Source organism: Solanum stenotomum, chromosome 9 (assembly GCF_019186545.1).
Source record: "Solanum stenotomum isolate F172 chromosome 9, ASM1918654v1, whole genome shotgun sequence".
Lineage (NCBI taxonomy): Eukaryota > Viridiplantae > Streptophyta > Magnoliopsida > Solanales > Solanaceae > Solanum > Solanum stenotomum.
In genome coordinates this window covers 36,252,518-36,324,606 of record NC_064290.1, presented here as the reverse complement: position 1 = coordinate 36,324,606, position 72,089 = coordinate 36,252,518, and the positions used below count along the sequence as shown (strand labels likewise).

The 72,089-nt window shown below is 37.1% G+C and overlaps 3 protein-coding genes and 2 pseudogenes across 3 annotated transcripts; 2 read left to right on the top strand and 3 right to left on the bottom strand.

Moving 5' to 3' along the window:
- The first annotated feature begins 37,092 nt into the window (after nucleotides 1-37,092).
- LOC125876867 (synaptotagmin-5-like) lies at nucleotides 37,093-38,802 on the top strand (annotated as a pseudogene).
- Nucleotides 38,803-39,042: 240 nt separating this feature from the next.
- On the bottom strand, nucleotides 39,043-48,709 carry LOC125877490 (uncharacterized). The gene is made up of 9 exons (XM_049558772.1): nucleotides 48,650-48,709; nucleotides 43,440-43,499; nucleotides 43,278-43,346; nucleotides 42,673-42,741; nucleotides 41,633-41,701; nucleotides 40,826-41,073; nucleotides 40,005-40,211; nucleotides 39,164-39,454; nucleotides 39,043-39,060 (listed from the first exon to the last, which is right to left on the bottom strand). The coding sequence occupies exons 6-9, from the start codon at nucleotides 40,898-40,900 to the stop codon at nucleotides 39,043-39,045; spliced, it is 591 nt and encodes a 196-aa protein (XP_049414729.1). The 5' UTR covers nucleotides 40,901-41,073; nucleotides 41,633-41,701; nucleotides 42,673-42,741; nucleotides 43,278-43,346; nucleotides 43,440-43,499; nucleotides 48,650-48,709.
- Nucleotides 44,748-46,325, bottom strand: LOC125876870 (uncharacterized). The gene is made up of 3 exons (XM_049558133.1): nucleotides 45,251-46,325; nucleotides 45,077-45,164; nucleotides 44,748-44,989 (listed from the first exon to the last, which is right to left on the bottom strand). The coding sequence occupies exons 1-3, from the start codon at nucleotides 45,574-45,576 to the stop codon at nucleotides 44,870-44,872; spliced, it is 534 nt and encodes a 177-aa protein (XP_049414090.1). The 5' UTR covers nucleotides 45,577-46,325; the 3' UTR covers nucleotides 44,748-44,869.
- Nucleotides 48,710-51,011: 2,302 nt separating the features above from the next.
- Nucleotides 51,012-52,024, bottom strand: LOC125877489 (uncharacterized; annotated as a pseudogene).
- Nucleotides 52,025-55,000: 2,976 nt separating this feature from the next.
- LOC125877488 (uncharacterized) lies at nucleotides 55,001-55,462 on the top strand. The gene has a single exon (XM_049558771.1). It carries the CDS (start codon nucleotides 55,079-55,081, stop codon nucleotides 55,460-55,462), a length of 384 nt encoding a protein of 127 aa, XP_049414728.1. The 5' UTR covers nucleotides 55,001-55,078.
- Nucleotides 55,463-72,089: the final 16,627 nt, after the last annotated feature.

Genomic DNA, 72,089 nt, shown 5'->3' with positions numbered 1-72,089 from the left:
TATGCTAAATAGTGTTAGTTGCACTTTTTTCTCCTTACCCTTTGCTTCGTGACATGCTTGAGTTTTCTTTGATAATGATGTAAAGATTGATTGTGTTTCATATCGATGTCTTTAATAGTACTCATGATGAGAAATTTGTTTTGTCTTGAAAATGGAAGAAGAAATTGGTGTAGCTTCACTTTTATGTGATATTCTTCAATCTTGTGTTGACTAGTTGCGTTTTGATGTGAGCCTTGCAATGAACAGCGCATGCAAGCTTTTGATATCTTTGGGCTGCGCTAAATGATTCTGTTTGAAGTTTCATGTGTGGTAAGGTTTTACCTGGAAGCATGTTTGTGAAATCCTAGAATATACCTTGTTAGTCCAAGTGTCTAGCTTTGGTAAGTGTAAGGAATGATCTTGGGCAGAAATTTTGAGAGGGAACCCAAATATACATATCCTTTTGTGACTGCCTTGTGAGGGTGTGTAACCATTTTGGCACCAATTGAGCCTAAACCATTTGTTGACAACCACATTGGAATCTCTTGAGACAAATTTCGCTTAGCTTCTCACCCAAAATCCTTTCCGAATCATTGGTTTGTTTGAATTGCCAACTTAGGCCAAAATCCTAAGTTGGGGCTGTGGAAAGGAAGAAGGAAGGAAAACCAAGTGAAAGACAAAGAAAGATGAAATGAAACTCAACTTTGAAGGGTGTTACAAAAAGAATGAACCCATATATATATATATATATATATATATATATATATATATATATATATCGAGTTAGTGATGAACAACCTTTTCAAAACTGCACTGAAAAAGAAAGTTCGATGAAATAAAAAGGGGTTTCTAATAAAATGATTAACAAATCAAAGTTTGAGTTCTCAAATGAAAAGAACTTGAGAAGAGGTGAAGATGATTGCAATAATTCTTTGAAAAGGTGAATTCATTGAGCCAAATTTACCATACCTTAACCCTCAACCTCATTACAAGCCTAAAATACCCTTGAGATCTTGCATGAACTAGGTTGTGTGATGATTGAAGAATATCGGCAAACTTATGGGATGAAGCTTACATGAATTTCTCTTTTGGGAGAGTGAGAGTTCTGTTGATTCCTTACTTCTTTATTCACTTTGTTTGTGAGAGTATGGAATCGTTCTTGATGTGAGTGCACTTGAATGCATTTGTTGAAACATGGTCTTGCATTAGAAAAGAAGCTATAGTGAGCTCTATGTCATGACCCGCCACTTTGCCTTTCAATTTTGACATAAAATAAGGAGGAAGAATCTAGAGATATGGCGAGGCTAGAGTGGAAGACTCTAGAATTACCTAGATCTTTCATTATAAGACTCTAGAATGCCTTAGAAAATATCATAGAAAGCCTTAGAATTCTCCAGACTAGTAGAGAATTCTAGAAGAGGGACTAGATATTTACAGGAAGCTTTAGAATTCTCTAGAGTTGGAGAGAATTCTAGAATATGGACTAAATTGTAAATATGTAGGGACTTATAAAGTAAATATTATTTACACTTATGCCCCTAGGATTGTAGTATAAGTAGAAGGACTCTCATTTGTAAATCATCCAACCAAGTGTAAAGCATTCAACTAAACAACACAAAGCCTTCTTTCAAAGCGTTCTCGTCTTTCTTTTCATTCTCTTAGTGATCTCAGTTTCAAGGGCTTACTTGAGCTTAGAAGATGTTAAAAGATTAGTGAGTAAGTTTTCAAGTGCCGCACCAAGCTTTAGTGATAATTTAAGTCCGTGACAATGTGGTATCAGTGCAAAGGTTTGTCACTAAGGGAATGGACAATGAACGAGACTTTACGTCACTAGCACCACCAAGGGATGGTGGAAATAAACACCACAAGGGAAGGAAGTACCTTAAGAGTAGCGAGGAAATTCTGCTCGACCCTACACCAGGCAAGGCACTAACTTCTCACCCACATTCGACCAACAAAGCAAGTGATGATGACCGTAGCGAGGATCCCATTGACGTCACACCCGGAAAAGAGTAGATTGCAAGGGTTGAAACAGTGAGGCAGACCGTGGAGATCTTAGGCAGGCGCTTGAACGAGGTTGATGGCAATTTCAATACCTTGGAGGACTTCACCCTTGAAGAGAATGACCATATTTACAAGGAGTTGGAGGGCCGCCAGTGTGCGAAGTTTGAGATGAAGGAGTCCATAACTTCTTTGTAGTGTCGGCCCATGGAGGCATTAAGAACTATTGAGGCCATGAATTCCGAGATCAAAGCACTCAAAGAAGGTGCGGAGGTTGGAGGATCATCATTGTTCTACTGAGATAGGGAGGCCAAGGTTGAGGCTCCATAGTAACCTATGGTCAAAGGCATTCGTGACATGTAAGAGGTGGAAATTTCTTATGATACTTGGAGAAGTACTTCAAGTGTAGCCGAGTGAAGAATAATGAAAATAAGACCAATACTATCGTGTTATATCTTTCGGAGATTGGCCATGCTATGGTGAAGGCGTAATTATTTAGAAATAGGGAAGGGGCTTTGAACCATCAACACTTGGGAGAAATTCCGAGTGGAGTTCAAGAAGGCTTTCTTCCCTAAAAATGTCATCTATGAGGCGAAGCACAAGTTTAGGGAGCTGAAGCAGATGGGCAGCATACGCGCATACATGAAACAGATCACCACCCTCATACTTCAAATTACCAACCTCACAGATGAAGATATGTTGTTCCACTTCATGAATGGGCTGCAAAAGTGGGCCAGGATGGAGTTGGAACGCCGACAGGTCAAGACTATCTATGAAGCCACCACACAGGCCAATGATTTCATGCACTTCAGGCATGAAAAGCCCGTCATAGATAGAGGAGAGGACATGAGAGGTAGTCATGACCAAGGTTCGGGAGATTATGGAAAAATCAAGGAGCAGTGGCCATATCCAAAGAATCATGATACCTGTAGGTCCGATGGAAAGAAGTCTGGACGTGATGGCGATTGAGAGACCAAAACAGAGCCTACAAAGGAAATGGTTGCTGCATATATGTTGGGCCGCTGCAAGGTGCCTTGAACTGAAGAGCCTTCGTTCTATCTTGCAAGAGCGGAAGGACAAGGATGCACAGGAGCAAGGACAAGGTGCAAAGATGATGCAGCTATGCAGAGCCATCACAAAGAAGCCAGGGAAGCCGAGAGAATATGGTGCGTAGTATGTCAACATCATGATTAATGGAAGACCTACTCGTGCTATGGTCGACATGGGTGCAAAGGCCAACATCATGAACAAGACGACAAAAATAAGGTTGGGGTTGAGGTATAGTCCAAGTAACACCCAACTCAGGACCGTCAATGCACCACCGACTCCCATATGCGGAGTCGCGCATAGAGTAAGCATCACGCTAGGAGAGTGGCAAGGTAAAAACAACTTCACTTCATTCCTCTAGACCTCTTTGATATCATTCTAGGGAAAGAGTTCTTCCAAGAGTGTCACACAGTGATCGATCCTTACCTCCAACGACTTCTGGTCATGGAGCAAGAAGGATCATGTATGGTGCCCCTGGTTAAGGTACCAAAGACAGAATTTTTAGCGGTATCAATGTACAATGGGTTCATCCACCATATTAGCAAAACCCGCCACACTTTTATCATCATACACGTGACTCATTGCTCAACTGTTTCAACACTAAAAATAACACAAAAGTAAAAAAGAAAACATGGTGCATGAAACCTCAAATCAGAGATCAGATAAAAATAATCTCTAGACAATCCTTGTCAATGAAGCCATATTTTTATAATGCTCAAGAACACCTGACAATTAAGGTATAGGTAGTCATGTGTAAAAATAATATCCAATTTTATGATTTGGGATCAAACCACAAGGATTGGTAGAAATAATTATGCTCTATTTAATCATCAACTCAAGACTAAATAGCACGATGTAGTCCAAATATACATGTAAAATTGGGGGGAGTTGGGAAACACAAGATTTGCTTCAAATTTAAAGTATCACGATCACATAGGTCAAAACAAAAGAGAGATTCAACAGGTTAAAAATAATTAGGGGTGTGTGCAATATCGATGGGGTTTCAACTAAATAGGTAATGATTAATCAATTACAAATGAATCAACATATGGATAACATTTGGTATACACTATATCCAATTTTCTCTCAAACCAATAATATGTACATCTTGGGTTCCTCTACACCCCAAGACCATGTAAACAAAAATCCAAACATTGCTTGATTGGATTAGGCTATCTCATAGAGTTAGAGAGTTAAACCAATGTTTTAAACCTTTGATATTTAGATAAACCTTGACGACAACCCTAGATCTATGCATAATAACTAACTTTAGCACTATTTAATCATTGCCCATAAAAGTATACACACATATCATGCATACACACCCCTATCTAGAGATTTAGCTACTCGTAAATAAGAAAATAGAGGACATGCAAACAACGGAATACTCCATTTCATTATCGTTAGTAATCAAATTCAGATCCAAGTTTAGAGAAATACAATTTCTGGTTTTCTTATTTAGCAAGCAAAAATTCCTACAATGTTTATTTTCTTCTCTCCACTTTGCAATGATGAAAACTATTCTTCAATATCCCCCAATTGGAAATAAGATGATAGTAAATAATTATACATATCCCAATAATATACTTCGAACCATCCAAGGAAATCCCTTCAACGTCAAGTATGAGTTTTCCCTTGAATGTTCGTATATTACTTGAATTGCGCTGGTGAAACACCGATGCAAAACCTTCCAATGCCAGTGTGGCAGTGCTTTAGTGCACTACAAATCAGTGGCACCTGCGTCTTCATTGGCGAAACACTGATGCAAAATTATCAAGAACAAGTGCCTAAGACAATGTCTTCCTTCCTAGCTGGAGGAAAATTGACGCATTCTAGCTGGATGTCGGTTCCTCACCGGTGTGTTTAATGATTTTTCATTCCAAATCTTTCAATTTTCATTTTCCAAGATATGCCTGCACACAAGAAAACAAGGGCCTAAAATCTCTTTAATTAGCATTAAAGTATAGTAACAAGTTCATGAATAAGAGTCGAATAAGTTGGTAAAATACAAACTCATTAGCTTACTACTAAGAGTCATCCTTTTTGTATTCTGTGTTGAGCTAGATCCTACTCCACCCTCTTAGGAGTGAGCTATGGCCAATGACTTCTTCAACACCCGCTGAAGATGGACGTTCTCTTCATTGGACCACTAATCTATATCAATGACAAAGTTGCCTAATAAATAATTCATTGACCCTGACGTATCTCTCGGAGGAGCCAATGCTTCATAAATGAAGGTCATATCCCCAGATGTTATCGAGGTTTTCCCTTCCTAATAGTCATGTTAGTTTGAAGAGAAGCTATTGCACCTTCAACAACATCAACCCTCTTTCACATTTTGTTCAGGATGTCAACGACTTTCTTCATAGCATTTTTACAGCCTTTTTGATTAAGGACCGGGAGAGCCTTGGAAAATTTGATAGGGTGATTCTTGTTAGCATACGTCATGTCAACTATCTTCTAAAAAACCACTTAGTCTAGAAGAGAATATAGGCTAAGAAGGCCTCAGAAGTGTTTCCTCAATGTTAGAGACATTTCCTGAGAATGCAGGAGTGGGGACATCCATACTAGGCTAACTTAGATCATGAGTAGGGGCATTATAAAACACTCCCATATTTTGTGTTCTTTTCTTTTTGTTTATAGGAGCCTCAACATCCTGCTTCCTGTCAATATCAATAACCCCAATAGAAGGGTAAACTTTGTCAAACTCAAAATGTGGTATCTCCTCTAGAGCACACAACTTGCTAATAAGAATAGGGAAAGACATGGAAAATCTTTTTGCTAAGAGTTCCTCTTTATTTGCATGACCACAATCTTTCTGAAGTATCCATAAATGTCGAACATGATACAAGTGATGATGATGACTGCCTCTATATGGACATTGTGATCATCCTTCAAATGAATGAGGTGAGAGCAACCAAAATCAAGTCATAACTTGGCCTTGAATGTGAGGAATTCCCTAGAAATCTCATTGTCTAAAGTAGCCCAAGCAGGCTGGCAAACCAATATGACATCAACCACCCTTTGAAGTTGGTGACTTTTGGAGGTAATTTTCCCTGAGAATATACACCCCAGAGAAATAGGCTCATTCTAATAAATTGATTTAATGGGATTAGGGGTGATATCAATCTCTTTCCCCTGCACCAAAACTGAAGGTAAGTAGGGGAACTCTTCTACCCTTCTCTTATTCTTCATTGATTCTTTCCTCGCTTGATAAGAGGCATATAATTCAAGTACTAAATCGGGGGAAACAACTACCCGTTGCATCAAAAAATTTCAACCAATCCCTATCAATAAATTGTTGTGTGATATTTGGGAACTACTCCCAAGTCCTCCCAAATTTAAACTCTTTTTAGGAGTGAAAGACCATATTTTCTTAAACTTAATGAAATAGGTCTTAATGCTCTCCACATAGAATCAGATCCTATCCTCCTCATTGGCCGGAGTCGCAGGAGCTTTGATGTTGATTTTGCTATTGGAAGAGGAGGAAGCCTTGTGGGCATTCCTATCAGAATGTTCCTTGTTTGATGTCATAGTGTGTAAAATAAATGAGTACCATACAAACATAACACCATTTTTTGTATTTATCTAGAATAAATAAAATAAACAACTAGAAGAAGCTAATAAAGCAAAATGAAATGGAAATGCAATAAGCTTAAAGAAAGATAGGAACTAGGCAACACTTGTGAGATACATGCGACTCATAGGTGGAGACCTGCAACTCGCATGTCAAGTGGATGCTGGAGATAGAAAACTAAAGACAATTAGGTTGACATGCAGTGGCATCTGTGTTTCGTAGATTAAGACCTATGAGACACATGTGTAATGCATATGCAAACCAGTAGAGATGAAATCGTATGACTTCACCTACCTTGCACCTGCAAGACCTATGCAACACCTGACACACGTATGTGCTTGGTAGTGCTCAGAGTCTTCCATGGGAGGCCTAAACTCAGTTAAGCCAAAAATTTTAACTTATTAAGGACTCTAACATGTATCAAACTTCCTAAAATATAAATAATACTTCACTACAAAGCCCTAACAACTTTTCTTAAGAAGGAAGTTACCCCATCCATCATCGGGAACTATCAAGTTATACACACGATTAAACATAATTCATCAAAGTTCTTAATTATTCTTATCCATAAATGTTAACCTCATCATTGATCAATATCTAATCAAATCACTCCCATGACATCAATGTAAGCAAGTCACATGCAAATCAACCAAATAATCAAGAAATCAAAGTGATGATGAATTTTCCCTTAGGAATGACGCCATCGAATCCATCATAGGGCCAATCCATGCAATACGTAAACAAAGATGGGTTACTCAGACTTCACCCCCAACTAAAATTTTACGATATCACTAAGAGATTACTAACACGAAAAATTACACAGAACAACATTCAACCATTAGATTCAAATTTCAAGAACAAGCACTACTCATCAAATAAATTTCAACAAATATGTTCGCATAATCGCAGTTTAGGAAAAAAATCTAATATGCTACTAGTCTTATACTTCATATCTAAGCAAATATCAACATTCAAAATAGAGTAACACACCAAAGATGAGATGTGAGAGTAAGTGAAAACAACTTGAACTTGGGGAGTTCTTCCAATTGTGATTTTTTTGAAATCATCCAGAGGAAATGTTCAATCCCTTTGCTGATGTAGTGGTGTGAAAGGAAAGAAGGTGTGGAGGAAGTACGAGTATATGCGTTGTACGAGTTATGTTATGTACGAGGGAAAGTTATGGGTTTTTTATGGACAAGAAGATGAATGGGAAATGGGAAATTAGAAGGGTTTTAGGAGAAGGGGAATCACTGATCATATGAGCGATTCAGGAAAATGGGATTAGTGGGTTGGAAGAAAGTTGGGTCATCTAACCAGGCTAATTTCAAGAAAAAGGCCTTACCTAATATTGCGTTGGCAAATTTTTGTCGGATGATTGGGTTAATTTCAAGAACAAGGCTATACCTACACTTGCACTGGCCTATGTGTTTCGCATGTGTGAACATATAACTAGAATGTACCATACAATTGATGATGTTTTAGTATTTTTCTTGCCAATTCACTTTGATGGACATGTGTCACACATGTGTGCACCAGGTACGCACTTGCATAACACATGTTGCACACCTGTGCTCAATTGGGTCAAAGTTTCTTCCATGTATTTTTGTTGATGTTTGCTCTCCACCTGTGTTTAACAATGTGGCACCTACTACTCACAAGTTTTGCACATGTAACTCCCGCGAGCATTTCCAAATCTTGGCACTTTTTATTCTCTTACATCCCTAAAACAAACAAAAAAAGCAACAAAGAGTGAAGTAAAAAGAGTTGAAAAGCACTTGAGATGCCTCCCAAGAAGAACTTGATTTAATATCGCACCTCAATTATACAACCTCAAGGATCAACAATAATCTAGAGGTGGAACTTCTTCACAAGGACTTCGACGAATTCATCCTTTGAATCAATCACTGATAACACTTGATATTAATTTGACGGCTTTATTGACTTGCACAAAGTGAACTTGACCTCCTTACTACCAACTAGAAACTTAAGTTCACCCGTCTCAACATCTACCAATGCAGGTCTGGTAGCTTAAAATGAGTTTCTTAAGATGATAGGAACCTCGAGGTCCACATCACAATCCAATAACATAAATCCTATCAAAAGGATGAGCTTGTAAACTTTCACCAGCACATCGAAAAGAATTTCCACCAAATGTTTGATTGACCAATCTGCCATGAGCAACCACATTGGATTAAGCTTAGGCTCTCCTAAGCTCAATTTCTTAAATATCCCAAGGGGAATTGAACTTTTACAAAGCCCTAAGGTCACACAAAGCCTTTTTAAGCAAATACACTCCAATTGTGCATGGAATCATAAAAGGTACTGAGTCTTCTCTTTTGGGTGCAAAGTTTCTCTCCATAGTAGCATTGTAATGATCTAACACCCTCACTTACTACATCAACAATACTCTTCTTTTTTCAACAGATCCTTTATAAATTTAGCATACCTCATTATTTTTAATAAGAGATCCACCAGTGATACATTCATGGTTAATTTACTAAACAAGTCAATGAATTTCTTGTAACACCTCAAAAGTGTAAAAGTCAATTGGAAGTTGGAACGAGAAAAGCAAGTTTGAAATTTGTAAAAAAATAGACTTCTATGGATGTGTTTAAGGAAGGTAAAAGGGTCCACGGTCAGGGAACCCAACCTTGTGAAAAATTCCTAAGGCAATGGTCTAAGGATGGGCTCAAGGAAGGTGAAAGGGTCCACCGTCAGTGAACCCAACCTTGAACTCGAACCTTGTGAAAAAATCCTAAGGCAACGGTCTAAGGATGGGTTCAAGGTGAAAGAGTCCACTGTCGGTGAACCTGAACCTTGAGAAAAATATTCTATGTCAAGGGTCTAAGGAAGAAATCAATAATGGTGGAAGAGTCCACGGTCATTGAAGTTATCCTTGAACACGAGCCTTGTAAATATTATTTACTATGATTCAAAGACAGGTTCACGGCCAATATAAGGGTCCACAAATGCTAGACCCGTCCGTGGAGATTGACTAAGAAAATCCCAGATAACCCTCTTGTTCATGATTGCTTTCACTTATGGTGAAGCGATTAACGGTCCGCGAAAGGCTTCGTAGAGGGTGTTTCAACAGTTTTTAAGTCAAGGCTGTTTGAATATTTTTCTATACATTTAATACCTAAACTATGTCATTTTGACCCTAATTTAAGCCATATATGAGATTTCTAAGTTCGAAAATTACCCATTCTTAATTCATTCTACTAATTCCCAAATCCCAACACAATTTATCTTCCCCAATTCTCTCTCAAGCTAAGGAAGAAGAAGTTAGGATTTCAATTCAAAGTCTTCAATTCACCATTTCTTTTGGGCTTTGATTATCAAGGTATGTGGGATTTCACCATTGGATTTCATTCATCCAATGGGTCCCAAAGGATTTCTAAGTTTCCAATCCAATTTCTCCTAACATGTTTAGTGTTTCATATGATCTTTATGGGTGTTAATTCATGTTGATTTAATTATTCAATTTCAATCTTTCCATGCATGTCTTGATTAAACTACATGATTTCCTATTGACCTATGCATTATTCATGATGTTGACTATACTTTACGAAGACATGAGTTTATGAACAAAGCTATTGATTTGGGAATGATGATTTATGAAAGTTTATGCATGATTTATGAAAATATGTTTTATGATCTAAAGGTTGCTTTCATAATAAGAATCAATGAAATTATGAAAGAATTTCTCACATTAAGAAATCGTGAATGGTGAAATATTTTCTCACATATGATATAAAGAGCTACTCTATAATGATTTAAGCTTGGATTATTAACTAAATTGTGTTTTTTCATGTATGATGATTATGTTTATGAAGTTGACTATTTTGTTGGGATTCTTACTTAGCACCGAGAGAACTTTAAGGCGGAGGCTCAAATTTGGTAGTCTCTAGTAGCAACCTCTAGTTCCAAACTACGGGCTCCTGTAGGATTGTCTTAAATGACCTAGCTAGTGGAACCACAAATAGCATATGATATGATATGGAGTCCTACCTTGGCAAGTTGACTCTCCCTTTCAATGCGGGAGTTACATTGAATTCCATGGTTAGCTAACATGGTCTATTGTCGGTTAATCTAGTATTACACAAAGTGAACTAAGTTATGATTTTAAGATGCTTTGACCATGTTCATACTTTACGATTCTTCTTTAAAGGTTTTACTACATTTAGCTTGGTCATGCATATAATGTTTTCTTATTATGTCCCTTTATGAACATGTTTTCATGTTTATGTATATCCCTAATACATAATACATTCTATGTATTAATGCATACTTGTGTCTACATTGTTTAATAATGTACGGTGTGATGCTTACTCTTCCTACATTTGTGGCTAGTTAGCACTTAGAGATTTTGAAAACTTGGTGTGTCCTCGTACTTTAAATACAATGTCACATTTATTGCTTTCCTTGTGTTTTCATTTTCAGACTTTGTTATGTGGTGTACGGGATACGTCCCGTCCACTCTTTTGATGTAATAAATAGTTTGTCAAGACATTGATGTATTCCTACTTGTATGTGAAACTTTGTAGTTCTTATGAGATTTCATGCTTTTCTCTATGATGTTGTGTATATGTATTTCAAGTGGCTTGTGTAGGGACTTTTGGGGTCTTATACACCATGTCACATCTAGGGTGTACTTTGGGTTATGACAAACTTGGTATTTCGAGCACAAGGTTCTTGAAAAAGGTCGTAGGAATTCTGACAAGCCGCGTTGAGTAGAGTCTTGTTCTTGAATGTGAATCGTGTAACATTTATGAAAAAAAGGCTACAAAGAGTTTAGAAACTCCACTTCTTTCATTACTCTAAAGTCGTGACATAGAGTCTATCTCTATAAAGATCCTTCTCCTAAATCACGATCGATCATTTTTAGGATATGACCCCTCAAATAACTTATGTGAGAAGGAATGTAGATAACGACAATGTGGAACCGAAGGTTCCTCAAGTTCCAATTGATCCTTTGGCTGAGCAACTAACTCATGTAGAATTCTGAGCCACTTTTCAAGTGTTAACTCAAGGTATGATGGCTCAAGACAATAGAGAGGCTAATGTTCCTGTGAAATCAAATATAGGTACGACGGCAACAAGGCTAAAGGACTTCACTAGGATGAATCATCTAGAATTTCATGGTTCTAAGGTTGATGAAGATCCTGAAAAGTTCATTAATGAGGTGTATAATATTGTAGGTATCATGGGATTGACTATGGTTGAGAAGGTGGAGTTGCATGCTTATCAACTCAAGGGTGTTTCTCAAGTGTAATTTTAACAATGGAACAATCAAGTGGGTCCCCTAAATTGGAAAAAAATTTAACGCTGCTTTTCTTGATTTTTTCTTTCTTTTTGAAATGAGAGAAGCGAAAGTTCTTAAGTTCATTAATCTTCATCAAGCTAATATGAGTGTGAAGGAGTATGCTTTGAAGTTTACTCAATTGACTAAGTATGCTCCGACTATAGTTGCCGACTCTAGGGCAAGGATGAGTAAGTTTGTGTAAAGTGTATCCGACTTGGTTGTCAAAGAGTATCGTACCACCATTTTGATCAAGGAAATGGATATCTCTCGTTTGATGATACATGACCAACGAATTGATGAGTAAAAGCTTTAGGAAAGGGAAAAACAGTCCAAGAGGGCAATGATACGCTCAAATTACACCTCCCTAAAGAAGTATAAACGATCGTTATCAAGTATAGAACCCAACTTGTAGGTTGGGGTCGATCCCACGAGGAATATGGTTCAGACTTAAACTTAACTCACTATTAGATCCGTTTTGTCAAATTATTTTCGAGGAAAGTAAACAGGGGGGATTTTGTAAGTAAGTAACAAATTTAAATGCTTAAGTAACAAGTAGACAAGATTTTAACTTTGGTGTATCAATATGAGAAAGAAACTAGGGTATGTGTGTTCCCCATAAGTTCTTAACGCAGTAATCCTAATAATAGTAATCATTTCATCGTGTTTTACATGCAGAGTTCGTAAGTTAGGTATCCCTAAGTGATTGGTCCTCTAAGTAGGGAATTTCACTATGCACCTTGGTCCAGCTATGGGTGTATGCTTTACTAACCCTTAGATTTTACCCTAGATTAGTCATCACATCAATGTATGACTTAGTTTTCACCCTCACTACAATTGACATTAAACTATTAGATAGCATCCACTAAATCTCTGTTGTTTAATCCTTTTCTCATTCTTTACCTCTTTGGTCCATCAAGTAAGAACGAGGCGAGTTCTAATGCATGCACTCGTTAAAAATACTTCTAAGCGAAACGATTAACAATACATGTATAAACAATATTGTAGAATTACTTAATTATTATTTATACTTTGTTAATTGCTCATGGTTCCCACAACCCTAGTTATTAATTTAGCTACTCATGCTTGAGAGTTCACAATTCACAATTAAGAAGAAATAATTCATTAACTTAAAATTAGAATAGATGAAACCCAAAATCTGCAATTGAATTTCAAAGTGAAAATTTTATAAAACGAAATCCGAAAAGTTAAATCCGAAGAGTTTGCAAATTAATTCTCAAAGAACGAAAACTAGAAGTTTACAATAATGTTTAACCCCCCAAAATGTGGATTACAACTCCTATTTATAGAAAACAAATCCTAAATAAAGAAGGAAACAAAATAAGGAAATAAACTGCTACAACGCGACTTCTGTCGATGGCACGGCCTACGGACCGTGGGTTGACCTACAGTCCGTAGGTTACCCTCCATGGCTCAACACTTAAAAACTTCATCAAGTGCTAGAATTTCAACTTCTCCGATTTCATTGACGGTTGTGGAGGACAGGCCGTGGTTCGACCTACGGTCCGTCATCTAATCCTTGGTTCCACACTTGGTCAAACTTCCCTAATCTTCCACCTACAATGTAGCACCTACGGTCTGTGGACTGGACTACGGTCCGTCCTGGAACTCCGTGGACTGAATACTGAAACTCAACTCCCAAACCAGGACCTACGATTGCCCATCCACTGCCCGTCATTAGACCTACAGTCCGTGTGTGGCTCTGTTGGTGGCTACTTCTGCAATTTTCAGCTCGCATCTTCATCAACCGCATCCAAGCCTATTTCCTGCAAGAATTACAATAAAACATTATTCCTAATAACAAAATAGCCCAAGAAACACACAAACTCTAAGTGAAACGCATAAAAAAATATCGTAAACTCAAGGTATATCAACACCCTTAACTTAAACTTGTTGTTTCTCCTCAAGCGACACACTAAACTCTAAACGACACTTATGTAGAAGCAGACATACAAACTTAAGCAATCATATGGCTTTCTCAATCAATTCCATCATTTTAGTGTAAATCTTTTCATCTAGACTCAACAAGCTAACTCATGCGGATCAAAAAACGACATAGATTGACCAATATACACCACAACATACACATTTCACAATTACCAAGGTACTAATTCTCCAACAATGTAACTAGTTCTCTCACTTCAAAAGAAATCTTTTTTCACACACAATAGATATGAATTTCAAGTTTTAGGATTCATTCAACGCTCACACTTAGAAGTGACTTCAAGTACAGTTAGTGCTCAATACCATATGCATGCCGTTATTTTCACTGCATAGACTCTCCAAACTAGTCACTAGGATCACTATAGGTCAGGTAGGGTACATTTGGGTACTTTTTAGTGACTTTCTACCCTCCTTGACATTACTTTGGCTTTTTACATCTTTTCACAACCAATTCTTGACGTCTTTTTTTTTCCTGCTCCTTCCCTTGATTCTTTTCAACACAGATGTGATTTTGCATTTATCGCTTTTATTTTTCCATTTTTCTTTTCTTTGTTCTCTTCAGCATCTTTTTCATTGCTCTTTTTGTTTCTTTTGACTTCAACCACATCTTTTTCTTTCTTTTCTTTCCTTTTTCTTTCTTCTACACAAAACTCTTTTCATACCCTTTTTCTTTCAGTTTCCTTTTTCATAACCACCCTCAACTTATGTATTTTGCATGAGTTGAGTTGCACAATTTCCGATGTCAGGCCAGAGTCAAGATTAAGGTAACTTTTGAATTAGTCACCCTTGACTAAAGTTTTTGGCCTAAGTTAAGGTGCACATGTCCAAGGAGGGACCGTGCCAAGACAATTATTTTAGGGAAGGTGAATTAGGTGTATTGAAAGAAGTGGTCTACATTAGGCTCAAACATTTGGATCAAAGGGAACATTTATTTCTTTTAGTTGAATCATTTTAGGCTTGAGTGGACTTATTTGAACAAGGGCCTATCATTTATTTACCAACTTCTAGCCTAGATTATCTTAGCAAGACCAACGGGGCAAGTTTTGGATTAGCACATACTATATGAACATTCTAACTTTTCTCACACACACTTGGCACATTGTTTCATTATAAGATTATTGAATTACCCAGTTCAAGTTTTAGTTGAAGTCATGCTATCATACCGGTTCCTTATCATGTCATATGAAGATCCAACATATTCAACTCACTTATCCTATAGATCTAGCGCATTTCAAAAAATTTGGACGGGTATCAATTTCATGCTCTTTTTGCCATCATGCTTTCATTCTTCTACTTACTTCTACACATACAATCCTAAACATGTCGGTTCAACAAAAAGTAAATAGTCTCTTGGGGAAAAAGAACACAGGCAAGAAAACCCCAAGAGAGGATAATGAGTTGGGTTACTCAAACTTCACCCTATCACTCATAATCTATTTACCTTACCCCTAACAAAATAAGGTGCAATTTCCCTCAATGCACAAAACAAAAAAAATTAAATGAAGCAAACCTGTGGCGCAAATGCGACGAAGACCATCAATAAGAGGGTGGATCTAATTTCCCGGAACCCATTAGATCAACATTAGGGACGCCATCAGTAGCGCCCTCACCAACTGTGGGAGCACCATCAGTACTGGTTGAAATGCCAGATGGGCCAACATCTATCTCATGGGCCCGATGCTGTCTCCTCTCCTCATCAGTGTCAGAAGTGTGATTAGAGCGATGGTACTTCCCAGCATCATGGGATGGATCGGGTGGTGGCATAGTGTTGCCAAATAGGGAAGTCATCACCACCTCGTCCTTCTCAACCTCGGGTGCAGACTATGATACCTCCTAAGTAAGGGCTAGTAAGGCAGTAACATCAGAACGGAGGCTAGCCAACTCCATCTGGAAAGTGGTCATATCTATGGTAGGGGCAGGCCTTTCAACGACTCTCAACTCAAAAGCATCCAGGCACTTATGAACATCTTGAATCTTCCGATCAATCATATGCTCCATCCTAGACTCAGACTCTGCAATAGAGCGCTGCATCCACGACTTCATATGCTACAACAAGGTGGCCATCTAGGTGTCAAACTTTTGGATTTTGGCTAGAGGAACCACAGTAGACCCAGAAAAGGGGGTGGCTCGGGATGAGCTCGGGGCCTAGCTAGTGGCAGTGGATGGTGGAGCATGTGCATCAGTAGTGGCAGGAAAAGAAGAGTCATCATCCTGTCCTTTTCCACATCAGCACCAAGATCAGCACCCAATGGCGAGACATCAACTTGTGGATCTCTCCGTGGTGTAGCAAGGTTGGCATCATCCCGAATGAGGCCAATGTCCAATGTCTTGGTCCCCTCCAACAACCTGTCACAATGTCAAATAGGCACTGAAGCCTCCCTACAGAGATGGAAAATCAGACACGGGAAAGGCATAGTGGTGGTGGTTCGGAAGGCCCTCTCGTGGATATCGGCAATAAGGATGTGGGAGAAATCAAGCTCCAAACCTTCCAGAATAGTAGCAATCATCACGGCCCGATCCCAAGTGATAACATTGTCCGCCTGAGTAGGGGACATCCTATTAAAAACCAGTAGCCAGAAGAAATTCGTTGCAAAGCTTAGAGTTGCCTATCTGATAGGCAGTGTCATGTCTCTCACCCATTCAGTGCCCTCGCAATCCTCATCTATGTGTCGGGCTATCCATCGTAGAAGTGTTTTCTTCTGATTGACATACCTCTGAAATGCCCTGCTTTGAATGATGCTCATCTTGTAGTCGTACTCTACTGTATTACTAGGCAAAGTGTAGTCTGGACCATAGATGAACCAGCGAATGGTGGCCTGTGAGATGTCAGTGGGATATTGCGCACCAATGTGGACTGAAGTGGAGGTTGGGTCAGTGGCTTAGCCCTCTTGGATATGGAATATCGGATAATGGCAGCATAAGAGGCATAAAGCTCTCGAGTCATCTCCTCACTGTAGTTCCCGGGGGCCCATGCCATCGACTCATATTTGTGCCTCCAAAATAGCCTGTCAATAACGGGTGCAGTGTGGAGGGTTCCTGTAAGGACCCTGCACTCCTCAGTAACGATCCTATCCTTCTTTCGATGTTCATTCAGCATGGTGCCATTCTCATTTATCTAGTACTGGCCATCCACACACCATCTATTCAGCTCAGCAGCATTAAGGAGAGGCTCAGCCCTGGGAGGTATTCGGATGTCTCCTAAGCTATGAACATCAGAAGAAGAAGTGGGACTATCGCTAGAACTAGACCCGAAATGTGTGGGCCCCTTCTCAAACTGGGGGGAAGTGACCTTGACTTCGTCACTTGTTGAAATAACCTACTAGGATCGCCTAGTAGTGCGGGGTGCAGTAGGGGAGACCTTGGTGGCAGGTGGGACGTACTTTGTATCGCTGTCCTCATCTATCAGACGCCGGGAAAGGGCGTGCGTAGGTAGGAGCTTGTTTTGGAGCCATGTTACCTTTGGAAGCTTATTAAGTACCCAAAGAACACAAAAGGACCCATTAAATAATTTTAGAACAAAATTCGAACGAAGACGAAAACTCAAAAAAAATTTATGCAGTAGTTGAACTGGTGACCCATGGTGGGTACCTACGGTCCGTTGATGGAATGACGGCCTTTGGTCCCCTCTGTAGGTCGGATGGTGGAAAATATGGTCCCAGATGGGGAACCACAGATGTACATAATGGTCTGTCGAATGAATGACAGACCGTAGTCCACACCGTGGTTCTAGACTTGGCCCAATCATTGTGTGCTACTGATCCACGGACCCCCACCTACTGTCCGTGAGTGGGGCTCGTTGATCAGTTCTGAGCCAGGCAGCCCTTCAACTTTTTTACAAACGACATTTTCAACAAACAATCAATCACACTAATTCTAATCATGCATTTCAACAAAATATATGGTAGTTCATCATCGTTAGGGTTTCGATTACAAACAATTCAAATCTTTAACACACCGAAACAACGAACCCTAATTCAAAACTTCAAAGTAGACCTATTAATATATTTAGTCGATTATATATACCTCCACACTTAACATCATTCCAAGGGTGTTTCTAGCTTACCAATTCAACACTTTAACAATTAATTAATCAACCCAAGGTCAAGTTCATTGTTGTGACTTCAATTGAAACAATAAAATATTCAAAGTTCGGGAGAAGTCAACTTACCTTACAAGTAATCAACAATGGTGAGTGTTTGATTCTCGTCCAAGATCTTTAGATCAACGTGGACACCGAACCCGGACCATGAAAGCTTTGATGGATAGGAAATGGAGAAGAGATTTGGGAGAGAAAGGGACATATGGGAGTGGGAATATGAGTTGGATCAGTTGAGGAGTGATATGGGGGGTTATTAATGGATGATTATGGGTAATTGGAAGGTTGAAAACGTTTGGGGGGATATATGGACGTGGGGAGTGTTTTAAAAATGAGGGGTTTTACTATTTGGGGTCCGAGATGGGTCGGATAGAAACCCTAGTTTGGACCCACGAGACCCCGTCGACGGTCCGTGAGTCGGGTCCGTAGGTCATGCTGACACTTAGAATAAAATGAGAACTTACTTGGATCTATGGACTCCATCCACAGTCCGTAGATTGACCAATGTACCGTTGAATGGGATCCGTAGACCACTGCACAACTCGTTTATGTAGAATCTACCTTTTCATCCCTACACACGTAGCATCGATTAGGACTTTCTTTTTACATTTTCTGGATACTTTTTAGACACGGACCCTATTCTATATCTAGCCAACACTAAAATGTAAAAATAAACACCCATCTAAAGAGCAACAAAAAATCAAAAAGTAAGAAGAAAACTCCTAAATTGAAAAGAAAATCCTATAGTTGGCTAGATTGTACATCTTGGGTTGTCTCCCATGAAGCGCTTGATTTAACGTCGCGACACGATGCAGACACCTTGATTACTCAGACTTCATCAAAATAATAGGCCTTAATCACTTCTTGCACACTCACAAATTTCCCCAAGTAGACTTTGATCTTTTGTCCGTTGACTTTGAACCTCGTTCCTTTCTTGTTCTCGAGCTCGACCGCTCCACGTGGAGATTGATGAGACCATAAATTGGACTCATTTAGGGCTTTATTTTGATAAGAATAGTGTCCTCAAATGCTTATTTTTTCTAAATATCTAATGAAAACTCTTAAGTTTTAGGTATTTGATGTTTTAGTGAAAGCATGGACACTTAGGCGCAAAAAGGAACTAGAAGGCTGAAAAGAATGACGAAGCTGAAACCCGAGTATCGCCAAGCAAACTTGGTGATTCGCCGAAGGGATTTACTCCGCCCTTTGTTCCAGTACGCGAAGCCCTTAAGGAGAAGGTTAAAAAAGGCGATGGAAGGAGCAGTCGACGCTTCCCTGAATAGTTCCACAAAGCAGTACTATACCGCCCCATGGTTAGAACATAAAGGTGCTGAAGGCAAGCACGAAACGGCAATCAGACAAACAAAGAGCGAGTCGCCGAAGTCATTCGGCGACATCAACTAACTTCGCCGAAAGATCCGCCAGTGCTATTTTCTGAAATTTATAAATACTGAACTTATTATTATTTTTAAAAGTCGAACTTTTATTTTTAATTTCCAGAATAGAATAGTACTTCTTAGATATTTTCTCTCAAGTTTGGAGAGGGTTTTTGGGAACTTGAAGAAAGGAGTTCATCTTTCCCAAGTTGGAAGTGGGTCTTCTCTATTCTTCTTCCTTTGCTTAAATCAAGGTTTAATTTCTTATACCCATTTGATTTTACTATCATTTTAGGTGTATTTTGTTATTTCTTGATGCGTGGCTAAAAACCCCATTCTTCGGGTGTGATTTAGCAAATATGTATTGATATTATTGTTGGGTCTTGCTTGCTGATAGGTTAGATGTAGTTTAATGGTGATTTCACCTAATGGTTGTGGTTTAATCTAAAGGGTTTGTAGTTGCAAATACAAAGCCACTCATGTGTTTTCGATTTGCCCGAGAGGGAGGTCGCGAAACCAAAACCACTAGACTGATGGCCTAAGGAGTGGGTCGAGATGAGGTTTAGCCCGAGAGGGTGAGCCCTAGTCCCATATCTTGATACTCAGGTCGAGAGAGAGTGGGGTAAGGCATAGGCTGTTCTTCATGCGGAAAATGGGTGTCCGAGAGAAAAGCATTTGAAATGGGGTAAGTTGCCCGAGAGGGAACTTATTTTCATTTAAAGCTTAGACTAGTCACTATTATCTTACAAATTTCTTAACAAAAGCATGTACCCAACTACTTATCTCAACTTGTATTGCGGTCACACCCCAAGAACATTTCCCCAAACTTGATTTTCTTGTTAATTTTTTGCTATTTTTACTAATTGTGACAAAAACCCCTAATCGATATTTGACACTCTCGTGTGAGCCCCTTTTATTTACCATATTTTTTTTCGTTAATGTCTTTAGCTACGACTAGTGAGAGCGAAATTTTATTTTTCTATCAATTCTCAAAACCACTCCCTTGGGATACAACCCCAATCTTTAGTTGGGTTACTATACTATCGATGATCGTAGACACTCATATTGTAGGTTAGTTTCGTTGGTCATGATAAGCATAAAAATGGTGCCGATGTCGGGGAATGGTCTTATTTGGGAATTCGTAGTTAGATAGAATTTTTTATTCTTTCTAGTTTTAATGCTACTAATCTAAATTGTAGTTTTGGTTTGCAAGTTTGAATATCAAAGCAGGGAACTAAGGATGGAAAACCATTATGGATACCACACGGATCATCCCCTTCTGAAACTATTGAACCTCAGGGAGAACCTCTTGACCTTCAAACAAGAAGGGGATGAGACTATTCAGAAAATGTGGCTGAAGTTTCAAGCAGTGCTGCAACCATGCCCATCTCACGGGATAACAGACAAGGGCTACTGGAGTGCTTTTATAGGGGTCTAGGACCCGAGAATAGAGATATAGTTGATCAAATTTACGAGGGCGGTATGCTACACCATCCCTATGAAGTTGTAGAAAAACTCCTTGACGACATGGTAGAAGTCAACAAAGAAGCCAAAGAGAACCAGGAGTGGGACGCACCAGCTACCCAGTTGAATGCTCTATCTACCAGAGTCATAGAATTGGAGGCACAAGCCATGGGGAAAGAAAAGCACTCCTCCCTTCGAGAATGTAGGCATGGGAAGAAGCAGAAATGTATACAGGATGATGAAGCCCTGTCACTCATTCAACAAAAGATTGACACACATGAGAAGATGTTGAATGAGATGAGGGAAACGTCGAAATGTTAAACGAACCATCAGCCTCTCACTCCATGACAATTCAACTGCAGATTGCTCAAATCACACATTTAATGACGGGTCACTATCCTCCGTTCGCCGATGATTCACGTAATTACACCATGGGTGATTTTGAGGACAAAGAGTAGTCTTTGACTTGCGTCGTGCCGCGATGTTGACTCAGGCACTGTTTGGGAGGCAACCCAAAACCCCATATTATCTTATATTGGCGTACTAGTAAACTATTAGTGTCTTAAGTTTTATCAACTGAACTGTAATAGGTGACAAAGAGGTGCATAATGTCGAGAAGCAAATCCAGTTGGTGAGTCACCGAAGAAGTCGTTGATTAAATCTATTCCGCCGTTTGATTAAGGATATCTTCAAAATCTGGAGTCTGTAAAACTCGGTGAGCTCAGGAAAGTGTCGGCGAATCGCCCACCTGATGGGCGACCGAGATGGTCACCGCCATTTGAACATCCACAACCGCTGAGAAGTTTTGTAAAACTCGGCGAAGTAAAAATTTGTTCGGCGAAGCGCCGAATCACTCATAAACCAAAACTCGACCACAGAATGGGAACGAACTGGATAAGCTATAGGCCAACACACAAAAAGGTAGATGATTAATCACTCGAGAGCGTGGGTTGAAGATAGGCGCACTGGAATGCTAAGAAAAGTTGTACACAACTTGACGAATCTCTCGTCAATGCACCAAACGTCCCCAGCATACCTTCTGCTTTACGTGACATCTGTTGAAGGACTTCAACTCGAAAAAACTGCCTAACCAGGATTATAATCTAGCCCTATCTCTGTCTTTCTTTAATTTGACCTCTGGATTATTGTTATACATTTGAGGACAAATGATTTTATCTATGGTGGGGTGAGGCTCACCTTTTTGTGTGCTTGTTTTAGATACTTGTGTTTTATATACATTTGGGTTGTCTGTTTATAATTGTGTTAATAACTTCTTTGGCGATTGTTTGAGCTTATGGTTCTCTTTTGTGTTTAATTGCAAAATGAGTTTGACCCTTTCGAAATTTTTTGAATTTTTCGCACATTTTTGCCACCCCTCGTGAGTTGAATGTTACTGTTCTTTTGCAAAAATTTAGGTCTCGGTTTCGATCAATACCGATGACTTGAATAGTGCTCTCAATTGAACGAACATTAATGTATGGCTACGATGAGGCCAATGAAGTAGCATAGACAATATGTTAACTCTTGTTATGACCGTTTCACACTAGCGAAAGTGTGTAGTCTTGATTAACTTAAGTGTCGATGCCTTGTGTGATTAGGTTGCTTTGAACCATGCATGAATAAACCTAGAATTTACCCTGTTAGTCTAATTGATTTAGAAAGGTGTCCTCTTGATATGATCTTAGACAACTTTAAAGAGTGTGAGCCAAATTTGACATATACCTCTTTTGTGGCCTACCCATGAGTGTGTGAAACTCTTTTTGAACACACTTTGAGCCTTACCTTTCTTTGGAAGAACCTTGATGAACCCTAGACCTCCCTTGACCCACTACCTATAATCCTCTTAATTTGTGGTTTAGTGAATAACCAACTTAGGGGTGTGGTGAAAAGGAAAATGAGAAGTCAAGAAGTGCAGGAAAAGTCCCCCTTAACCCATGGGGTTGCAGAATAGTGGAAACCCCTTCAAATAAAATAAAAAAAATTAATATGTGGAATAAGCTACGAAGGAAATCCGTTTTCCAAGCAATCCAAAAAGGTGAATAAACAGGTGACTTAGAAGCACTAGAAAAAGAATCGATAAAGGAAAAGAACAGAATGCCTTAAGAATACCACATCCCACGAGGAAGGAGCCACTAAGCCTAAATTACCATACCTTTGCACTCATCCCCATTACAAGCCTTAGAAAGACCTTTTTGATCTTGAGTAAGCCGAATCGAAAGTCGATTGAAAAATAAGGGCAAACCTATCGGTAAAAACATGCATTGTGATCATCTTTTTGAGTGTGAGCGTTGCATCTAATTCCTGATCTTGAATTGATTAACCTCTGTGTGTGAATATGGAATCATTCTTCATGTGAGGGCATTTAGATGCTTTTTGTCGAGCTTGAACTTGCACAAGTAGCAAGTATTGCAAGCACGAGAATCTCTGGTAATGGTGTGTCACAATTTGAATCTTTGAGTACATAGTTGATCTGTGTATAAGTAATTTGAATCTTGTTGTGTATGTTCATCATTGAGTCTTGTGTAGCACTATTTGAGACACCCTTTTTGAACGGCTGAACTTGAGTTTGCTTGAGGACAAGCAAAATTTTAAGTTGGGGGTGTTGATGTGTCCACAAATAGGACTCATTTAGGGCTTTATTTTGATAAGAATAGTGTCCTCGAATGCATATTTTGTCTAAATATCTGATGAAAACTCTTAAGTCTCAGGTATTTGAAGTTCTAGTAAAAGCATGGACACTTAGGCACAAAAAGGAACTAAGAGGCTGAAAAGAACGACGAAGCTGAAACCTAAGCATCACCAAGCACACTTGGCGCTTTGCCGAAGGGATTTACTCCGCCCTTTGTTCTAGTACGTGAAGCCCTGAAGGAGAAGGATCAAAAAGGCGATGAAAGGAGCAGTCGGCGCTTCGCCGAATAGTTCCATCAAGCACTACTATACCACTCAATGGCCCAGAACTTGAAGGTGTTGAAGGCAAGCACAAAACAGTGATGAGACAGATGAAGGGCGAGTCGTCGAAGTCATTCGGTGAAATCAACTAACTTCGTCGAAAGATCCGCCAGCGCTATTTTCTGAAGTCTATCAATACTGAACTTATTATTATTTTCTAGAGACGGACTTTTATTTTTAATCTACAGAATAAAATAGTACTTTTTGGATATTTTCTCTCAAGTTTGGAGAGGGTTTTTCGGAACTTGAAGAAAGTAGTTCATCTTCCCCAAGTTGGAAGTGGGTCTTCTCTATTCTTCTTCCTTTTCTTAAATTAAGGTTTAATTTCTTATACCCATTTGATTTTACTATCATTTTAGGTGTATTTTGTTATATCTTGATGTGTGGCTAAAAACCCCCATTCTTGGCGTCTGATTTAGCAAATATATGTTGCTATTATTGTTGGGTCTTGCTTGCAGATAGGTTAGATGTAGTTTAATGGTGATTTCACCTAGTGGTTGTGGTTTAATCTAAAGGGTTTGTAGTTGCAAATACAAAGCCACTCATGTGTTTTTGGCTTGCACGAGAGGGAGGTCGTGAAACCAAGACCACTAGACTGATGGCCTAAGGAGTGGGTTGAGCTGAGGTTCAGCCCGAGAGGGTGAGCCCTAGTCCCATATCCTAATACTCGGGTCGAGAGAGTGAGTGGGGTAAGGCGTAGGCTGATCTTCATGCGGCAAATGAGTGTCCGAGAGGAACGTATTTGAAACGGGGTAAGTTGCCCGAGAGAGAAATTATTTCCATTTAAAGCTTAGCCTAGTCACTTTTATCTTACAAATTTCTTATCAAAAGCATGTACCCAACTACTTATCTCAACTTGTATTGCGGTCACACCCCAAGAACATTTCCCCAAACTTGATTTTCTTGTTAATTTTTGCTATATTTACTAATTGTGACAAAACCCCAAAATTGATATTTGACACTTTCATGTCACCCCCTTTTATTTACCATGTTTTGTTCATTAATGTTTTTAGCTACGACTAGTTAGAGCTAAATTTTATTTTTCTATCAATTCTCAAAACCACTCCTTTGGGACACGACCCCAACCTTTAGTTGGGTTACTATATTATCGACGATCGTAGATACTCATACCATAGGTTAGTGTCATTGGTCACGATAAGCATCAGAGAAACTTGAGTGAATCTAAATGGACCAGTCTACTTGGACTTGATCTTCCCAGGAAACAAACGCAATCTTGAGTTGAATAAGAGACTACATCACCCACAACAAATTCACGCTTTTCAATCTTTTGATCGTTGTATTTCTTCATTTTATCCTTGTAAAAGGCTAAACTTTCATATGCTTTTAGGCGAAACTCATTTATCTCCTCCAGTCTTTGGCTCGATGTGGCGCCCAATCCAAATTTAGCTTCTTTAGCGCCCACATTACTTTATGCTCTAGCTCTACAAGAAAATGGCATGACTTCCCATATACAAGTTTGTAGGGGGGACATAGCTATGGGAGTCTTGAAAGTGGTGCGATAGGCCAATAGAGCATCATCAAGCCTTCTTGACCAATCAGTTTTGTTAGCGTTCACAGTCTTTGCAAGGATTTGCTTTATCTCACTGTTTGACACCTCAACCTGCCCACTTGATTGCGGATGGTAAGGAGTGGCTACATTGTAAAAAACAACATATTTCTCTAGCAACGACTTGAACAACTTGTTACAAAAGTGAGAACCTCGATCGCTTATGATTGCCCTTGGTATACCAAATATGGAGAATATACTTTTTTTCAGGTATGCGGTGACACTCTTTCCCTCATTGTTTGAAAGCGCAATTGCCTCCACCCATTATAATACATAGTTAATCGCAACAAGAATATACTTTATCCCATGTGAACTCACAAACGGCCGCATGAAGTCAAGACCCCAGACATCAAATAGCTCAATCACTAATATCGGGTTCACAGGTAGTTCTTGCTTCTTTGAAATTCCTCCTTTTGTTTGGCAACAATCACAAGACTTGGCAAAATTATGAGCATCTTGGTGGATGGTAGGCCAGTAATACCCACACTGCAAGATTTTATGAGTAGTCCCAATACCACTATGGTGCCCACCAATAGGCAATGAATGACACAACTCTAGTATACTCATCATCTCGACCTCGAACACACAGCAACTAATAATCCCATCAGCACAAATACGAAACAAGTAAGGCTCATCCCAAAAAAACTTCTTCACATCAAACATAATTTTTTTCCTTTCGTGAAATGACAAATTCGATGGAACCAAATCACTTGCCAAGTAATTAGCAAAATCTGCGAACCAAGGGATAAGATCATAAGAAGCAGCCTATACCTATTCATCTGGGAATGCATCATTAATCTCAGCCCCATTTCCTGAATAGAGCATAGCTTCCTCCTCCAATCTTGACAAATGGTCGGCAGCCTGATTTTCCATTCCCTTTCTATCCGTCACCTCAAATCGAGCTCTTACAGCAACAATACCCACCTAATCAACCTTAGTTTTGCATCCTTTTTAGCCATCAGATACCTTAATGCAGAATTGTTAGTATGCACTATGACCTTACCAAGAATGTATGATCAAATTTTCACGAATGCGAAAACCATAGCATAGAGTTCCTGTTCAGTCACAATATAGTTCTTCTGAGCCACATTCAGAGCTTTGCTAGCAGAGTAAGTAGGATGAAGAATCTTCTCTAGCCTCTGTCCAAATACCACACCAAATGCCACCCCACTCACATCACACATCACTTCAAATGGTTGCCCCCAATTCGGTGAAATAATTATAGGTGCTGATACTAACCTTTCTTTCAACTCTCCAAATGCTCTCAGACAAGCATCATCAAAATCAAACTTACACTCCTTTTCAAGTAACTTGCACAATGGGTGTGCAATTTTCTAGAAATATTTTATGAATCGCCGGTAGAAATCGGCATGCCCAAGAAAATTCCGAACACCTTTTACAGATATAGGTGGTGGAAGATTTTCTATTACCTCAACATTGGCTATATCAACCTCAATACCTTTCTGTGAAATCCAATGACCCAAAAATATCCCCTCTTTCACCATGAAGTGGCACTTTTCCCAATTGAGCACAAATTACATTTTTCAAATCATTTTAGTACCTCAGCCAGATGCATCAAAAAATCATCAAACGAGTCACCTACCATAGAGAAATCATCCATAAATACCTCAATCGTGTCCTCCACCATATCTGAAAATACTGACATCATACACCTCTAGAAAGTCGCTGGAGCATTACACAACCCAAATGGCATCCTTTTGAAGGTGAAAGTCCCATATGGACAATTGAAGGTGGTTTTCTCTTGATCTTCCGGAGCTATGGAGATTTTATTGTATCCCGAATACCCATCTAGAAAGCAATACCAACCCTTACCAGTAAGACGATCCAACATCTGGTCCATGAACGGCATCGGAAAGTGATCTTTTTCTGTGCAGGCATTTAGCTTGCGATAGTCCATGCGTACTCTCCATCCAGTCACTGGCCTCATTGGGACCAGTTCATTTTTTGCATTAGGAACCATAATAATCCCACCTTTCTTAGGTACACACTGAACAGGACAGACCCAACTACTATCTGCAATGGGGTATATGAGTCCAACATACAACCATTTTATAATTTCCTTTTGCACTACCTCTTGCATAGGTGGATTAAGTATCCTTTGGTGCTCAGTACTTGGCTTACTGTTTGGAATGAGTTGGACTTTTATGAGAACAAATGCTAGGAGGAATCCCAATAATGTCCGCAATAGTCCATCTAATAGCTCGCTTGAACCTCTTCAACATAGAAACTAATGCCTTTACTTGTTCCCCACTCAAATCAACAGCAACGATTACCGATAAAGTGCCATCTTTCCCCAAGAATACATACCTCAAATGAGATGGTAGAGCCTTGAGCTCCAATTTTGGAGGCTCTTCCACATACGGTTTTGCAGGTGGAGCATCACGATTCTTTATATCTAACTCCAATCTTTCTAGTTTGGAACAGAATACGAACCTATCAAGTACAACAACTAATTCATCATAGTCTGCAATACCATCACCGTCAAAATTCATCATTACCGCTGCCAGTGCATCAACAACCAACCTCTCTTCAATAGACACTTCAGAACCTCGCTCCATAATATGATTCAGCACTGAAACTGACTTGAGACTGCTTTCCTGCTTCATAGACCTATAAATATTCAAGGTTACCTCCTCATTATTCAGTCAAAACTTCATCTTCCCTCTCTCTATATCGACTAAGGCACGCCCAGTAGCAAGGAATGGTTTCCCTAGGATGATGGGAACCTCAAAATCAACTTCACAATCAAGTATCACAAAATCCGCCAAAAAAATGAATGACTCCACTTTCATAAGGACATCTTGGAGAACACCAATGGGCTTCTTTACAGTTCTTTCACCCATAAGTAGACGCATTGTTTTTCAGCCTCTAAACCAAACTTTTTGTAGATCGACAATGGTATCAGATTAATGATGGCACCCAAATCACACAGAGCATTTGCAAAATGCAACATACTAATGTTACACGAAATAGTGAAAGCTCCAGGATTCTCTTTCTTTTGCACAAGTGACCTCGTAGCAATGGCACTACAATGTTGCAACCTCTCATCATTCTCAAAACTGACAGTCCTCTTTTTGGTCACCAAGTCCTTTATGAATTATGCATACCCAAGTCTTTTCTCCAAAGCTTCTATCAACAGAACATTAATGGAAAGTTGTTTCAACATAGTTATGAACCTGCTGTATTTTCCCTCTTTGGTATTTTTCACCAATCTCTGTGGAAATGGAGGTGGAGGTCTAGGCATGGAAACAACTTTTTGGGTCACTTCTGCTTCCTTCTCTGTAGCAATTTTTGACTCTCCAGTAACCTCAATCTCATCAGCATCTTTTTCTACCACTCTTTCAACCTAGATGACATAGGGGGATCAATGGTCTACTTACCTCCGCGAGTAGTGACTGTAATACATTGCCTATCATTCTTTGAATTCTGGATGGTGTTGCTAGGAAGTGTGCCAAGCTGACGTGGGTTCACAGTAGTGGACAACTGATTACACTGCTACTCAAGTTGCTTGTTCAACACTACATGGGCAACAACTTTTTGATCGATTCCAGAAAAGTCATTTCACATCTCTTTCACATTCTCATCAGTTGCATCAAACCTCTTCATCATATTTTGCATCATATCCTCAATGTGAGACATACTACCACCAACCTCTCTATTACAATATTTCCTATTACCAGGTGGAACACAGGGCCCAACTCTCTCATTTATATTTCCATAATTGTTCCGGTTATAGTTGTTATCACGATTGTAGTTCCCATCCCGGATATAGTTTCCCTCTTGATTGTAGTTTCCATAGTTCTGACCTTGGTTTCCTTGACCTTGGCGCCAATTATCCGAGCTGAAACATTAGGTGTTGGTTCGAAAACCCCTGTCTGATCATTAACGAAATATGCATCCTCCTCATAGTAACATTCCTCAATTGGTGGTGGTAGAGGTCTAGTTAAGTAGTTTACCACATTCACTTTTTCTGTATCTTCACGCATATGTTTCAATACCAAGCCCAGTTCTGTCCTCATTTGAGCCATCCCTTCACGAATATCATCATTTGCTTGATTTGGTGCAGTTTGGACCGTGAACGTGTTCCTTCCAGTATTAGCCTTTCTAGTGCTCCATGCCTTATTGTTTCAGGAAATCTTCTCTAGTTTCTTAGCAATCTCCTAAAAAGTGCACTCACCATATGACCCTTCAACAATAGCATCTACCACAACCTTTCCATTGTCATCCTCCTCTCTCCAAAATATTTCTTTAATGACTCATCATTAATGTGGTGATTTGGAACACTTCTAATGAGCACAATGTACCTATCCAATGAACTGCTTAGAGAATATCTAGGTAGTGCTACGAAATTGTTCAATTTATCCTTGTGATTTAGCTTCTTAGACACCGGAAAGTACTTCACCATGAACACACTATGCAGTTGGTCCCATGTATGAATCGAAGTGTATGGAATCTCAGAAAACCACACCGCAGCATCACCAGTCAATGGTAGAGGGAAGACTCTCAAACCTATGACCTTCATATCCAATTCTGGTCGTCGCACACAACTTTTACAAACACTTCTCAATTTAGCCATGTGACCATGTGGATCTCCCGAAGCTAGACCAGAAAACAACCCTCTTGGTGTAAGTATTTGTATCAGACTGCTGGTCACCACAAATGTATACCCTGAAGGTAGATGAGGAAGAACAATAGGCCCTTCTGATTCAACTGTATTGTAGTCAACACTGTAGTTATCACGCAACCTAGGTGCTAGCGGATTATGCACCCTCTCTGCATCTCCAATTAGATTACCACCATGTACCTGAGCGTGCACATTTACAACCCCAGGAGGCTGCAATTCTACTCCATCACCTAGATTCTCTCTAATTGGATTGTTGTGAAGCCCTTGATTATTATTTTTTCTCAAAGTATTACTCAGCTCTGGATTGTAGGGGGTCAATGGTTCACCTCGACTCCATGTACTTGGCATACACTAGAGTAGAAACCTTTAGAAAAAACAAAAACAAAAGAAAAACGTAAGATCAGGAAATACTTGACTAAATTTCAACAATGTAGTTAAACTTATCTTAAAGCCAAATTCCCCGCAGTGGTCCCAAAATTCGATATGCTCAAATTACACCTCCTTAGAGAAGTATAAGTGATCGTTATCAAGTAAAGAACCAAACTTGTAGGTTGGGGTCGATCCCACGAGGAATATGGTTCAGATCTAAACTTAACTCACTATTATATCCATTTAGTCAAATTATTTCCGAGGAAAGTAAATAGGGGGAATTTTGTAACTAAGTAATAGATTTAAATGCTTAAGTGACTAGTAGACAAGATTTTAACTTTGGTTTATCATTATGAGAAAGGAACTAGGGTATGTGTGTTCCCCACAAGTTCTTAACGCAGTAATCGTAATAATAGTAATCATTTCCTAATGTTTTAGATGCAAAGTTGGTAAGTTAGGTATACCTAAGTGATTGGTCCTCCATGTAGGGAATTTTACCACGCACCTTGGTCCGGCTACATGTGTATGTTTTATGAACCCTTACCTTTTACCCCAGATTAGTCATCACATTAATGTATGGCTTAGTTTTCACCCTTACTCCAATTGTCATTAGACTGTTAGATAATGTCCACTAAATCTCTATTGTTTAATCCTTTTCTCAATCTTTACCTCCTTTGTCCGTCAAGTAAGAACAAGACAAGTTCTAACGCATGCACTCGTTAAAAAGATTTCTAAGCAAAAGGATTAACAATACATGCATAAACACTATTCAAGAATTACTTAATTATTATTCATACATTGCTAATTGCTCATGGTTCCCACAACCCTAATTATGGATTTACCTACTCATGCTTGAGAGTTCACAATTCATAATTAAGAAGAAAGAATTCATGAACTTACAATTAGAATAGATGAAACCCGAAATCTTCAATTGAATTTCAAAGTGAAAATCTTATAAAATGAAATTTGGAAAGTTAATTGCTAAGAGTTTGTAAATTAATTCCCAAAGAACAAAAACTAGAAGTTAACAATAATTTCTAACCCCCAAAAATGAGGATTAAAACTCCTATTTATAGAAAACAAATCCCAAATAAAACAGGAAACAAAATAAGGAAATAAAGTTCTAGAACGTGGCTTCTATTGACGGCACGACCTACAGACCGTGGGTCGACCTACGGTCCATAGGTCATCATCTGTGGCTCAACACTTAGAAACTTCATCAGGTACTGGAACCTCAACTTCTCTGATCTCATTGACGGTTATGCAGGAACAGTCCGTCGTCTGCTCCGTGGTTCCACACTTCGTCAAACTTCCCGGATCTTCCACCGATAATGCATCACCTACGGTCCATGGAGAGAACTACGGTCTGTCCTAGTATTCCATGGACTAAATACTGAAACTCAACTCCCATACCAGGACCTATGACTGCCCATCCACGACCCGTCGTAGGACCTACGGTCCGTGAGTGGCTCCATTGGTGGCTACTTCTGCACTTTTCAGCTGGCATCTTCATCAACCGCATCCAAGCCTATTTCCTGCAATAATTAAACATCAAATATTATCCTAATAAAATAAATTAGCCTAAGACACACACAAACTTTAAGTGAAACGCATCAAAAATACCGTAAACTCACTGTATATCAGGCAAGGACTAGTTATGGTGACTTTTCACATGCTAGATCTGGTGGACATGGGAATCCTCAATTCTGGGAAAAGTTTTTTAGTCAGGGTTGTTCTAATGCACTGATTCCTAAGTTAAAAAAAGATAGGGAGTCTAACCCTAAACCTCAAGGAAGTGGTGGTAATAGGTCTTCTATCCCGACTTGCTTAAGGTATGGTAAGAAACATGAAGGGAAATGTTTGGTCGGCCTGGATGGTTGCTTTGGTTGTGGAAAGAGTGGTCACAAAGTGAAGGATTTTCCGTTACAAGCTAACAAGGGTAAGAATGGTAGGCAAGCTCGGCCTAGTGGTTCTTGTTTGTGTGACTCTTACCATAATAGATTATATGCTCTTAAGACTCGATAACATCATAAGGGTTCTGCGGATGTGGTGACTAGTATGTTGAAAGTCTTTCATTTTGATGTGCATGATTTGCTTTATCCTAGTGCTACGTTATCCTTTGTTACTCCTTATTTGGCCATAATGTTTGATAGTGGTCCTCCTTTCATGTCTCTACTCCCATTGGTGATTGTATTGTTGCTAAGAGAGTTTATAGAAATTTTACAATTTTCATTTCTCATAGAGTCACTCATGTTGATATTGTAGAGCTTGATATGGTAGACTTTGACAGTATTCTAGGGATAGACTGGCTCCATGCATGTTATGCTTCCATAGATTATAGGAACCGATTGGTCACATTCAAGGTTCTAAACGAACCTATCATGTCGTGGGAAGGGGGAAACAATGTTCTTAAGGGCCAGTTTATATCTTTCCTAAAGGCAAGGAAAATGATTTCTAAGGGTTGCATTTAACATCTTTTTTGGGTTAGGTATAAAGATTTTAAAACCCCTACTCTTGAGTAAGTTATGATTGTAAATGAGTTTCTGGAACTGTTTCTCAATGATCTTTCTGGTGATCCTCCCAAAAGATAAATAGACTTCGGAATTGACCTTCTCCTAGACAGAGCCTATTTATATTTCTCCTTACCGCATGGACCCAACAAAACTTAAGGGGTTAAAGGGTCAATTGAAGGATTTTTGGATTAGTCTTATTAAAATGAGTATCTCTCCATGGGGTGATCCGGTGTTGTTTGTTCGAAAGATGGATGGTTCCCTCCAAAGTGCATTGAATATCGACAATCGAATAAGGTTACCATTAATAATATTTATCCTATTTTAAGGATAGATGATTTGTTTGATAAACTTCAAGGAGCGAGTTACTTTTCAAAGATTGACCTTCGGTCTGGTTATCACCAATTAAGAGTGAAGGAGAGTGAAATTGCAAATACAACTTTCTGAATTTGGTATGGCCATTATGAATTTTTGGTGTTGTCTTTTGGTTTGAAAAATGTACTAGCGACATTTATGGATTTGATAAATAGGGTATTCAAGCAATATCTTGATTTGTTGGTAAAATTGTGTTTATTGGCGATATTTTGATTTACTCACAGAGTGAGGATGAGCATATTGAGCATATGAGGATTGTGTTAAAAATTCTCAAGGATCATGAGTTGTATGCTAAGTTTAGAAAATATGAGTTTTGATTGAGGTTTGTTGCTCTCCTTGGCCATATGATCTTCGTTGAACGTATTCAAGTCGATCCTAATAAAATCGAGGAGGTTAAGAATAGGCCTAAATTGTTGTCTGTTGTAGACATACGGAGTTTCTTGGGTCTAATAGGTTGTTATAGAAATTTCATGGAAAGATTTTTATCTATTGCTTCACCTATGATAACGTTGACTCAGAAAAAGGTAAAATTCCTGTGGTGGAAGCTTGTGAGAAGAGTTTCCAAGAGTTGGATGATAGACTCACTTCAGTCCCTATCTTAACAATACCAAAAGGACCAGATGGTTTTATGGTTTATTGTGATGCTTCATGAATTGGTCTTGGGTGTCTTTTGATGCAACATGTGAAGGTAATTTCTTATTCTTCAAGGCAATTAAAGGTACATGAAAAGAATTATCCAACTTGTGATTTGGAATTAGCGGCGGTAGTGTTTGCTCTAAAGATTTGGTGGCATTACTTATATGGTATTCATGTAGATGTGTTTACCGACCATAAGAATTTGAAATGTGTATTCACTTAAAAAAATTGAATCTTCACAAAAACAATGTCTTTAGTTATTGAAAGATTAAGACATGAGTGTCCTAAATCACCCTAGCAAGGGGAATGTGGTGGCAGATGCTCTTAGTCAACTATCGATGGGAAGTGTCGCTCATGATGAGGATGCTAAGAAGGAGTTAGTCCATGATGTTGGTAGGTTGGCCCAATTGGGTGTTCATTTAGTTGGTTCTAATGAAGGTGGTATAGTTCTTCATAATGATTCTGAATCATCTTTTGTATCGGATGTAAAGGCTAAGCAAGATCTTGATCCGGCACTAGTTGAGTTGAAGAAGTCCATTTTAGAAAAATCCAATGAGGCTTTCTCCCAAGGTGGAAATGGTGTCCTTCGATATCAAGATTGGTTATGTGTTTCGAATGTTGAAGAGTAGGAAAATCAGATTTTAACAAAGGCTCAAAGTTCTCGTTATTTTATTCACCTATGAGCCACCAAGATGTACCATGATTTGTGAGAAGTCTATTGATGGAAGAGATGAAGAAGGATATTGTGGGATTTGTGGCTAAATTTCTGAATTGTCAACAAGTGAAAGTTGAGCATCAAAAACTGGGTGGTTTGGCTCAAAACATTAGTAATCCTACATTGAAGTGGGAAGATTTGAATATGGACTTCATTAAGGGTTTACCTTGCACTCGTTGACAGTTTGATTCGATTTGGAATATTGTGGCCTAAATGACAAAATTAGCCCACTTTCTTCCCGTTAAGTCTTCATTCTCATCGGAAGATTACACCAACCTTTATATTCGAGAAATGGTAAGATTGGATGGAGTGACCTTGTCCATTATCTTTAATCGTGGTACTGAGTTTACATCTCAATTTTGGAAGTCATTTCAAGAGGTTCTCGCTACTCATGTGAAACTTAGCACGACTTTCCACCCTTAAACCGATGGACAAGATGAGTGTATCATTCATACCTTAGAAGATATGTTAAGAGCTTGTGTAATTGACTTCAAGGAAAATTGAGATGATCATTTACCATTAATTAAATTTTCGTATAATAATAACTATTATTCTAGTATTGGGATGGCGCCGTTTGAGGCTCTTTTTGGTAGGAGGTGGGGGTATCCTATAGTTTGGTTTGAAGTTGGTGAGGTCTCTTTGATAGGGCTCAATGTCGATACAAGTCATATTTTGATGTTAGAAGAAGAGAAATGTTGATGATTAGGTCTACTTGAAAATTTCACTCATGAAGGATGTAATGAGATTCGGAAAGAAAGGAAAGCTTGGTCCCCATATCAAATTTTATGGCATATTGACAAAGTTCCTTATTAACTTGAATTGCCTAATGATTTAGCATAGATACATCATGTATCCCATGTCTCTTTGTTGAATAATTGTGTTGGAGATTCGACGTCCATAGTGCCTTTAGAAGGGTTGGCAGTTAAAGAGAATATTTTTATGAAAAGGTTCTAGTTGAGATTTTAGACCGACAAGTTCGGAAGTTGAGAAATAAAGAAGTTGCGTCCATGAAGGTACTTTGGAGGAATCAATTAGCCGAGGGTGCTACTTGGGAGGCTGAAGCCTATCTGATGTCCCGGTATCCTAATCGCTTTCCCTCCGCTCCTATTTTAGCTTGAGATATTATCTCATCATGGTTCATTCTTTAGGATTCATGCATTTTATTCATTCTCAAGTCTCCATATGCATGCATGTTCTTGCAAACTTTATTTTTGATGTTATGATCTAGCTTGGAGTGATTCTCCATGTTTATGAGCATTTTGATGAGATTTGCATTCATGTTGATTTGTTAGCTTCTCTTCTACTCTGTTCATGTTATCTTGAGTACCATTCGAGGATGAATGTCCACAAAGGGGAGATATTGTAACACCTTTGAAATGGGAAAAGGGAAGAACTTCATGTTTTGGCTACAGGTTGTGACCTACGAGTCCAGTCTATAGTTCGTAGGAGTTTCTATGGGTCGTAGATTGAACTCGTAGGAATGAGATTGATTTTTTGGAATTTCATGTTTCGGAAGTTGACCTACAAGTATCAAGGACGAACCATAGGAAGTTTGACGGACCATAAGGTGGTTCCATAGAAAGGTCCGAGACTTATTATTTGGGCTAGAAGTTGAGAACTACGAAGGGGTCTTCATAATGTACACTACAAGAAAAATGACTTTTAACGATAGGAAATTCGATCGTTAAAAGTCCATATCCAGTCGTTAAAGGTCTATAATGACCGGGAAAAAATTGGTCGTCGCCCGTTGTTAAAATCTCCGTCGTTAAAGGTTACCGACCGGATTGCATTGCCGGTCGTTAGATATCACTTAGCGACAACGATAAATCCGGTTGCTACATTTACTAACAACGACCACAAATTCCCTTCGTTGATGGTTATTTGGTCATTAAAACATTGGAGTAAAACCACAATTTCCAGTCGTTACAAGTACTTTTAGTGGTCAGATTCTTTCATTGATTATATTACTTTTACCGACCAAGTTTAAATTCCTTTCGTTGCTTTTAATAAATTTAACGACAAAGTTTGTTTTACAAATTTAGTTTCAAATAATTATATATAGTTTTATGTTCCTCGAGCAGTTCCGGATCTTAATATCATTTCTTCTTTTTTCACAAGCCATAAAAATTTAATATAAAATTTCATAATTGTTTTGCCATGAACGAAAACATACTGGAAAACTTGCATATAAATGTGTGTTCAACACAATATCTAAAAAACATAGATGTTCAACATAAGATCTAAATAATATAGATGTTCAACATAAGATCTAAATAACATAGATGTTCGACATAAGATTATAAAACATACATGTTCGACATCTATCAAATTCTAAAAATTGAGAAAACGAAATAGCTGAACAGGTTAAAACGTCTCTAGATTTGCACCAACAATAAAAATATAATCTTTCTTTTCAACTGGCACCACAATTCTTCAAGAACAGGTTTTTTAATCTTCATCACATTCTTCATCTGTTAAAAAAAACAATTTGAGGTCATTTCGTAAAAGAATGTCGGATAGCTATAACTTATAACTTTTAAAGCATAAATCAATCATTTAATCACCAAAGAGCCCAAAAGTTGGCATTGCTTAATTCCCATCAGCATCAGAACTAGTAAAGTCAAAGTGTGGAGCCAATTTTGGAACAATATAGGCATGTGATTTTTTTCAAGGTTCATTCTTGGTACAATTGCTCCACAATTCACAGGGATTTCTATTATTGAAGATGGAAGTGAGGGTATAACTATGGAATTAGAGATGCAATGGGATGGGAATCCAAGCATAATACTCGATATCAAGACTTATGTAGATGTAGCACTACAAGTGCAGGTGAAAAACATTGGGTTTACTGGTATTTTCAGGCTCATCTTCAGGCCACTTGTTGATGAGTTTCCTTGCTTCAGAGTTGTATGCTATTCTCCAAGGCAGAAGAAAAAGCTGGATTTTACGCTTAAGTAATTGGTGGTGACATGATAGCAATTCCTGGCCTTTCTGATGCAATTGAGGGAACCATCCGGGACGTTGTTGAAGACTCTATCATGTGGCCAATACGAAAAGTTATTCCCATTTTACTTGGGGATTATAGTGACCTTGAACTGAAGCCTACTGGAGTATTAGAGGTGAAACTTGTTCAAGCAAAGGAATTAACAAATAAAGATCTCATTGGAAAATCTAATCCTTTTGCTGTATTATATGTAGGACCTCTACGAGACAGAATGAACAAGAGCTAATAATGATTTAAACCCAATTTGGAATATGAGCATTTTGAGTTCGTAGTCGAAGATCCATTGACACAACACTTGGGGGTAAAAATCTATGAGGATAAAGGGCTTCAGTCAGCTGAATTAATTGGATGTGCCCATATTTGTTTGAATGAGCTTGAGCCTGGTAAAGTGAAGGATATCTGGTTGAAGTTGGTGAAAGATTTGGAAATTCAGAGAGATAAGAAAAATAGGGTCCAGGTGCACTTGGAGCTATTGTACTGCCCGAATGGCATGAACAATGGGCTAAGTAAGCTATTTTCTCAGAATGAGTCAATGACTTCATTAGAGAGAGTTCTTAAAAACTCGGCAGAAGGAAAAGAAGTTAGTCCAAACGGAAGTGAAATCAACAATAGAAGAGAGGTAATAGTACGAGGGGTACTTTCTGTTACCGTGGTATCAGGTAATGACCTTCCCCCAGCTGATATAGGGGGGAAGGCTGACCCCTACATCGTTATGATCATGAAGAAGGCTTAAATCAAGAGCAAAACCAGGGTTGTAAATGAAAGTCTGAACCCGGTATGGAATCAAACTTTTGACTTTGTTGTTGAGGACGAATTACATGACATGTTAATGCTGGAAGTCTGGGACAATGACACATTTGGAAAGGATTTCATGGGGAAATGCATACTGACTTTAAAAAGGGTTCTAATTGAAGGTGAATACAAAGACTCGTACGAATTAGCCGAGGTTAAATCAGGGAAACTGAACTTGCATCTCAAATGGAATCCACAACCAATATACAGAGACTACCAGTGATGAACATCAAACTTCAATTTTATATTCTTGTTAGTTTTGTACAGGGAGTAAAATTTCTATGATTCCCTAATTGACTGGGAACGACAGCACGTATAATAGAATATTTTCTGTACATAATTTATTATAAACAGAAGAGAGATACTGTAAAGCTGTGAAACTTTTGAAGAGAAGCTGAAGTTGAAGCTGGACAAGAATAAAAATTGAGTAATTTTTCAAAAAAAAAAAAGAAAGTTCAACAAGTTTAGAGATAATTGTTCTAAAACTATAACACAGTAAGGATTTAACACGCAACACAAATACTAAGGTGAACATGCAGGAAAGTAACTCAGTTCAGAACAAAGGAATACATCCTGATTAAAACAGAGATATGCATTATTCTATAAGCATGCAGTCTCGTTCATCATGGAAAGTAGTACAACTAAAGACTGTCTACCCTCTAAAATAAACTTATCATAGAAAGACAGACCACTGCATTAGCAAAGCCGTTATCAAAGATGAGCATTTGTTAATGCCATCACTAAATTCATTGAAAAATACACATCATGGAATAGCTAATGAAAAGTTTGCTAACATGGTGGATGTGATGGAGGTGTGGATGCTGACGAACCACTATACTTTCAAGGCGATCATATTTACTCTCTAGAATATCAATACGCTTTTGTAGTGATTCCTTTTCTTTGCGAGTTATTTTCAGTTCTTCCAACAATACAGCCTTAGAAGTACTACCACCTTTCAACTCCTTAGTGGTTATCCCACCACCAAATCCAACAGCATGACTTTTGCATTGAGGTCCAAAGCACCTTTCCACTACCTCAATATTAGTAAGAGACGGTTCAGATTGTACAAGCTCTTGAATTTCAGCCTATAAAATACAAGAATGTTTAAAATATTTCAATTAATCAATCTAGAGAGAAAATGTTAAATGAAATTTATCGATAAACATATATATTTTTCATTTGTTTCGGGTTCGACAAGCTCATTTCCCTTTTTACGAGTCTCAAAGAAGATAGTTGCCATGTTTGGTGGATTACCATCTTTGCCTCCCTTAACAATTAAAAAAAGTAAGTACTATAAGATCTTTTATACAAAAAGGAGGTTTCCTTTTAGGGTTTCATGATTTACTTACCAGTTCGTAAATAATCTCTCTTATAGGCTTGCTACCCGTACGATGAGGCATACACAACTTAGACCTGTTGATTGTGTTTCTTGTACTTGATTTCTGCATTAACACAAGCTGAAATTATCACAAGCTTGTTTCATGATTCTATTTTTATTCTTAAATTAACTTTTGTAACTACTTTGTATCCTCTTGATAACAAATGAAATCATTTAATCAAAAGAACTATTCCAAAACAGTAATCATATGTGACTTGGAAATAAAATGATATTAATCAATAGCTATGCAATCATACCTTAAACTTATCAGATAAAAAATCTTCCTTGACCAACCATTCCCAATCACTCTTGTCTACTCCTATCGACACATCTTTTAGAACCTCGTGCAATGAATTGGATTTCATATTCTTGTGCAACGATCCTCTCCAATTGTTCCAAAGCTTTCTCATATGTTGCAAAACATTATCTCTTTGATCATTCATGTTATCACAGTCAAACTTTTCCTGAAATAGAGAAAAATATCATCAGAATCAGAGAAAGACACATTTGATTGCAAGTTAATGTTCTTGATTAATGGATTGAAGGGTTGATCTTACATGTCAACTATGTAAGAACTTTGTATAGGGAGGTACTGCAGATCAGAGAAAGACACCTTTGATTGCTTGGGATAAGGTGTGCCTCCCATATATATTTTTTGAGGACCAAAAGTTAAGGGATGCATGAAATGGAATGAAGCTTCTGTTGGCAAACTACTATATGGAAGGTTTCAGAATAGCACATCCTCTGGGTAACATGGACACATGTAGTGTATATGAAGTAATATGGCAATATATGAAACTGAACATGCAGGTGCAAGATGCAAATTGTTGTCTATGTTTAACAGGGGTAGTAGAAATTCCTCAACACTGAGTGTGAATGGATCACAAAACTAAATATAGAGTGAATAGTAAGACTGAGGAGGGGAATTTTTTGTTTGTTTTGGTATAGCTATTCTTAAACAAAGGCAACATCATAGTATTCTAAACAAACACAAGAAGAAGAGGAAAAAATATTGTTAGTACAATAGCAGCGATATCAAACCAGCGAAAATAAAATAGAGTAATGCTGTAATTCTTACTGTAACAACTGCCCACATATGCTCAATTTTATGCTCTTCAATATCCATCCATGAGTGTACCCGCAATGGGCACATATTACGATGAAGAACTAGCAAACCCAAGTGTCTCGTAAATGAGGTGTGATTCGGCCCAACAACTCGATTTTGATAGAAAGTGACTTTTAACTTTTCTCCAGGTCTTAATCACAAAATATGCTTACAAATGTTTGTTCCCCTCCCCTTGGTTGTCCTATCATATTCACATGGACCTGCAAAATTTAAAGTAAGTCAACTATGCTCTTTGATATAAATTTGATCTTTAGTGCTAAACCATCAAAAGAATCTGGAGAATACTCCAGTAGTTAAGTTTTAGGTGTCAACTTTTGAAATTATTACTGTATACAATGGTCTGGTATTTTTAGATCTATTAGACCAAATATGCAAAATAACATTTTATCTAGTTTTCGACAAGTACCCATCCACAGTTCCAAACCAAGTGACAACTAGACAAAGCAGGCAGAACATTGCCCATTGCAGAGATAAGGCCTCAAGTTGCCAAAAAAAAGTGATACATAAAGGGGCAACTAGCAGAGAAATAAATATTGGAAAGCTTAAGATCCCAAATCAGTGACTTTCAATTTTTAGAAACTTTCATTTAGAAAATCACAATTGATGAATCAAGAATCGGTGGAGGTTAATATGGTTAGGACTAGTGAAAAAAAAAACATAATGAAGCATCAGATGTCAAATACATAGGAATAATAACTTTTTGGCTATTTTACCAGTAACATCAAGAAAAGAAAATATCACACGGAAGAAAATACATACTAGTTTGATTTCTCGTAGCATCTTCAGCCACTTCAATCACTTTTTTTGCCTTTTTAGACTTTCATAGACCTGCAAATTATAATATTAAAACAAAATAACACTTCAAGCCAACTAAGAACAACAAAGAATTACTCAAAAGAAAGTAATATATACTAGTATCACTTCTCTGAACATCTCGATACACTTCATTCATTTTTTCTCCCTTATCATATCCAACTGGACCTGCAAAGTTTAAAGTAAGTCAACTATGCCCTTTGATATAAATTGATCATTAGCACTAAATAATCAAAAGAAACTGGAGAATGATCCAGTAGATATGTTTTAGGTGTCAAGTTTTGAAATTATTAATGTATACAATGGTCTGGTCTCTATAAGATTGTAAGACAGAATATCCAATCATGCTATAGGGTCACTAAATTTCCTTCGCCTTTGAGAGGTACCAATCCATAGTTCCAAACCAAGGGACAACTAGACAAAGCAGGTAGAACAAATGTGAGAATCCCCACAACTATATTTCTTTTATCCATGTGATTTTACAACACAGTTCCAAACCAAGTGACAACTAGACAAAACAGGCAGAACATTGCCCATTGCATGAGATAATGCCTCAAGTTGCCAAAAAAAATTAATACAGAAAGGGGCAACTAGTAGTGGAATAAATATTAGAAAACTTAAGATCCCAAATCAGTGACTTTCACTTTTTAGAAACTTTCATTCAGAAAATCACAATTGATAAATCAAGAATCGGTGGAGGTTAATATGGTTAGGACTAGTGAAAGGACACATAATGAAGCATCAGATGTCAAATACATAGGAAAAATAACTTTTCGGCTACTTTACCGGTAACATCAAGAAAAGAAAATATCACACGGAAGAAAATACATACTAGTTTGATTTCTCATAGCATCTTTATCCACTTCAATCACTTTTTTTTGCCTTTTTAGACTTGAATAGACCTGCAAATTATAATATTAAAACAAAATAAAACTTCTAGCCAACTAACAACAACAAAGAATTACACAAAAGAAAGTAATATATACTAGTATCACTTCTCTGAACATCTCGATACACTTCAGTCATATTTTCTGCCCTATCATATCCAACTGGACCTGCAAAGTATAAGATGACTATAATTTAAATGCACTCCCATGTATAAACATTTTAATTTGTACTTGAGAAATATAAATCAGCCTCCCCAACTAATACTTATTTATTTTCAAGGTTCTAAAAGTTACTTCTTCTTTCACCATGAGAGATAACAACATTATCGTTTAATATAAGATTGATAGATAACTTTTCACTCACATCATCTTAGTTTGACTAAAATAAAATTAAATATTCACTCTAATAGAGATATCAAAGCTTAATATTAATGCCTATTGCAAGAGATCAGGCCTTAAGTTGCCAAAAAATAAAATGTGATATAGAAACTGGAATGGACAACATCTAAGAAAGATGTTGCTAAAGCAGGATTGCAATTTTTCCCGAATGGAAAGTTACTGAGACAAATAATGACTAGTATTGCCTTTATCTCAAAGGTCCTTGTTCCTGAAAATGCTAGTCATATGCTAACATATCTTCCTAGGGAAGCGAGTCATAGATAATTTTTTTGTTGATTTACAACTAACAACAAGAAAATACTTACTAGTTTGATTTCCCTTAGAACCTTGAGCCACTCCAACCACTTTTTTTGCCTTTCTAGATTCAAATGGACCTGCAAATTTAAGTGCAAGTAAAAAAAAAAATCAAGACTTCAATTCAACTAACAAAAAGAAGTTGCATAAATAAAATAAAATAGTAGTATCACTTCTTTGGGAAACTCGAGGCACTTCAATCACTTTTTTGGACTTATCAAATTCAAATGGACCTGCAAATTTTGATGGAAGTCAACCAAAATAAGAAGTTTATTCTCATTAGTAACAAAAAGAATACAAAGGAGATTAAGTAGAGAAAGCTAAGCAGAATTTCTTGATCAAACAAATTAACCAGACAAACTCTTTTGCAAATGATTACTTCTTTGAGTATCTCGAGTCACTTCCGCTTCTAGAAAGAGGGCGTCATTGTCTTCCATTGGATTAAAATCAGGAGGCACAGGGATATTTTTCTTTGCTGGCTTGTTTCGACTAGAAGTTGTTGTAGTATTTCTATTTTCGCCAATCATAGTCCTTTTTTCAGCATTAATCCTTAAGCTTTGTACCTGACCCCTTGCATCACTGGTCAAAGTGTATTGATTCATTTCAGCTTCTTGATGGAGGGGAGCATTGTCTTCCTTTTCCTCAAAAGAAGGATGCACATGGAAACTATTATCTGCTAGCTTATTCAACTTAGAAGTTGTTGTATAGTAACTTCTATTTTTGGCAATCAAAGTCCTTTGTTTAACATTAACTCTGATAGTGCTCATAGTTTTCAAACTTTGACCGAGTCCCTTTGCTAAGGCACCTGGTTGAATGAGTTCATGCTTGGGAATTTTAGAAGTTTGTCCCATTTCATACTTTAGAGTTTTTGAGGGATTCATGTCAACCTAGATAATACAAAAAAAATAAAATAAGAGCAAAGTCTTCCAAACAAAAGTTCAAATAGGTTAGGAAGTTTTTCATAAGAAGAAATGTGAATTGAAAACACATTCAGAAAAGAGACACATGTACATGTAACATAGGTTCCTTGCATGAACCATTACTACTATAGTAAGATCAAGGTAACATTAAAGACCAAGTTCATCAAACAAATTTTCATAGAAATACTATAAAGAATCATTACCATAAAAAAATTAATAAAGTGAAAGAAAGCATGACAAAGCTCCAAACGTCAATGAGTTCTTTTTCTTTTCACTTGTGTAGAGTTATCTAACTCTTCTAAGTCGTCATTCTTTTTTTCCAAATTATCAAAAGAATCACGGGGTTGAACATTTTGCACTATGTGCCAACCTTTATTGGAATGATCGATAGCATAAAATACTTGTGATGCTTGGCTAGCTAATACAAATGGCTCATTTATTTTCAAATATTGCCGACGGTTAAAACTTACAAAGCCATATTCATCCATTTTAACTCCCCTCTTTTGATCATACACATCAAACCACATACACCGGAATAAAACCACTTTTCTTCCCCCCAACAAATTGTAATTCAAGAACCTCGGTTAACTCGCCATAGTAATTCATATGGTTTTGTTCTTCACCGGTCTCACCTACTACAACCACTCCACAATTTTGAGTTTTCAAATATTGATCATACGCTTTCACATGAAACCTATATCCATTAACAATATGGCCTTTGAATCTTGTGACATATGGCATAGGGCCACGTGATAAAGATAGCAAATCTTCCATTCTCTTACTATCATCATGTTTGTATAATCCTGCAACGTAACAACAACAAATAGCTTTTTAGAAAATAATATTTAATTGCATACTTGATTTAAGAAAACTGATTAATTTCTACTAACCTTTTTTTGTAACCAACTAATGAATTTTCTATTCCACTCCACATCGGAACTTTGTTGAGAGGTCTCACTATAAATTTGTGAAAATTCTCTAACAAAGAATTGAAGTTTTACATGTTATTTTAAATTAAATATAGACAAGGTATAAATAAATTATTAGGTTAAATCAGTACTTACTCGAGAAATGGTTGAATTTCAACACAGTTCTTCAAAATATAAAAATGTGCGTCCTCCATATCGTTTGAATAAAGTTTGTCTGGTGTGCTACCCTTTAAACTTTTTCCAGGTTCACAAAATATTGTCAAACCACCCTCAGATTCAATTACATCACCATCATAATTTCTTTCCGGACAATTAAACTTTGTCTTTATTGTATTCAAATACCTTGAACATAAAGTCATACATTCAACTACTAAATATCCCTCTACAATCGAACCTTCAGGGTGAGCCATATTACCAATAAAACACTTCAAAAAGTGTAGGTATCTCTCTATTGGATACATCTATCGATATTGAATTGGTCCGGTAATCTTAGCTTCATCAAGTAGATGAACAGACAAGTGCACCATGACATCAAAAAATGTAGGAGGGAACACCTTTTCTAACTTACACAATGTTATTGGTATTTGAGCTTCTATTTGTTCCAACTCCTCTACGCTCAAACATTTTTCTCCAAGCACTTTGAAAAAAATAGACAACTCAATAAGTGGTTCAGACACGGATTTACAAAGCATACCACGCATGGCAAGAGGGAGTAAATGTTGTAGAATTATATGACAATCATGACTTTTTAATCCTGAAATTTTTTTATCCTTAAGGTTGACACATTGAGAAATATTTGAGGAAAATCCATTTGGGACCTTTAAATTCCTCAAAAATTTGAAAAACTTTTGCCTATCTTCATCAGATAATGTGTAAGGTGTTGCTGGCAACTCATATTTATCTCCATTTTGTATTGGATGCATTTCTTTTCGTATTTTCATTTGTTGTAAATCCAACCGAGTACTCAAGGTGTCTTTTGTTTTCCCTTTGACATCTAAGATTGTCCCCAAAATACTGTCACATATATTATTTTCAATGTGCATCACATCAAGATTATGTCGCAACAATAAGGTTTTCCAATATGGAAGATCAAAGAATATACTCTTCTTATTCCAGTTATCACCCCTTTTCTTGTGTGATATTTTAATCTTCTTCTATGGATCCTTTGTTAATGGCAACCCATCTAAATCAGCAACCTGATCAAGAATATCATCACCACACAACATTTCAGGCGGTAGCCTGTGCTCAATAATAGTGTTATCAAATGACGCTTTATTATTTCTCTATTTGTGATTAAGAGGAAGATAGCGTCTATGGCCCATATAACACTGTTTTTGGCCATTTACTAGCCTTGTATAGTGTGCTTTTTTATTGCAACATGGGCAAGCCAGTTTTCCTTTTGTACTCCATCCAAACAAATTTTCATATGCTGGAAAGTCATTAATGGTCCACAACAAAGATGCATGTAACGTAAAATTCTTTCTAGTTGTGCATCGAATGTCTCGACTACACTTTCCCATAATTCATTCAATTCCTCTATCAAAGGTTGCAGATAGACATCAATTGCATCACCGGGACTCTCAGGGCCAAGTATAAGCATTGACAAAATAAAATTATGTTGCTTCATGCAAAGCCAAGGTGGCAAATTATAAGGAATAAGTACCACGGGCCAAATGTTGTACGGAGTTTTTGACATTCCAAATGGTTGGAAACCATCACTAGCAAGTCCAAGTCGTACATTACGAGGCTCAGCAGCAAAAGATGGGTGAAGCTCATCAAATTTTTTCCATGCCATTGAATCACCTGGATGCCTCATTATTCCATCGTTAACTCTTTTGTCATGATGTCACGACATCAAAGGAGATATCTTTGAGCACATAAATAATCTTTGAAGCCTTGGCTTTAGAGGAAAATAATGTAAAATCTTTCATGGTATCTTTTTTCCTTTTTTCAATTTTGTTTCCCGACTATGTTTATCATCCTTCCATCTAGATGCACCACAAACTTTGCAAGATTGAAGACAATTATCATCCTTCCAATATAACATGCAATCATTCTTACATGCATCAAGCTTCTTACATGAAAGCCCAAGATCTCGAATTACATTCTTTGCCTCATAATATGAATCCGACAAGTTTTTTCCATCCAACAATAAATCATCTTTCAAAAACTTCAACAACATCGTAAATGACTCATTACTCCAATGACCAATACTTTTAAGGTGAAGCAATTTAACCAAAGTAGAAAGCTTAGAAACTTTTGCACTTTCATATAATGGTAGATCAAGATCTTTCAATAGCCTATAAAATCTTTTTGCTTCATCATTTGGTTCCTCCTCCTCCATCAAATCATCACCACTATTATTCATATTATCTCCATTCAAATCGGGGTACAAATCTCTCAGCAAACCATCGATTTCATCCTCACCATCATCCTCTTCAATGTCATTATCATCTATTTTTTCAAAATTTGATTGTTCTTCACCTGACATCTCCCCATGGTGATACCAAAGAGTATAACTTAGTATTATCCCATGTACTATTAAATGTGACCTAACTACAACATGTGTTCTAGAAGTTGCATTACCACATTTAATACATGGACAATGTATCAACTGTGGTTCTCCTAATTTTGTAAAAGCATAATCCAAGAAAGTCTCCACCCCATCTATATAAGCAACAACAAGTCTATCTTTAATGAGTTCCATCCATTGTTTATTAGGCACCATTATCTCTATGCATGTAAAATAGATATAATAGTACATTAGTATAATAACAAAATAATACTAATTAGATATTTACTTTTAGAGTTATACATTCATACACAATAGATGCATATAGTTATATACGTATTACAACAAAAAATCAAGAAACAAACACTTAATCTATACTTACACAAGAAACACGCATAAATATTCACAAGATGGTAATAAAAAGGTTACAAAAATTGGAATAGTCCAAATTACATGACAAAAGACTCTAGCAATTCAAGAAAATCCAACATATAATAGTAAAAGACCAAATATTTCAAAATAATAATTTTTTCAGGTATATTCTAAACATCAATAGTAAAAGACCAAATAGTTTCTACGTATATGGTTATGAACTGAATATACAAAGCAGGTTCACAACAAATTTATAAAACTATAAACAAAGGTTGGAGAAATCCTACAATCTAATCTGATTATATTAGAAGAAGAGTATGTAAAGACTTAAGAAAAAAGGTGAAATATTTTATATTTTTTTGTTTGTAGCATTTAAATTTTGTTACAGTAGTGCACTTTTTTATTACCTATATTGAACACATCAAAGTTTTGATAGTGCGTGATAGTTCAACATTTTATGATGCTCATACCACTGTTGATGAAACACAGTAAAAGATCGCAACCAATAGTACCTCTTAAAAAATGGCCAATAAAACTAGACTAAAAAACATAGCATAACAAATGGCCAAAAAAATTGAGACAAATACTTGGAATATTTTCAAAAACACATCAGTAAAGAAGAAAGGTTTAGAAAAAGAAGAAAAACGTACCTTAAAAAAGAAATCAACAGAGAGCCTTCAAAAGAATAGTTTTGGAGACACTTTCAACAACAATAACAAGCACCACCACCAACAGATTTGGAATCAAAGCCTACAACAACCAAGAAAGAAATATGTGAACATGAGATACACTTCACAGAAAAGAAAATATGAAATGCAACAAAGAGCTTAAAAAAATCAACAAGACACATGCAACCATATAGACATAATTTCAGTATAGTCTTTCCAATAATATATATTGCCTATTTCAAAGAGTTCATCCATTTTATGAAAGAAAAAATACATGGAGAAAAAAAAGGATGTGTTAACCCTAAGTGTGGCAAACAAGAAATATGGTCATCACAATGTTAGAATATGACTTTCTGGAGGCTACTTAATGATTGAGAAATAGCATGGGTAACAAAGTTGTTAAATTTGTTAGGTGAATTCTCTGGTACTAACATGGAAGATTGATACAGAGAGGCAGTGACTTTGGAGTTTCAGGGAAAACAAGCCACTAGATTGTCAAAGTAGATGATACATAGGGAAAGAACATGTATTCACAGTCAAAACTCCACATAAAAAACCTCTTTAACCATGGGTATTGATTTAGTGCAATTTGATATTTGATAGATTAATATACAACATTTTTCCCACATCTGAAATTATATTAAACAGAGATATGGATTTTTTAATCGTTAGCAGGCTATACATTTTGAACAGTAAACAGAAGAGTTTAATCACGCTTATAGTATCACATACTTTTAAATTTTGAAAAGTCGACCCAGGCCGAACCATGGACCACCAGAAGCTGTCATCCAGGCTAATAGTTATTTCTTAGGAAATGGCAATGCTGGAAGAGCAGTGTTTTGGAGAGAGAGAAGCCAAAAAAAGTGACAAGGGCTTGCTTCACCAAAGCGAGAAGCATGAAGCGAAGCACACACTTTTTTCAACTAAAGCGCTATTTAGTACAAATAAAAAATATCAAATATGCATAGATAAATAACCAAGAACTCAATGGAAATAACATATTTAGCAAATCTTTCAATTCTTAAACTAAAAAGTTTATATAATTTACCCAAAAAAAGAAAACTTAACAATGAGAACAGAGACGGAACAATAAAACATATTATAGAACAGAGGAGAAATTGCAGAATATGGACCAAAATAGAGCATAACAGAGAAAGCAATACAAAGCAGAGAAAACAATTGCGAAACTGAGAAAAAATACAGAGAACATTATAGGAGAAGAGAAGGAAACCATGTTAATATTGAATCATATTTGATTTTTATGTATCCTCTGAATCCTATACGTATGTGAGGCAACACAATTGGTGCTGCCATTTAGGCTAAACTCTATCTAATTGTGCTATGGTACTCTTTGACAACCCTTCTTGGATACGTTTCAAATGTTAAAATGAATATGCAGTTTCTTGTATCCTCGGTATGATAAGCTTTTGCATTTAGGCTAATGGTTTTTCTTAATAGTCTATTATTCTGTTACCCAAAATTATATGACACTTTTTACTGCAAAATGTTCTACTAAAATATTGTGTATTATCTATTTGAAGATACACAATAAAAAATTATCCAAATTCTGTTTATATATTGCAGTGTTCTACCTGGATGACCATGATTGTGCCAACTAGCATGACAGCCTATCTCTATCTCTACTCAAAAGGAGAAGTTTCGTTGGCTGCATTTCAACCAGTGTAATAGATGCTTCCTTCACCAATTGAATGATAGTTCTTTGATTTTCTTAATCTACCTTATATGTATTTGAGCTAGTCATACTAACATTTTTGGTAAATTTATAACAAGGAACGAGAACCATTAATTCAGCTAGAGAGAGTTTGGCTTCTTAAATTCTTCAGCTTAGTCATACAAAATACTAAAATTTTAATCAGTCACTTGCATTAAATGTTTAAAGTTATTTATCCTATTAAGAATACAAAGTTCTAATTGTCCTCTTACTTAGATGTTCTATAAATGTGCTTGTTTGGTGCTATGTTAATGAATTTCATGCAATTACAGGTGATACTATATGCAGCTTTCGCCATGACTCTGATATTTCCCTTTCATAAAAGTTTTGCCTAAATGACAGTACCAACTATGTTGCCGCACATACGTATTGGATTAAGAGGATACATAAAAATCAAATATGATTCACTATACACAGGAAAAAACAAGACAGGGAAATTGCAGACACAATTGAAAAAATAACTGTTGCCCTCGAAATAGAGAAAATAAGAAGAGAAAAAAAGAAGAAGAAGAGATGAGAAACTTAACTTGCAGTCACTTGAAAGAGCGTCACAACATGGGAAGGAACGAAATGTTTTTATGAAATAAAAAAAAGCCCTAGTTACTGTCAACCTTAGTTAAGCAGAAAAGCGAGAAATCGCTTCCCCACTTCTGGACTGAAGCACTTGCTTTTTTCACCATAGCATTGCTTCGCTTTAAAAAAGCAATACAGCTTCACTTTGCTTCGCTTCTCACTTTAAACAACGAAGCACTCGCTTTCAGTAACATAATAAACCAAAGCCAACAATTGGATCAAGGAGAATTGTATGTAATGGAGATGCTAGTGGAGAGTGATTTATGAATACCGAGAAATTGTTTCTTATTCACCAACTAAAACACTTTGTAAGGACAAGGCAACAACTATACTAAATAAGCTACAAAATGAAGGAAAATAGAGAGATTGAAGATGCTGGCCAGAAAGGGAAGGGGAATTGTAGCTAATGATCTGGTTACAATGATATTAACCTTTATAGACTAGTAAAGATATAAATAAAGAGGTTCTGATATAGCAACATCAAGATGCTGCTATCACTCCTATTAGATTATGAGTTATTTATTACTTAACAAAGAAATGGCTGAATACCTTTCTAGGACACCATTCCTACAAATGCAAGCAAAAGACTCATCTGCACCAGAAAAACCACAAGATCCACCACTATCCTCACAGTTCTTGCAAGATTCATAAACATAATATGAATCATTGTATAACAAAGAAATCCCAAACTCCCATTTCATAGGATCTCCTTCATCACCTCCAAAACTATATATCTATGAATACGAAGAACACTAAAGCCAAGGCAAGTTTAAACCATAACCTGAACCAACATGAACCGGTGTATCACAAACACAACATGTTCAAATTGGATTATTTCGTTCTAACCCAGTCCCAGTTACCCCTTTACAAGAATACATTACTCTGCATACATTTGAACTCGAACCGCTATCACACAAGTATTGTTTTGGATCAAACACCGTAGATGTTGTTGAACATCCTAGTAAAAAAAACATGTTTTGTTTCAAAATACTAAAGGGAGCTGAATCATCATGATCCAATGTAACACTACCTGAATTCTGCATTAAGGAACATGTTGACCCAATTAAAGGGGTTAGTTAAAACAGGAATAAGAAAACCTTATCTCTACATCAAAATTTATAATGGAAATTTTATCCTAGAAATTATGAGACTAACAAATTTATTCAATAATTTCAATATTGCGACTTCTTTTAATTGTCAATCGAGGCTACCAATAGTACACACATCAATACCCACAAACATATTGCATAATTTAAGAGCATGTGCACCAATAACCTACTGAAAAAACTTATGAATCATGCAACATAAACTCAAAAATGGTCAAAATCAGAATATCCATATAACAATTCATGGTCAAAACAACCTAAACTTACCTTGAAGGGAAGGAAAGTCCAAGAATATGTCAAGTTACAATCACACATAGCAAAGACCAACAAAACTCAGGTGAAATTTTAGCAAAGACTAACAAAACTCAAGTGAAATTTGAAGTAAAAAGAAACAAGCGACTTCTGCAATTAGAAAAAATAGACATTGATTTCATTTATAAAGACCTTCAATAGAGAGCTATAGCTTAATTTTTGCAAACAAACCTGGATTTTAGGAACGGTACCACCATTATTGTGGTTTGTTTTGCTGATTTTTATCTAACAAATCAGTTATGCATTGGAAATTAAGAGTCACTCTGATTAAGGATTTATGTTATTCACTCCCGTAGGTATCTCTATTTCTAGCAGAGGAGTTGGAAGACACGTTCTGCTGGACGCATCTTTTCGGAAGGGTGGGAGAGTGGAATTGCGTGTGTGGAAAATTCGATGTTCTTGGTTATGTTTTCTTACAGAAGGGACGTAGGGTGGGGGTAATGGGAGACCAGCAGTAGGGGGTGGGGTAATAGAGGAGACTAATAAGTCTTTTGTGAAAAATAAAAGGTGAAAGTAAAAATATGTGTAATTTTTTTATTATTAACGTCTGGGTATAAATTTTTTTGAGGTGCGGATATTGTTGCTATACTAATATTACATTAAAATTGTCTTTTAATGGCTAGATTTTTTTTGACGTTATAAATATACTTTTAACGACCGGCACTATATTCTTTCGTTGAAATTTGGTCGTCAAAAATCCATTTTCTTGTAGTGGTAGGAAATTCGATGACTCATAGAAAGGTATCATGGAAAATAAGGTGAATTTGAGTTTCTAAAGTTTGTTCTATGGTTGACCAGTACAGGTCGTAGAAAGTTCTACAAACCATAGGTCCAAACCATAGAAAGCATCTCGTAAATATTTTTAAGAGTATTTGGGTAGTTTCCTTTACATTAAATGTCTATACGACGTTGCTTTACCCCTATTCTAAGCCCTATAAATACCCTTCTACCCCAAAATTTTCCCCAACTCTCTCATTCACCCAGATTTCCAAATCCTTTCTACATTCAATCCCCTGCAATTCTCTCCCAAGGTCAAGAAAAAGGTTAGGATTTCCAAGCACCGAGTCTCAAATTACCCCATTTCTTTTGGGCTTCGAATAGAAAGGTTTGTAGGGTTTCATAAATGGGTTTCATTCACCTATTGAGCCTTAAAGATTTCTCAATTATCCAAGTTCAGTTTCATCAATTTTATTGAGTTTTCATTCAATTCTTCATGGATTATAATGGTGTAGATTCAATTGTCCGATTTTGATCTTTTTATGATTGTTTCAACTCAAATACATTCTTTTCAATTGATTTTACTTGAACCCATGCATGGATCATGATTTTTAACTATGTACTCTTAAAGACATGAATTTATGAAGAAGTTATGAATCTATGAATGATGTTTTTATGAAAATGAGTATTTTATGATCTTGGTTGCTTATGATGGGCATCAATGAAATTGTGAAAGGGTTTTCTCACATATAAAGGATCATGGTTTGGTGAAAGGTTTTCTCGCACATGCATGATTCAAGGTTTAAAAACTAATTTTATACTGATTTAAGCTTGGATTAGTATATTTATTGTGATTTTCCATGTATGATATTATATTTATGAAAATGACTATTCTGTTAGGATTTAACGTAGCACCGAGAGAACTTTGAGGTAGACGCTCAAATAGAATAGTCTCCAGTAGAAACCTCGAGTTCCAAACTATGTTCTTCCGTAGGATTTTATTAAGTGACTTAACTAGTGGATCGACATATAGCATGATATGATACAAAGTTCTACCTTGAAAAGTGCAATCTTCCTTGTCAATGTGGGAGTTACATAGGATTGCATGATCTATTGTCGGATAAAGCTAATATCGCATAAAATGAACTAAAGTGACTTCAAGGGCTCTTATGAAGTTTTCATTACGAGTTCAAGATGCATTGACCATGTTCATGATTATGATTCTTTTTTAAAGGTTTTACTATATGCTTTAGTTTGGTCGTGCATATCATGCCCCCCCCCCCCCCCCTCCTCTTATGATCATGTTTTACATTTTTATGCATAACCCTCATATTTAGTACATTTCATGTACTAATACATACTTGTGCCTAAATTATTTCACTCATGTAGGGTAGGAAGATCTTTTTCCTCCCGCTCGTGGCTAGTTGCTTGATCACTTAAAGTTTGAAAACTTGGTGGGTCATCATATTCCAAGAACTATGTCACCTTTATTTCTTTCATATTTCTTAGTTTATGGATTTTGTACGTGGTCTGTGGGTTACGTCCCAACCTGTTAGCACCCCTTTAGTCTACCAACGGTTTACACATGGGAGATTTAAGGAAATTAGAAAATAGATTACTTTAGCTTATAAGTTATTTTACTACAGCTTTTAAGTATTTATGTTTTTATTTTCTATGTAGCAGTTATTGTAGTAAGGAGGTTACTCCTCCACTTTCTCATTCAGTTGTAGTAGGCAGTAGGCAGTTACTTTCTTTGTTTCAGTGTTGTATTTAATGTATTTGAATTCAATGAAATGTCAGGCAGAAAATTACTAAGTCTTTGAGTACTTCAAACTCAAGAGATTGCAGGTTCTCTCTTAACGAAGCAGCATCATAGGTCGTAGGAAGAAAACATTTGATTTCACACTACAACGCCCCATAACCAGATCCATAACAGGGGACCATAACAACTTGGTATCAGAGACGAATGTTATGGGAGATCAAATTCAACATCAACTGGCACAATTGGTGAACTTATTTCAAGAAGAACGTGCAGCCAATATAGCGAGACAGGAAGCAATGAATGCTCGTTTAGATGCACTCACAAAGGATCTAGCGAATTTGAAGGTTGATTCTGAATCAACTGATCATACCAGTCAGAATTGGGGCTGGAAGGGTAAAAGTGGAGTGGCAGAAGGGTCAAAATCAGATGCAGGAGGAAGTTCCTTCATTCCTAGGTATACAAAGTTGGATTTTCCACGGTTTACTGGCCAAGGGGACCCTTTGGGATGGTTGAACAGATGTGATCACTTTTTTCGACATCAACAGACTCCAGATGAAGAAAAAGTTAGTCTTGCTTCTTTTCATTTAATTTAGAGGGGAATGCACAACTTTGGTTTCTTCAACTAGAGACAGATCTGCCTGAACCATCTTGGGATGAGTTCAAACGTTATTGTAACCTTCGTTTTGGGCCACCAATCAGAAGTCAGAAGTTAGGAGAATTGGCTAAGTTGCGCCAGATTGGGTCCGTGGCAGATTACCAAGAAAAGTTTTAGCAGTTAGTTTCCCGGGCTGGTACACTCACACAATCGCAAAAGATAGAACTTTATATTAGTGGTCTTGTGGATTATATAGCAATTGAGGTTGAGTTGCATAATCCTCTAGATTTGGCTACGGCGATGAGTTTATCCCGGCTTTATGAACGCAAGGGACAACCTTTTCGTTCACAACTGTTAGATGGTCGCAGATCCAAAACATCAGATTTCTCACCTCCACAGCGCACCAGATTTGTAAGGAAATTGACTAGATCTGAGATGGATGAAAGGAGACTTAAGGGTCTCTGCTTCAACTGTGATGAAGTCTTCACTCGGGGCTATCAGTGCAAGAAATTATTTTGGATTGATTCCATAGACGAAGAGGAAGAATCTCTGGAACAGGAGACAAATCCTAATATAGATCAACCTGAAATTTCTTTGCAAGCCATCATTGGTGTCACAGTTCCACAAAATATGCGGTTACAAGGCCAACTGGCAGGGAATCCAGTGGTGTCATTAGTCGATTCTGGAAGTACTCATAGCTTTGTGAACTCTAAAATTGTGTCACAATTCAATCTTCAAGTTGAGAGGCGAGAAGGGCTACGAGTAGTGGTGGCAAATGGAGAACGGGTCAGAAGTCTGGGACAATGCGAAGGAGTTTCAATATGGTTTGGTAATTATGCTTTCCATATTGATTTATATGTCCTCAATCTAAGTGGATTTGATGTGGTTCTAGGTGTGAATTGGCTTAAAACTTTAGGACCCATACTGTGGGACTTTACAGATATGTGGATGTCATTCTTCAAAAATGGAAAACAAGTGGAGTTACAAGGTGTTAAGTCTCCTGATCCAACTCAAGGAGCAACAACTCATGTTATGCTAGCTGACAAAGATAATCAGGAAGACCTGCAAATCATTTTGAAAGATTTTGCTTGCCTCTTTCATGAACCAGTTGGACTCCCTGCTAAACGTGATTGTGACCACAAAATTGTTCTGGAACCAGGAACAAAACCTGTTGTAGTTCGACCATATAGATATCCACATAATCAAAAGGATGAAATTGAAAGACAATGTTCAGAGATGTTGAAGCAGGGAATAATTCGGCCAAGTCAGTCTCCATTCTCTTCCCCGGTGCTTCTTGTTCCTAAATCTGATGGTTCTTGGCGTATGTGCATTGATTATCGTGAGTTGAATGCAAAAACAATCAAAGATAAATTTCCTATTCCAGTAATTGAAGAATTGTTGGAGGAATTGTTTGGGGCTAAATATTTTCTAAATTAGACTTACGCCAAGGTTATTATCAAATTCGGATGAAAGAGGATGATGTGGAGAAAACTGGTTTTCGTACTCACCATGGGCATTTTGAGTTTTTGGTTATGCCTTTTGGCTTAACCAACGCTCCATCTACCTTTCAATCATTAATGAATGAGGTATTTCAGCTTCACTTGAGAAAATTTATTTTGGTGTTTTTTGATGATATTCTTGTGTATAGTCGCACTTGGGTCGAACATATGTATCATCTGCGACTTGTTTTCAAGTTACTCTCCGATCATCATCTTTTTCTGAAGCGATCAAAGTGTTCATTTGCCCAAACTGAAATTGCTTATTTGGGCCACCTCATCACTGCTGATGGAGTTTCTGCAGATTCCAGCAAAATTTCAGCCATGACTGAATGGTCCAAACCTACAACTCTTAAGGGGTTGCGAGGTTTCCTAGGCCTCACAGGATATTATCGTAAGTTTGTGGAAAATTATGGATCCATAGCTGAACCATTAACAGCCATGCTCCGCAAGAATTCATTTATATGGACAAATCAATCAACACAAGCTTTCGAAAAACTCAAGGTTGCTATGACAACTACACCTGTATTGGCACTTCCAGATTTTTCTCAACCTTTTGTTATTGAATGTGATGCTTCAGATCTGGGTATTGGGGCTGTTTTATTGCAGAATAAACAACCCATTGCCTTTTTTAGCAGAGTATTGGCAAGGAGACACCAACCACTACCCGCTTATGAAAAATAATTGATAGGTCTAGTGAAAGCTATTCGGCATTGGCGTTCTTATTTATGGGGGCAACACTTCATAGTTCGTACTGATCACTACAGTTTGAAGTTTTTATTGGAACAAAAGGAACTAACTCCTCCGCAACAACATTGGTTGGCCAAGATTCTGGGTTACTCATTTTCAGTTGAATACAAGGCTGGTCGTTTAAACACTATCGCTGATGCCTTATCCCGTCGAGACAATGATGAAGCTATGCTTCTTGCCATTTCCATGCCTCAATTAAGCCTTTTTGATGACATCAGAAATGAACAACAAAACTCTTCTGATGTCCAGCAGTTAATATCTGCTGTCCATGATGGTACTGCATCAGATCAGTGGAGCGTAAAAAATGGGTTGCTTCTGTATAAACACCGAACATTCTTGGCATCAAACTCTCCTTCCATTCAGACGGTCATGACTGCCTTGCATAACCAGGGACATGAGGGGTACCAAAAATCACTTTTTCGGATTACAAGGGATTTCCATTGGACAGGTATGAAGCGTCATATTCGCGACTTTGTTCGTGCTTGTGGTGTTTGCCAGCGACATAAAACAGAAACTTTGCAACCTGCTGGTCTTCTTCAGCCTTTATCAATTCCGGAGCAAATATGGTCAGATATTTCATTGGATTTTGTGGAAGGCTTACCTACTTCACGTGGGAAAAATGTAATCTTAGTAGTGGTAGATCGTTTCTCTAAATATTGCCACTTATTGTCAACTGCTCATCCATACTCTGCAGTAAGTATTGGCCGACTCTTCTTTGACAATATTTTCAAATTACATGGCTTACCAGTAAGCATGGTTAGTGATCGGGATGTAACTTTCACAAGTGCTTTTTGGAGAGAACTCTTCCGCCTGAGTGGTACCAAGTTGTGTTTTAGTTCAGCATATCACCCTCAATCTGATGGCCAAACTGAAGTTGTCAACCGGACTGTGGAGATGTACTTGAGGTGCTTTACCAGTGCACATCCTACCAAATGGATGGACTGGTTGTCCTGGGCAGAATATTCATACAACACCAGTTTTCATTCTTCCTTGAAAACGACACCCTTTGAAGTGGTGTATAGGCGTCCTCCGCCACGTCTTTTGCCTTATTCCCCTGGAATTTCCAAACTAGATGCAGTGGATATAGCGTTACGTACTCGGGATCAAATTCTGCAATCCTTAAGACAGAATTTATTGCATGCTCAACAGAGAATGAAGGCTACTTTTGATTCCAAACATCGACATGTTGAGTTTCAGGTGGGGGATAGAGTTCTGTTGAAGCTACAACCATATAAATAGTTTTCTGTGGGTGCTCGTCATCACCAGAAATTGTTGCCCAAGTTTTATGGTCCTTACAAAATTGAGCAGCGTATTGGGCCTGTGGCTTATAAATTAAAGTTTCCACCTGGTATAAAACTTCATCCGGTTTTTCATGTCTCTAAATTGAAGCTTTTTCATGAAGGAGACTTTCCAGCAGCTGTTACTCTTCCTTCAAGTTTGCCAGAAGCTCCCTCACCCTATCCTATAACTGTGCTTGAACATCGGGTTGTTCGTAATGTACCTGAAGTCTTGATACATTGGCAGCATACTTCTCCAGCTGAGGCATCCTGGGAAACTGTTTCTTCTATGCAGCAACGCTTTCCACACTTCCCGCTTGAGGACAAGCGTGATTTGAAAGGGGGGAGTAATGTTAGCACCCCTTTAGTCTACCAACGGTTTACACATGGGAGATTTAAGGAAATTAGAAAATATATTACTTTAGCTTATAAGTTATTTTACTACAGCTTTTAAGTATTTATGTTTTTATTTTCTATGTAGCAGTTATTGCAGTAAGGAGGTTACTCTCCACTTTCTCATTCAGTTGTAGTAGGCAGTAGGCAGTTACTTTCTTTGTTTCAGTGTTGTATTTAATGTATTTGAATTCAATGAAATGTCAGGCAGAAAATTACTAAGTCTTTGAGTACTTCAAACTCAAGAGATTGCAGGTTCTCTCTTAACGAACCAGCATCATAGGTCGTAGGAAGAAAACATTTGATTTCACACTACAACGCCCTATAACCAGATCCATAACAGGGGACCATAACACAACCACTCTCATGTATAAGATTGGCTTGTCAAAACTATATTAGATTTCCTCATTTATGTCAAATGCTTTATTTTTATATGAACTCTCTTTATTCTATTATATTGTGTTATATGTATGTCAAGTGGCTTGTGTAGGGACCCTCATGGTCTTATACACCGTGTCACATCTAGGGTGTACTTTGGGTCATGACAAGTGGACTACACACTTCACAATAGTGGGATTCCTCCCACGATAGTGGGATCAATGAGTTTACGAGACTAAAAATTCTTAGAAAAACCATTTTTCACCACATAACCCATTCCCTACTTATCCTGACATATCAAGTCCACGCCAAGATCAATTCTGAAAGTTCTACTTACTCAAATTTGATTTTGAAAGACCTCATGGACTCCTTAATATATTGGCTACAAGAAAACATTAACCAAACTTCAACATTACACCCCACTCATTACTTGATGGCCCTAAACCTCACCTAGCCCAGATTCTAGCTGAGACTAGCCTAGCAAAAAAATTTATATCAATACCAAATTATTTTCTAGCCCAAATTCTTTCACTATTGGCTTACTCATCACAATCGGATCAGGTCGTTACAGGTGGTGGTGATGGTTGCATCCGAATTGGTAATGGAGGGTGCCATTTATGGTGGGAGGGTAAGAAAACTTAGAACTCTATGAGGAGAGAAAAAAACTCTTGATATGTAGAAGAGAACAATGATTTTAGTCATGAAAAATGTGCTCCTATCCAATGATACATCATGATCTTATAAGATACAATGCAACTAAAATACAGAAAACCTATAAGAAGTCCTAATGGAATAAAAAATACTAGAATACGGAAACCATATAGCTAGAATATAGGAAATAGTAATGAAATCCTAAACTAAAGGATAAAAATTATTATCCATTAATATTTATGCCCAACAACTTTAGGTGTAGACACACACGTCGTATCTGGCATATACAAATCAGTTACAGTGTTTCTTATGCAGATTGTTGTTGATAACCAATTTTGACAGACCTATAATCCATTTTCATATTACTATTCGACTAAATATATATTTAAAACTTATTTCTTTTATTAATTGCTTAAATTTATATTTATCTTTATCCAATTAACTATATATTTTGGTATTCATAATGAAGTGTATTTCTTTTATATGAAAAGTTATGATTATTCATTTATTTGTTTCTTTTATTTAATATATGCAATATTTTGTTAACCAAATAGTAATATATTTTTTCCTCCAAATTATTAGAGTTATATCCATTTTAATCCAATTTTGTTCAATTCTAACCTAATTGATCAATTATGACCCAATATAAATCCCTAACCCAAACTTTTAATCATAGATATCCATCTCATCTTGATCAACGGTCGAGATTAAATCCTCTACCTCTTCCTATTTATTCACCCAAAACCTAAATCACTTTTCATCTTTCTCCTATGTTCAAGACGAGCCACCCCACACCCTCACTATCCTCTCCCCAACCGTTGCTCAACTATGAAACCACCGTGAAGAGCCGCCCACCTCCGATGAAACCACAATGCCTCCCTTCTCCTCCTCTCCCTCATCAACAAACAACCGGAGACCAGCCACCAAAAAACCACCACACCACATTCTTTTTGGTGAAACAATGAATACCTTTGCCTCCACTCATCAATCGCCAACCACCAACACTAAACATCCACTGTCCAAAATTTCAGAAATAATATCATGAAAACACCATTATAGATCTGTGACTGACACCCAAAACCTCATCTTCTTCACCATAAATCAGCCACAAAAAAATGCAACCATGGGAACACTATAATGAAACGACCATTATGGCAAGGTCAAAAACTTGAAGTTCCAATTCTAAGTCTTTTTTAGTTGATGATTTTTAGAGGTGTTGATGTAAGTTCCTTGACCTAAAGGTACATTTCTTTTGCTGCTTTTAAATTCATCTTATCTTCTAATTTGGTGGATGTTTCAATTAGAGGTGGAAAAATGAGACCTAACCCGCCCAATCCATTTAAGTTTGGGTGGGTATCAACCCGTCTATTTATTAGATCAATCTATTTCAATCTATTAAAAATTAGGTTGATATGTAACCCAAATTGACTCATGAGAAATTTTGTCAAAATAATTTTGATTTTTTTCTAATTTGTTATGTTATATATAGCCATAATAAAGATAAATAATAATTTTATTAGGTACAAAAACTTTTAAAAGAACAGATGAAACACTTAAAGTTAGTAAAATTGAGTTTGGTTGAGTCTTGACCCGATCTATAATCCATTACTTGACCCTTTTTGACCCAAGTAAATTTTGGTTGGGTCTTGACCCGTTTGTTTTCTTGACCCATTATGACCCGGTCAAATTTGACCCAATCCGTCCAATTGTCATCCCTAATTTTAAGAAATTTGATCTTATATCTATGATAGCATGTTTTTAGGTTTATTTTTATTATCTTAGTGTATTTATCTATTCATTAATATTACTGGGTTCATTGAATTTAAGGAGTTGTATTGGAAATGTTTAAGAATATTATCTATTAACGCTATATGTGGTCATAGATTAGCAATATTGAAATTTGAAGTTCACCTGAGATCTTGTCACTATAATCCTTACTAGTTTTAGTTTATTATGTATTGTTTTACATGAATTCATAACAATATGATAGTTAGCTAGTTATTCGTTATTGTCTATATGATTTGCAAATTCTCGTTTTGTTCCATTAGTTCGAGCTAGAATAATTAGGCTGTATAGAATAAATTTTGATAAAATCTAAGTCCCAATTAATTTAATCGTGAGAAAAAATGAGATGAAATAAAAATTTATTTCAGATCTTCGAATCTGCTTAGTTTGATGTATTTACTCATTTTTTAACTCTTTTTCTTATTATGTGCTTACTTTGATTAAGAGTCTTTATTACTTTATTGTTTAACTAGTTAAATCTTAAGAACATACATACGCTCAAATGGAATCGTCACCCTAGTGGAGGCCATGTACATCTGGTAAATGATTGAAAAAGGACAGGCTATAGCTGGCTTCATCCAGGTACATTTGAAAAATGATGAAAAAGAACAGGCTATATCCGACTTCTTATATGAAGTGCACCTATAGCTTTATAAAAATAAAGCAACTCGCTATTCCCTCCTATTCTAATTTTGTATGTTACCCTTTTGAAAGTCTCAAAAGCTTGACAACTTTTATTATTATGTTAAATTATCAACATACTTTATTATAATACTAACATAAAAAGATATACATATATTTTAGCTTCACACGATTTTTTTAAAATCAAAATATTTTATTTAGTACTCTTGAATAATTTTTTAAATAATTCTTTTCGTCTTGTCTCAAAGCATCTAAGAGAGATGATTATAAAAGAATGGAATAGAGGGACGATCATAAATATATATAGTTGATTTATCTTAATTTGCTACATTAATTGGCCACCAAATTTGAGGTGGAACATATGTTATTAATAAGTTTTTCTCATTATTTGTCGTTTATAATTACTTCATTTTAAGCTTAATGTATATGTATTCATTCGACCAAGTTAGTTTCTCTACCCTTTACTCATCTCATTTTCAACTTAGTTTCTCCTTTTATTTGTGTTATTCAATTACTTTAAGTATTCTTATTGGAAGCAATCAGGTCATTCTCTATCCTCTTTTATTGTCAATATTATAAGTTTTTCAGTTTTGTCTAATGGCTTGAGAGCATACATTGTTTAATTGAACTCATGAACTTTATGGCTTAACTAGTTTTGTATGTATCATTGGTTGTAATCCATGCCTAAAATCACATAGTAAATAATTTCATCTTGTCTTTTAATGTTATGTGTCTGGGATAGCTAGAATTATGATATCTTTAGAATATGGTAATTTTTGTCCATATAATAAATTTTTAGATTTGTTTGAAGTTATAACTATTTGTTAGTACAATAAAATATTCTTTAATGGCAAGTCTCTATTTCTTTTGTTCCTTTTTATTTTCCTTATTTTTGCATCTAATAAGTCCATTTGATTAATATTATTTTAAGCATGTTAACTAGTAAATGAAGTCTCATGTGTGGTTACTTGACTTTTTTAAACTACCTAAATTTTACACAACAAAAAAATTCACGTTTGAAGTTGTTTTTACTAGATCCGTTTAATTATATCTAATAAATGATTCCTTACTTAATAATTTAAGGGGTGTTTGGATTAGCTTTTTTTAAGTGGACTATAAGTTAAAAGACATAAGTCATAAGTTAGGAAATTCCAACTTTTGACTTTTTTTTGGTACTTTTTAAGCTTTAAAAAAGTTCTTTTGTTTTACCCAAATACTTCAAAAACTAAAAATGTGCTTAAAAGGTAAAACCCACTAAAAATAAGTTAAGTGTTTTTCTAAAGTACTTTTCAATTTTTAGATGTATTTGGTAAAGCACAAAGTGTTTTACTTTAGGCTTAAAAAGAACACAAAAAAAACGAAAAATTAAAGTGGGTAGCTACCTACTTTTGGTTTTTGGTGTTTGACTTTTAAGTAACTTAAAAAGTTTATCCAAACACCCCCGTAGTCTTTTCTTACACTAATTTATTCAGTTTTTCATATTTTATCTCATCAGTTTTTAATTAATGGCATTTTTTCACCACACATATATGTCCCCTACATAATTCACAAGATTCAGCTAGAACTCACATTTTGTACCTCGAAAGGTGTCTAACACATTCCTTTCGAGGTAACTTGAATCCTTACCTGACCTATGATTTAACACCCTTTAAATTAACTTTATTTGTTAGCTTAGTATAGAATGATATCCTAATGCACCTTTAATTCATTAGGTGGTGAGTCTTCTCTTTTTAAAACTCAAAAAAAGACTTGTCACGTCGTTGGCCCATCTTTCACGAGAATATGGAATGCAACAATTGTCACGTAGGACTTTACCTTCACAACATGTTTTCTTTTGGGGTGCCAAATATAATGAAAATAAAATCAATAGGACAAAGTTATTAGAATAATTGCAAAGAAGGTTTCCCACTACAGTTATGAATCCTGAAAAAGACTGACCCATCTTGTTGAACAAGTCGTTGAATAGAAACTAGAGTCTTGTTTATTTCACAACTTAGTAATCAATGAAATGACATTGCTTACTGATCACCATGATGAACATATCAGGTTTCATGTCAAACGTTGCAAATATTATAAGAACACAAAGATTATGTCTGATTTTTGCAGTTTTCTCATAATAGGAAGTATTTAGCCTCATCATCTGTTCATTGTCCGATTATTATATGGGAGGTAATGTTTTAAGCAGCAATTTTCTAATCACGAGGAACCTCTGTCATTTATAACATGGAGCCTTGAGGACAATCAGCTTCTCAGTTGTCAAGTAGAGAAGGTTGTTTGATTGTGGGATGTAAAGTCCGGTGAATGTATAGATATATTTAAAGGCAAGTCTTCGGAACCAAGAAATCCATCTTTCGAGTAGAGAGGGAATGTAAAACTCTGAGCCATAGGAAAACTTGATCTAGTCCACCAAAGCAAGACCATACAATGAAACGTTCTAACTTATGCCCGTGATATATGGTTAAGAGTTTTACATTCCCTTGTATACTCCGAAGAAGAATTTCTTAGTTCATAAGACATACCTATGTATATACATATCTATACATTCACTAGAGCTCACATCCCACAATCGGACAACCTCCTCTACTCCACAAGTGAGAAGCTGATTTTAATGACACAAGTTCCCTGTGACCAGAAAATTATTGCTTCAAACATTAACTTCCATATAATAACCAAAAAAATCAACATATGATGAGGCTAAATACTTTCCATTATGAGAGAACTCCAAAGTCTAGATATCATCTTTATGTCTTGTAATATTTGCAAAGTTTTTTATCTTTTCGGGATGTGCTAAATGATTGTGTTGAAGTGCCATGTGTGTTGAGATTTTACTTGGAAGCATGTTTGTGAAATCATAGAATTTACCTTGTTAGTCCAAGTGTCTAACTTTGGTAAGTGTAAGGAATGATCTTGGGTAGAAATTTTGAGAGGGAATCCAAATTTCATATCCTTTTGTGAGTACCTTGTGAGGGTGTGCAACCATTTTGGCATCATTTGAACCTAAACCATTTGTTGACAACCGCATTGAAACCTCCTGAGCCATATTGCCCCTAACTTCTCACCCAAAATCCTTTTTGAATCATCGGTTTGTTTGAATATCCAACTTAGGCCAAAAGCCTAAGTTGGGGTGTGGAAAGGAAGTAGAAAGGAAAGTCAAGTGAAAGACAAAGAAAGATGAAATGAGACTCAACTTTTAGGGGTGTTACAAAAATACTAGCTACCATAAACATTGTTGCAAAACTTTTGATTTCCTTCCATCATAACTAGCATAAATTAATGATGAATTTTCTACCTGATAAATTAAATTTAACTTATATAAATGGACATTTAGCACATTACTAACTCTCACTATTTGGATGAAACAATATAATATATCGTATATGTAAACTTATCAGGTATGTAACAAAAATTCAGCCTTTCGTGTTTACATATGAGTCATTTAGATATTATTTCTAAAAAAAATTATTGTGTTTTTCATGTTGTGCTTCTCACATGAATGAAAGAATAAGATAATATTTTTTGGAATGCTAAGAATATTGTCGTCATATATAGTTTCTCAAGCTATTGGTATCTCAGTAATACTCAATAGTGTAGCAATATTTACCGTCTTCTTATTTAGCTATCTCTAAGAGGTAAGCATAGAAAAGTTGGTTCAATTCATTATTTCTTAAATTCTATTTGCGTTATATATAACTTCTCTTAATTTTTTTCTACTCATCATTACATTTTAAAGTACAGTCGTGTAGGAATCTTGCAGATATCACTATGTACATATTTCAAAATGATCATGTCACGCCCCGAGCTACCCCTGAGACGCGGACACGGGACCTAGGACTACAAGTGATCCCAAGCTAACCCTACTAGCATGATCATGAGCATACTAAGAGAATAAACTGATGCGGAAGCTAAATCATAAATAAAATGAAAAGATGGGGAATACCCATATAATATAACTGAGATAAATGATAATTGATGAGTTTAATACAAAGGAAATATTAACGCAATACTAAGATGAATCTAACTATGTCTGAAATAAGCCTCCAAACTGTGGGACATACCCCAACTAGATCTAGCAAAATTGAAACTAAAGACTAAATGCGATAAAGATAAACATGTCACTAGTTCTCGAAGAATGAGGACTCACCACTGATGCTGCTGAACTGAAGATCGGGAATTGACCTAAGCGTGATCTGGATGCTGAGAACCTGAACCTACATCACGAGAAGATGTAGCGCACATATGTGTCAATACTTGAAAGGTACTGAGCATGCAGAATAGGGTAAAGCTGAAAGAACGTAACTGAACAAAGCAATAAAGCAATGAAATAATCTGGATATGATATAGATACTGTATATTGAGCTAAATGAATGCAATGACCAATTTATAACATGCTGACTGAATACTGAATGAACTGTAAATGTGGTCAATGCAATAGTGTCTGACTGAACTGTGGGAGCTACTAATAACCGACAATAAAACCACATGAGCTAAATGTGGAGTCCGATGTAACTGATGGAGAAATTCTTAGATTTTGGGGCTGGAACTGATGGAACCTTGTTGCGTTCTTGAACTAGGGTTCTTGACCTTTTCCTCGTCTCTTGCTTCTAGTTTTCTAAGTTTTGATTAATGATTTGACTTGGATAAGTTCTAGTTATATTTCTAGGCTTAAACTGACTAAAACCTCATGATTTAGTGTCTAAACGACATACCTTAGGGGTTAAACGAAAAAGGAAAAGACCAAAAGACCCCTAACTTAATTGATGTCGGATGTCGGATGTCGGAGTGACCGGCGGATTGGACTGACGGGCCGTAGGTCAATCGATGGTCCGTCGATTGGAGTCGTTGATCGAATCTGCCCGACAGGGCTTCACTAAAACAAGCATAACTTTCTACTCGGATGTCAGATTTTAGCAAACTCGGTGGCGTTTGAAAAAGGATTCAATTATATATCATATAATAGGTCATGGGACACATAATTCCTTTTGTGCTAATAGTTATTATCATCTGAAGTTGACCCACTCAATAATTTTCCTTTAACTGGTTGCTGACCCACACCTATTGTCAGACGTACGGACCGTAGATCAAACGATGGTCCGTGTTGGTCGACTGTAGTTCATGTCAGAGGCTTGGAAAGGGAGTCTTGATCCACGGATACAAACCACGGACCGTGGTCTGACCTACGGACCGTGGGTCTGTCCGTGACTCGAGACTTAGCCGATTTTCTGAGTTGGGTTTAAGGAGGGGCTACAGTGGTAAACCACGGATCACCAGCACGGGCCATGATCTAACCTACGGTCCGTGGATGGCAACCGTGGGTTGCACCTAGAACTTCTCAAAATCTGCATTTTTTGGTCTGTTTCGGATATGGGGTGTTACATTATCTCCCCCTTGGGACCATTCATCCTCGAATGAAGGCTAAACTAGCTGAAATGGAGGGAGAGGGCTGCAATCCCTATCACTAAACACTGAGAACTGAATTTCTGACGGAACTAAGTTCCATGAAAATGCAAATACGCTGAAAATGCAGGTACAAACCGAAGGAAAATGCTACTAAGACTGAATCTGCGCATGAATGCCTGAAAAACTGAAGAGGAACTATTACCTCAAGTTAGAGTGGAATCGGAAGGAAAAAGATGAGGATACTTAGACTTCATGGCCGTTTCTGCTTCCCTAGTAGCTCCCTCTACGGACTGACTCCTCCACCAAACCTTGACTGAAGCGACTTCTTTGTGTCAACTGGTACATCCTCATAAGAAAGGCTATCTTTTACAGCCACAGTCTCTAATGGCATTACGGATGCTGGATAACCCACACACTTCTTCAAAAGTGAAATGTGAAAGACTGGATGCACTGCTGCTAAGTCCGCTGGCAACTCTAACTCATAAGCCACTTTACCAATCCTTTTCAAGATCCGGTAAGGGCCTACTATCTGGGATTGAGCTTCCCTTTCTTCCTAAATATCATCACCCTTTCATAGGTGACACTTTCAGGAAAACCCAATCATCAACTTGGAACTCTAATTCCCTTTTTCTCACATCTACATAAGACTTCTGGCGACTCTGGGTAGTCATAAGTATATCTCTAATGAGTTACACTTTCTCCATAGCATCAAGGACTGAATCTAGTCCTATCAAGGCTACTTCACCTACTTCAAACCAACCAACTGAAGATCTACATCTACGCCCATACAATGCCTCATAAGGGGCCATCTGAATGTTGGAATTTAACCTTTTTTTGAGTCAACCTAGTCGATGGTAAGGCTATGAATGAAAATCCTTCCACGAACCATCTGTAATAGCCCGCTAAACCTAAGAAACTTCTGATATTTTATAGCAGAGGTAGGTCTGGGCCATTGTTTCACTGCTTCTATCTTCTGGGAATCTACTCGAATTCCTTCATTAGACACAATGTGCCCAAGTAAAGCAACTGATTGTAACCAAAACTCGCACTTGTTAAATTTTGCAAATAACTGGCGATTTTTGAGAGTTTGCAGAACAACTCTCAAATGACTCGCATATTCTTTCTCATTCCTAGAGTAAATGAGGATATCATCAATAAAGACGATAATGAACAAGTCTAAGTATTGCTTGAACACTCTGTTCATCAAATCCATGAAAGCTGCAGGAGCATTGGTTAGTCCAAATGACATAACTACAAATTCGTAATGACCATACCAATTTCTGAAGGTTGTCTTTGGAATGTCACTATCTCTGACTCTAAGATGATGATAACCTGATCTGAGGTCTGTCTTTGAGAAATGACTAGCACCCTGAAGTTGGTCAAACAAGTCACCAACCCTGGGGATGGGATACTTATTCTTGAATGCGACCTTGTTCAACTACCTATAGTCAATGCATATTCTGAAAGAACCATCCTTCTTCTTTATGAACAACACTGGTGCACCCTATGGCAAAATATTAGGTCTGATGAACCCTTATCTAGAAGGTCTTTCAACTACTCCTTCAATTCCTTAAGCTTAGTTGGAGTTAATCTGTAAGGACGAATAGAGATAGGCTGGGTATCTGGAAGGAGATCAATTCCCAAGTCGATTTCCCTTTCGGGAGGAACTCCGGGAAGATTTTTTGGAAACATTTCTGGAAACTCATTAACCACGGGAACTGACTTAAGAGTTGGGGTTTCGAAGCTTGAATCCTTAACCCGAACTAGATGATAGAGATAACCCTTAGAGATCATCTTTCTGGCCTTAAGGTAAGAAATGAATCGTCCCATAGGCGCTAAGCTACTACCCTTCCATTCTAAGATTGGTTCGTCTGGAAACTGAAAACGAACAATCCAAGTTCTACATTCGACTAAGGCATAACAGGAATGTAACCAATCCATGCCTAGAATCATATCGAAGTCTACAATTTCTAACTCTACAAGATCTGCTGAGGTGACTTTCTAAGAGACTGTGGAAGGGCCATTTCTGCATACCTGTCTAGCTATAATTGGGTCACCGACTGGAGTAGAGACTGAGAAGGGTTCTGAGAGAGTTTCTCGACTGATGTCTAAGATTACTGCTATAAAAGGAATCATAAAAGATAAAGTAGCCCCTGAATCTTTCCACTGAGTGTACCATATGTGAGCCACATCCTTAAGCTAATAGGATGCCAACTCAACCTTACCATTATCAGTCACGTGCATCACTCCAAAGATTTTCTTAACCTCATCAATGAAGTTTTTTGGGTCTTCACCAACTTGTGACCCTAAAACTCAGGCGAATTCATCCAAAAAAAATATCTCAAACACTAGCTGCCACTGATCCACCATTTCTATTAGTAGGAACTGGAACCTGCTAATTGTTCTTGTTGGTCATACTCTAAGCCAATAGTTGGATCGCATTCTGAAAATCTTCATTCTTAACCTAATGGTCTAGGACTAGAGGAATTGCGTTAGCATTCCTGGCATTCGCATTCCTGGCATTAGCTCTACGGGGAGGCATGATCTTAAGCGTATAACGACGGATTATAAAGGAGATCATACAAACTCACGATAAGAATAACAAAGAGAGTGAAGATTTCCTAAAACACCTCGTAGCCTCCCTCTCATTAGATGTGGTGCACTTCACACCCATGAAAAGGACTCTACTTAGTGCGGCTTTTCAGACATCCTATGATAGTTAAACCTAATTCTCTGATACCAATTTTGTCACGCCCCGAGCTACCCCCGAGACGCGGACACGGAACCTAGGACCACAAGTGATCCCAAGCTAACCCTACTGGCATGATCATGAGCATACTAAAGATAATAAAATAAATAAATTGAAAATATGGGGAATACCCATATAATATAACTAAGATAAATGATAACTAATAAGTTTAATACAAAGAAAATATTAACTCAATACTAAGTTGAATCTAACTATGTCTGAAATAAGCCTCTAAACTGACTAGAAATGTTGGGACATGCCCCAACTAGATCTAGCAAGACTGAAACTAAAGACTAAAAGCGATAAAGATAAACATGTCACTAGTCCACGAAGAATGAGGACTCACCACTGATGTTGCTGAACTGAAGATCGGGAATCAATCTAAGTGTGATCTGGATGCTGAGAACCTGAACCTACACACGAGAAGATGTAGCGCACGTATGCGTCAGTACTTGAAAGGTACTGAGCATGCATGATAGGGTAAAGCTGGAAGAACATATAACTGAACAAAGCAATAAAGCAATGAAATAATCTGGACATGATATAAATACTTAATATTGAGCTAACTGAATGCAATGACCAATTTATAACATGCTGACTGAATACTGAATGAACTGTAAATGTAGTCAAGGCAATAGAGTCTGACTTAACTGTGGGAGCTACTAATAACCGACAATAAAACCACATGAGCTAAATATGGATTCCGATGTATACGCCCCATCGAGAGGACCCAATATACCCGACCAAAGGTATAGAGGCATGACTGGCGTGATCAATAAATTGATGTTTCCCACAAAGAGGACTTACACTTACGTGGCTCATAGTTCTAGGACTATATGGGTACCCTGAACCCTAGTCCAACTCGGTATTATGCTACTCCCAATGAATTAAGTGATTAACTGGTTATAGCTGAATTTCTGTAAATAATGGATAGATCAAAACTGAACATGCAAACTAAGAATGTGACAATTAATCTAATAATGATGCATTAATAGCTGAGGCATGTATAATTGAATAACAGAGATATCTGACCTAGCATGTGTAATTCAAGAACTAAAGAAATACATAGTTAAGGTTCTGAAATTCATGCAATAAACTGAGTAATAA

Bases quoted from the DNA above. Each gene is read 5' to 3' on its own strand.
- LOC125877490 (XM_049558772.1), bottom strand. From the start codon at position 40,900: ATGTGCCCATTGCGGGTACACTCATGGATGGATATTGAAGAGCATAAA. The intron at 40,212-40,825 runs GTAAGAATTACA...TCTCTATTTCAG, and splicing joins ATATGTGGGCAGTTGTTACA to GAAAAGTTTGACTGTGATAA. The intron at 39,455-40,004 runs GTATGATTGCAT...TGTATTTTATAG, and splicing joins TTTTATCTGATAAGTTTAAG to GCTGAAATTCAAGAGCTTGT.
- LOC125876870 (XM_049558133.1), bottom strand. From the start codon at position 45,576: ATGTATCCAATAGAGAGATACCTACACTTTTTGAAGTGTTTTATTGGT. The intron at 45,165-45,250 runs GTAAGTACTGAT...ATTCTTTGTTAG, and splicing joins GAAATTCAACCATTTCTCGA to AGAATTTTCACAAATTTATA. The intron at 44,990-45,076 runs GTTAGTAGAAAT...GTTACGTTGCAG, and splicing joins TTAGTTGGTTACAAAAAAAG to GATTATACAAACATGATGAT.
- LOC125877488 (XM_049558771.1), top strand. From the start codon at position 55,079: ATGGGAGATCAAATTCAACATCAACTGGCACAATTGGTGAACTTATTT.